General features: G+C 42.4%; 1 protein-coding gene across 1 annotated transcript; it reads left to right on the forward strand.

The window, feature by feature from the left end:
- Nucleotides 1–282: 282 nt before the first annotated feature.
- LOC128758930 (tumor necrosis factor receptor superfamily member 16-like) lies at nucleotides 283–34,306 on the forward strand. The gene is made up of 6 exons (XM_053865433.1): nucleotides 283–536; nucleotides 9,107–9,248; nucleotides 13,633–13,992; nucleotides 27,873–28,122; nucleotides 29,046–29,206; nucleotides 31,336–34,306. Exons 1-6 carry the CDS (start codon nucleotides 492–494, stop codon nucleotides 31,677–31,679), a joined length of 1,302 nt encoding a protein of 433 aa, XP_053721408.1. The 5' UTR covers nucleotides 283–491; the 3' UTR covers nucleotides 31,680–34,306.
- Nucleotides 34,307–54,412: the final 20,106 nt, after the last annotated feature.

Raw genomic sequence — 54,412 nt, forward strand, 5'->3', positions numbered from 1 at the left:
CCAATTGCTTTGAACTTTTCTCTCCCGCTTCATCTATCTGTGCCTCCACCCATGCACCCAGCCGACAGACTACAATGCCATCCTGAACAATAAACGATTTGCTTCAGCATTGTCTAATTCAACTCTTGTTAAAGGCTTTAAAGCCATTGTTGCTCGCATGCCAGCAAGTGCGTGACGCACCCGCGCCTGTTCCTTGCGACACTTGCGTATGTGTGTGTGTGTGTGAGCGTGCGTGTGGTGGGCGTGGACATGCAGCCGCTTCCTCCTGGCTTGGAGCGGCTCCGCTGTCATCATGAGTCCAGAATCAGAAGCTCGCGCAGCGTCCAGCACCTGATGGTCCAGCACGGTTGACCTCTGATGGATTTCTGTCAGCAGCCAGAGTGAAGCGGTCCAAGTGCAGCGATAGCTCGGAGCCCTGAACCCGAACGCAGCGATGACCGAGGAGTTGGTTTCAGCCCGACACATGTGAGATCGCTGACCCTGAGGTGAAGATGCAGAGGACGTACAGGATGATCTTACTCGCACTGCTCGGACTGGTAGGTCTCTCGAGATGTCCCTCTGACCACGTCAACTTTTCTGCCGTACGGCACTGTGCTGTGCAGTGTGAAGGTGTGAAACCAAGTGTTGGCAGCTTGTGTGTTTACAACCACCGTCTATAATTAGAGAAGCCACGCTCTTCAGGTGAGACGAAGGTGTGTTCGTTGCCTTTACCAGTGAATATACTGCAGGTCTGCGCCATGGTTACCCTGAAGTTTCTTTTTAAACAAGCGTAGCAGTCGTGCACAATGAAGGAAGTTGTTGTTGATGTTTATTTATTAACACGTGGTTGCACATTCGGCGTGGGTTTGACAACCTGAGGAACCCTGGAAGATGAAATATTGATTTGCTTTCCATTTTAATATATATTTTTGAATATTTGCGAATTGCGTGGATTATCTAGGATGAAGGAAAATAATGATTATTTGATCTGATCCTAAACAAAGCAAAATAAAAAACTCAATCAAGAAGAGTAAAATTAGTGAACAGATTAAGGGTGAAACATGAGCAGCCCAAAATATTGTAGTGGTTGCTGCCAATGTTATGTGTCTTTCTTGGCTGCAGAACAAGGGCAGACGTCACTGAACTTTGTGTCTTATAGCACAAGAGAGTTAGATCAGATTAAATGAGATCAGATGTGCTTTGTCTAAGAAAATCTCTCATAACCGACACTTTCTAGCATTAAAATGCATTTAAATGCAACACTATTTTGGTGAATATTTGACCACCTGAGAAATAACCTTGACTGCTCCTGCTTGCCACCAAATCCATGTCTTTGCACCTGCCATGTCTTGTGCTTGGCTTGGACAATGTAAATCAGGGTCAATGTGTGCCGCAGCTTGATACTCTATAGCTCCTGTGACTGCCTCTGTAGTTCCACCCTTCTCAGTTACATGTGGCCTTCCTGGACAATGTGCTGCAGTGGGCTGTGAAGGCGGGGGTCGGGCGGGGGGCAACAATTTACCATGTGATAACAGATGGAATCAGGGAATCCTCGGTTGGTGAAATGGGTTTACACAGTATTAGTTGGTCAGGAACAAGCTGTGGAAATGTTTGTTGTACATCCCTCAATGAGATCATATCAACTTGAATAGTCATTGAACACAAAACCTGAACTCAAATTTCCTGGTGGGTAAAAAGGCATTCAATACAAATAAACAAAAACCTCCACATTATTATGCCTTCTTGAAGTATACAGGATGATGCTGTGGGAGTAGAGCGTCTGCGTATAAACAAACCGACTGTATTGGCTTGGGCATCTTAAGATGTCATCTTGTTGTCCTCCCTTGGAATCTTTCCTACCAAATACAATGGCAATAACATCCGACTTACGACCTGCTCCACTTACGTCCACCCGTACTTACGACCATGGCCAGCAGATGCTTCATTTTTTTTTTTATTCAATGTCTGGCACTGCAGCATGCAGCAGCCCAGCAACGCGTACGGCAGTTACACCTGTAAACAGCTTGGTATATAATAGTATTCAATAGAAAAAGTTGCTTAAAAACACAACAGATTGACATTTTGTATCCTATACAGTAGTACCTATAACTCTCGCGTCGGGCATTTTGAATGGCATTCGACTTACGTCCAATCTGATTTCTGACCGGTTGGCCGGAACCGACCCTGGTCGTAAGTTGGATGTTACTTGTATAAGAAGTCATGAGAGCAAAGCTGCAGGACCAGGTGGAGAGAAGGAACATTTGGATGTCTCTGGGTCCCTCAGTCAGTGCATTAGAGGAGAGGGAACGTTTTAGATAATAAACACAAACTATGATTCATGATCTGTCATTTTACCAAGATAATAATTTTAATTAATCATTTTCACGGATTATCTGAGAAGCCACCAGCATTTCTCAACAGTGCGCTCTTTAGAAGGAAGGGTTGTTGCCTGGTAAACTGACTATACAGTCAGAGATGAGGAAACTCCGCTGATACACTGACGGCCGTGGATGTGCTTGGTGAGAACATGCAATATTGATGACCAGCGGAACGTCCCTCTTCGTGCTTTACTCTCCACTTGCTTCAGTTTGGATGAAACGCTGATTCAGCATTCTTTGGGAAGGCATTAGCTCTCATGTCATTGGCACCAATGTTTACAGTCCACGGTCCAGGACTGGATTGAAGCGGTGTCCAGCCCACAGGGCGGCTGCTGTGGAGGAACTCTAATGGCCTAATGAGCGCTGACAGCAGAGGTCCCGGGGTTAAGTGCCTCAAACTGCAAATTGACTGCGGCATTAGGAAGATTGGTGGTACCTCTGCTTGATGTCAGCTTCTGATGTAGCAGCAGCAGCTTCATGTCTGAAGCGAGCTGCCATGACAGTTCATTCTATGTGCCAGTGCAGTCAAGAGACAACTCGCATGATACGTCTCCTCATTGAGTTAATGGTGTCACATGATGAGGGTAACCAAATGGTAAAAATTTGGCTGCACAACTGGAGTCACCTGCGCCCGGCTCTTGCTCCACCGCTCAAGTGTGCGTGCAGTCAGGAGCGGGGCCAGAGTGAAAAACTGAAGAGTGAAGCCCTGGAACTGGTACTATTGTCAGAATTGTCAGCCAGACATTTTGGAACAGGTTTGGTCGCATGTGTGGTTGTTTGTGCGCTCATGTAAATGCATACGTGTCAGTGGGTGTGTGCATGGTGCGAGCGTGCAGTCCGGAGGAGGCCAAGGAGGGATGAGTTGACTGGTTCATTCATCTCTGAAGGCTGATTGCGTAACGTGTGTGTACCCGCTTGTCAATGCTAAACACATTAAGGTCGGCCAAATTTGGAAGCCAGATGGAAGCTCGTGTTTGTATTCCACGACTGGACTACCCAAATGAACGTTTTACTTAGATGAATGAAGTTTATATTTTTAATTCCATTTATTTACATAGAAGTTAATGTTGCATGAAGAGAGCGATACTATAGAAGCCTCCACTTTTTGTCGTGCTGTGGTTAAAGTTACGGCAGCAAGGCTTGGGTTTAGTGAAAGACTGCACCATGCTTCATTCTCTCTGGCGCAGTGCATTTATTCACTTTCTCCCATTTGTCCTAGCAAGCCAGGGCAGCAGGTTGCTGAAGTCTTTCCTAGATAAACTGGGACAGGAAGTCTGTCAAGTCTGACAAGTCTGAAAAAGCTGATTTGAAGAGTTTCATTTGAAATATCCACACACTGCAACAATAGTGATAGTATTTTTTTCCATATTATGAAATTCAGATTCTAACTGATGCTCTATAAATGATGTATCGTGCTCCAAGTCCAACACAACATTAATATTTAAGGACATCCAGATTCTGTCTGTCTCTATGTTTGCTGCAATAGGAAGGGCTCTAAAAAATCTTCAATTTGGGTTAATCATAGTTGGTGTGTGATTGACGGCGGTTGCCTGAGCTCTAAGCGTTTGAAGTTGAATGTCACTTTCAAAACCTTCCCAAATCCAGATGAGACTTCAGAATACCACCTCATGTAACCATGTCTCGTAACCGCCTTCTCCTCAAAATGTCATTGAAATGTATTCCGAACTCTTTGGTTTAGTCATGGTACAAATCAAAAGGCATGTCAAGCTGGAATTCCATTAAAAGACTGAGGCGTGAATGTGCACTCCGAGTTCACTCAACCAACCAGCTGACTCACTGGTGCCTGGGGGGACACTTGATGTTTTCAGAGTCTTTTTTGCGATAGGCATTCCACAAACCACTGACACACACACACTCTCACCTGCACATCTGTGACCGATGATGGGACTGACATTGGTGTCCATTTGTCACTTTCACAGTGCAGTCAAGTGGTGTGCAGAGAAACGCAGCGTAGTTGCCCTACATAATATGCATATTAGCATCATGACGAAATGACATGGAAGAAATAAAATGCAAATTCCTATATGATAGGTATTAGATCACTTTACCAGAACACTATGACCAGAACTTCTGGATAAACAATTCAACATATCCAAGACCTAAGCTTGGGTTTGCCCCATCACCTCCTCCCAGTTACACATACCTTGGATTACTCAGGAAGGAGCCTCCATGGTAGCAGTTTTGGCCTTTAAATTCTTTGACACATTCTTTCAACTGAGCAGTTTTTTTTTCAAGACAGCTGCTTTAAGGACCTGTTTTCCGAAATCAACCTGGAAATTAGTTCAGTGAAAGGGATGTTGACAACCAGCAGTCCTCATGGCCTCATGTACAGACTTGAGTAGATTTCATCCAGAATAGGTTTGTGGTCCAGGAAATGGGGCTCACACAATACAACCCGGATGCACCAACCTGTACGAGATGTTGGACACCCTCCTGTCCACGCCCTCATTGCACTGACATCCCTGACTCTGTCACCATCTTTTTTGACACTGTGCTTGAGTTTAGTAGCAAACCGTGACTGAAACACATGACCATTAGAAGCTCTATACTATATACATGCAGTACCACCCTGTGGTCTGAGGTCATCATAAGATAGTTGGTGATGTCGATGATGTGTCGTGACTTATATGATGCTCTGGAATACAAACGTATGGCCCCTTCCTCTGTGTTCGTTGTTCATGCGTCTCTGGTGTGCGCATCCTGGGATCTCCACTGAGTGCCGCCAGTGGACCAACACCTGTAGAAAACCAGACACCTGTAGAAGCACCGCACATTTCCAAGTGCACTTGGTATGTACAGAGTTTGCCGTAGATAAGTGCGTATGTGCGTACCCACCCTTTGCACGGGTAGCCAGGTTTGAATCTGTACAGTGAGCAAGACAGCAACTTTCAGTTTGTGTGCTTAAAATTGAACCATAAACTATGGTGTTATAGCTAAAGCACCCTTTAACAAAATTGAACGAGTATTCTGCTTCTACCTGCTGCTATAAAATAAATACATAAATTACATTTTTTTTTATAGTAAACGAAAAAGCAACATTAAGTATGATACTCTGAAATCACCATTAAATAAAATATAAGTAATTATAAATAAATTGATAATACATATATAACAAAAATGTATGAATAAAAAATAGTATAAATAGATAATAAACAAATGATCGACAAAAAAAGTGAATTCTTTGTAAAGAGGAGAGTTTTGGTTTATCTGATAGTATACATCAGATTGACCAGAAAAAAAAACTTCTATAAGAACAGCTCCTCTTCTGTTTTCAACCACTGTTTGGTGTTGCATTGCACACTCCTGTGGCCAGTTTCTGGAAGGTTGACATGTAAAAGTACAACAGAGGCTCCTGTCCTCTTCTGTTTCCAGTTCTACCTGACTATTAAATGAGGTAGTCACCAAAACAACAGTTGCTGGAGAGACACTAATCTGACACCCCAGTGTTGCCTTCCTGATACAGAACAAATCATGTGCCACATCCGTTCAATGTGGGGCGCCTCTTTTACCCCTCAAATCCAAAACTGATCCATGTTTCAAGGGATGGGTGCTGTCATTAAGTAACAAGACGACTGAACGTCAGCTTCTTGAAGCCCTGTACAACACATTTCAGCTGACTGTGAGCTGTATGAGCAGCTTTTTTTTTAACAAAAAAAACAACAAACAATAAAAAAGTGTATAATATAAAATAAATATGTTTTATTTCCTTTTCAATGAACATTCAACAGATTAAAGCCACAATGTAAGCTTCACTTATCACTTGTTAAATATGGGAATAAAAACAAATGAATAAAAATGACAATATTCACAGATTATTATTTATTTTCAGATGACAGGGTTTTTAATCATGATTCAATTTATTGCTCATAAGGCAGTGGGTTGCATGCAAACCTGAATCATCTGAATGATGAAGGGACCAAGCTGGGCACATCCACCCCCCTTACCCTGCCTCTCCTTTTGGAATGCCGCACGAGAGGGGAAACACTCTATTGAGACGCCTATGCGTCAGCATATCATACGGATGGCTGACTTCAGAGTCAACGTAGGACGCCAAAGTCCTCTTGAAAGTCGTCGCTATTTGATGTCTTAGGGGTGAAAATGTGTTGTGAATGCTCCAAGCCTCCAAATGACTAAATGTGCTCCTGCTTGCTGGAGTCATCTTTTCACAGTTGTTCCTGGATCAGGAGGCTCACTGTCAAAAGGTCAACCTCCTTTGAGGCAAAGTTATCTTTAGAGACCCAGGTTTAGACGTTTTACGAGCTGCTGCGAATGGGGATGAGCGATTTATTGTGCATCGCTGTGTAAAATATGAACGGTTCCGCATAAAGAGTCAGATGCTTCGCTGTTTGAAGAAGGTGCCAACTTGCAGATCGAGATCACTGTTTTCAAGCAGCTCAATGTCGCTGCAGACACTGAACATCTGTGGAGGAATTACAACCTTGCTCCGCTTGAATTTTGTAGGCTCCCGTTGTCATGTGTTTCTTAAGATGTGGTTTATGAGAGGCTGGTCTATAATTAACCTTACAAAACATGAAATTGTTAGTTGCTTCGGTGCTGGTGCGGAACGAATGAGGATCCAATTGCTGATAAGTAGTTACTGACAGTGGGGACTAATTGCTGAGTGGAGGCTCATCGTGATGTCAGCAATGTTCTCCAGTAACTCATGATACAGTCGGTGACTCAGGTGGTTCCTGAATCCATCTGCACAGAGTGATCCATGCTGTGCTCCATCGCACGGTACTTGGAATGACTTCTTAATTACCAGTAGGGCGTCGCAATATTTACAGGCCGATAAGGAAACGCACGAGAAGTTTCCAGTGAAAAGTTCAAATGTTTTCCACGATAATGGTTTCCACTTATAAAACAGACTAAGCTCACAAAGAGCTTCACACCAAGTTGCCTATTCTTATTCACACCAATGGAGATGAGCAGAAGAGTGTTTAAAACACTCTCTTCTCCTGTCTTTTTGGTCATTTGTGTTGCCAGTACAAATTATTTTTTGGACTCAGTCTGCCAATGCGGTGCCCATACCTCTGTGTATTTCTAATCAAAGGTCATGAAGGGTAGGACGTTTTTACGACTTCCAGCACTGGGAATTTCTTCTGTCACACTTAATTCGAGGCATACGCTAATTTGTAGATGTATTTTAGAAGGTTGAATGTTGTCCTCTCTTAAAAAAATCCACAATTTCATGATGCAGTTTACAGATTTAAGATTTCCTTCACATTACATTTGGGTTGTCACAATAGTAAATGGCAAACTCAACACCATTTTTGGTGCCAAAAAAATGTCAAATATTTAAAAATGCCTAAAAGCGAGAATAAATGTCAAACTCAACACCATTTTTGGTGCCAAAAAAATGACAAATATTTAAAAATGCCTAAAAGCGAGAATAAAACTAACTGCAAATAACTAATCGGTACAGTAAAAGCCGATTCAGTAGTATTAGCAGTGTTTATGGTCCATCTGGTGTGGACCAGTGTGACATGCACTGTCTCATATTCTGTCTGTAGCTGCTGCAGCTGAGTCCTCTGTTCGTGTGCTCCTTATTGAAACACATGACAGACATGATGTAATAAAGCTACACAGGACAAAAGCTGCATCTTTGTCTTACAGCGCTGTAAAAGATGGTGGCACACCATCGCAGCTTGGTTGACAGCTGCCAGGCCAACAGAAAAGTGACCTCTTTTTGGAAATGTACGCTCACGTGATCAAACATTTAAACGATGTTGAAACATCGAAGCCAACGCGTAGCACATAACACATCATGGAGGTGTAGACAAATATTTTTCAGCATGTTTTTCACGGAAAAATTGCGTATCACAATGCCACAATGCTCGCATAAGACATACCGGACATGTGAAGGAGACAGACCCATGATCACGGCTGCATCTTGTAGACAGATTTATTTCTCATCACTAAAAGTGTATCCAGATATATTAGTACTATATCTGGATGCAGCATTTAAGTATTGATATTTTTGACAACCTTTCTCTACATTGCATGTGAGTCTCCCTATCTTTTATGTATGTAACCACCAAAAAGTGTGAATGAATCTGGTGGAAATGACATTATTTAAAACATATTTAATGCCTTTATGTTGTGCTTTTCTCTGTTTCTGATTTTCCCTGCACACCACATTACAACTGTTTGAGAGAAACAGCTGTTTTTTTCATCTAAAACAGCCTCTCATAGCTGCTTGCTCATCTCATCGGTCACCAGTCACATCACTTTGAGAGGTGTTGATAACTTAATGACCACCAGGACGAAAGAAGAGCGGGGACATTACACACATATTTGTTTCTGTTTTTTAAGAACATCTTGGAATGATTCAGTTGGAACTTGTAGAAGTGGCGTAGAGAAGGGAAACGTGGAGCACCTGAAGTGATCCTTGAAAACATCATCATTTTTAACCTCTTAGATGTTGAGTGGTTGCGGTGGGTAAGTCACTTATTACTCCTTCCCTGTCTCACCTTAAACGTCTGCAAGTGTGGGAATCCATGCTAGCCTCAAGTCACAGTGTTGGTTGCTCAACAAGGACATTTTTGCTGTTGAATATTTTTCAGTAAAAGAAGAATCCTCTGCAGAGGCAGACTCAGATTCCTCTCTTGAAGCTGGATGAAAAGGCTGGGAAATCTGAGCTGCGATGTGAAATCCTCACCATGTCGCTGGATGTTCCACAATACTGTATATGTCCCCTTTTTGAAACTTTGATTTTCGATTGACAGGTTGGAGCTTTAGCCAATAAGGAGGAGTGTCAGTCCGGCCAGTACACCGCCACCGGGGAATGTTGCAAGCAGTGTCCACCAGGAGAGGGTGTCGTCACCCCTTGTGGGTCCAAGCAGACTGTGTGCGCCCCCTGCCTTGACAGTGAGTGTAACATTTCTATCACCAATGTCAATATGAAACCTCACAATGTCTCACTTCTGCCGTCTTTGTTGTGAGGCAATTGATAAGCGTGCCAGGCATGACCTTTAACCTCGGCCCTCTGTGGAGCTACGGAACAAGCTGGTCTTAATTAAAAATATGGCATGAAACATGAAGAATTAATGTGAACAAAGAGCTGTGTTGACGCACGGGAGCAAAGATCATGACACAGGGGCAATCATGCATCAAGTAATGCATTTTAATGTGACAACCAGTGACATTTCAAGATTCATTTGACAGAAAAATTGCACCAGTGAGATATGTTCTGTTAATAGATGACTGCGTGTCGTGGCAGAAATTCCCTGCTAACATGTTTGTAGAATGCAGGCCTGAGGAATTTTGACCTGAAATCGAACTAAGAAATCCCTCAGGGTGTGACGCTCCGCGACTGACCGACGGTTGACGCAAGCCATGTACAAACCAGATTTAGTAGAAGTAGAAATGAATTGGCTGATTTTTATAACTGAGTAATTTTTAAATGATGGCTTCAGAATTATTTTTTGAAAATCTGTTTTTTTGGGAGCCTCAGCATCACATGCTCAACAGCTTTGGCTAATTTTAATATTATTATTTTTTGAAAAAGCGTAATGACTCTCCATACAGACATGAGTGGTTGAGGTGTTGGACTTGTACTGGAGTTTAATTTAAATACATACATGCTGTTGTCCACACCTCGAATTCATCTCATGAGAATAGATAGCTATATGCAGGTCTATGCATGTGTCCGCCGCACCTGCAAGAATGAACATTTCTTACAACTTTTGTCTTTATTTGATCATGAAGGTGGTGTTATGAGTAAGCTGATGTTGAGAGGATACGCAAGGAGGACTGATCGTACTTTCAGTTCATCAACATTTAGGGACTTCACACTATTCCCCTATGTCCCCTTCATTTCTCGAACCCCTGGTGTCACAGTATTAGTATTTATCACTCGTGTAGTTTCTGTCAGTCTTGGATTTTGCTTCCTCAGATTTGTCATGTTAAAGCGACTGCAGGAAAGTTATTTATAAACCAAGATACGTCTGCCTGCTAAAAAGCCTTGCCATCGCTTTTCCCAGTGTTCTGATCGACTGTCCAGAGAAAGGAAGAGTTGAGTGGGTCACTGGGGTTGTCCAACATGCCAGTGAGTGATTCACATCACAGGTCATGAGAGAAGTCACTGAGAAAATAAGTTATGCTTCCTCACAGCATGCGAGTTGCAGGAATGATGACGGGGATCTTGAGGTCACATTGGAGCCTTCTGAAGACCTATAATCACCCTCTGCCTGACAAAACTTTGTTTACTTGCTAGGTGTTTTAGTGTCAAAACAGCCAGGCCAAAGCTGTTAGCTGTTGTGCAACACTGACTTTAGTACAGGCTGATAATTTCTGCTCAGTCCCACCGTTCAGACATGAACAAACACAGACTGTACAAGGAGCTTTCAACAGAGGAGAAGCCAGACCAGTTCTGCTCTGACTTGCTCTTCGGGGACATTGCAAAACAGATTACACTGAAGTTCTCGAGAAACTCATGACTATCTTGGAAATTGACTGCAGTGAGGTTATCGTGAGATCGTGAGTTTTTTTGTTATTTATTGCAGGTCTATAAATAAGTTTTGCAGTGAAAGAGAACGTTTGAAGTCTTAGGCAAGTCATTATAAAGGGGTGCCATAAACAACCCAAAAACAGAAAACTGTCAAAAATTGTGTTCTGTTTTGATGGTATTTTTCTGATGATAGTTTTATTGATGTTCAGATTTATTGGATATAATTGTGATGTAAGTCCTTGCTCTGATCAAGAACATTGGAATTTAGTTTTGGAATTTAATCTGTCTTTCATGATAAATTTAGGATATAATCAGGTTGTTGCAGTTCTAGTTGCACCTAGAAAGAAGAAGGAGATGACTATGCAGATTAACCAATGTCCTTTACTGGCTCTATGGAGATGTAGCAGCTGCACTCTCAGTTTCACTTTCTCACTTTCATCTCTGCTCCTTATCTCTAAGAAAGACAGCAGCGACTGATAAATAGTGTGTTGCTAAGAGAGAGGTTGAGGGCTAAAATTTATCAGAACTCAGCAGGATGTATTCCTTCTACTCATGGACAAACTCTACAACTCATGCCTTCAATTTTTTTTAAATGCAAATTCATACGTTTTGCTTCACAAAAGGAACCAATCGGTACTTTTTTCCAATTCATTCTTTTGGTTTTGTTTTCAACGGTGGTTCAACATTGGTTCGTCTGCTTCTCTGTCTGTGTTCAAAATAACTTGAAAACCTGGATGGATTTGGATGAAATTTTCATGAAACATATAAAGTGGGACAAGAATCATATCCTAAAATGATAAAAGATTTTTTTGCCATCAATTCAGAGCACAGTATTTATAAACTCTCATGGTCTTCAAACGTAGGATTCAGCACTATCATCACCATGGCCTGGGTTTGTTACGTTTTTGTTCTTAAAAGGAATCTTTATTGGCAGAAAGTTTCTAATTTAAAGTTGGCTGTAATTTCTTAAGTTCAGTGGCAGGTTGATTTCTCTCTGCTTCAGTCTTTGGCTTTTTGAGAAGAAGCCACATTCAACATGAGGGCGCTAATGGCCACTAGCTGTGGATGACGGCGAATCACAAAATAACCGACATTCATGAAGCAGCAAGCTGAACGCAGCAAGCATTGAAAGAAAAGAGCCAACAGTGATGCGGGCCACTGGCCAGACTTACATGAGGGAAATGATGACTGGCTTTACTAGCCTGTTGGGACTCAAGTCCAAGGAGCCGCACACTACTATCGAGTTCATGACATGACATTTGAAGTACAGTACTGTATCGGAATACGACATTTGAGTGTTGATAGTTTTTGGATTATCAATATTTTTGTATGAGAGGCATGGGGTATGTCATTTTTATTTCTCCAGGTGTGCAAAAATATTTTTCATTTGTTATCATTAAGCATGGTGCTAAAATCTCACCAGTGGCAGTACATGGTTTCACAATATGTTTATTTGGTCTGTCGCTGGTTAGTGCTCCTTTTTTTGTATTGACCAAAAACCCATGAGGAGTTATTGTTATTATTTATTTAATTATTTATTTATTTATTCACTGCAATCCTAGTGTTGTTATTTCAACTTTACTACCCTTCAGTCTTTGTCTAAACACTCCCCTGCTCACGCAGTGTGTTTTTCTAAGCATTTAAGATGAAAATATTAGGAATTACAGTGAAATCATTTGTAATTATCATTTGATATAAAATAAAATATTTTTGTCAGAACATCGTCCCTGCTTATAGCTTGCCTTGATTTCCTCCCACCGCCTGAAGCAACAAAGCTTCATTGATGACTAGGTGAGATTGTTGTCGTGCGTGAGAAAATGAAATGAAATATTGCATCTGTAGAAAAGTAATCATCATCTCAAGTGTTATGGGGGTTGTAGTGGAGGAACAACCCATTGCTTGTACTGTATTCTTCATGCTGCTTTACTGATAAGCTTAAAAGGTCAAGCAGTCGAAACGCAGGGAGGAGTTGAGCTGAATGAACAGATAAATGGAGATGAAACTGAGTTAGTGCAGCTGGAAGGAAGACAGAAGTTATTACTTCTTGCTCTCTCTCTCTCACACACACACACACGATGAGTTGGACTCCTTTTATGGTTGGCAAACTCAAAGTTATGGGTAGAATGTTGAAGACCAAAAGTACTGTGGATATAGGGAGCAGGCAAGGCCTGCCCCCATCTGCTCTTTCCCCCATATCCCACCCCCTCCGGGCTGCTGCCCAGCGTTATTAATGTATTGACTTGCATTATTGATGAATGACATTATGATAATGGCTCTGAGAGCTCTGGATGGGAGGCAGGCGCAGGGGCGGTCTGAGTGTTGTCTGTTAAAGGAGGGGAGGGATCACATGGGACGACGAGGGAGGAGGGTAACCGGTCCTCGAGGTCCACATGAGGGGTGGAGACTGCGGTCTGGTCACTTCTTTGGTGGTAACTGGATCAAAATGTGAGGAAGCTGCAACTGACACCAGCAATTTGGGTCTCAGGTTCATGACAAGTGACCGCTCGCCCATCTGTCACAGGGTCTATCTCTCCTCATCTCTCCTTTAATCTTTGCATCATCAGAGCACAGTTGGTGGGCCAGATGAAGAGTCGACATATGAGATGGGTGGAAACACAAGAGCACTGCATGCCTTACCGGCATCATTGGTTTAGTAAAATATGCTGTGGTCAAGCCTGAGTGTGGACCGGCCTCTTTTATAACGGTTTCATACAATCGGTGCAGTGCTCATGTTTCTCTTAAAAAAAAAAAAAAACACTCATGAGCATATGTGACTTTGATATCTTCTGTCTCATCTTTCAGGTGAGTCCTTCTCTGAAAACTTCAGCCACAAAGAGAAATGTCAGCCCTGCACGCAGTGCGTGGGGCTCATGCGAATGGATACACCATGCACAGACTCCAACGACGCCACCTGTGTGTGCAACTACGGCCACTATTTCAACAGCCTCTCGCAGAGTTGCACACCCTGCACCAAATGTCCAGAGGGCCAGGGCATGAAGTTCAGCTGCGAGCCCTACCACGATACAGTGTGCGAGGAGTGTGGCGGAGAAACGTACTCGGATCAGGAGAGCTCCTGGGAGCCATGCATCCCCTGCACCACCTGTGACGAAGAAGGAGAGGAAATTCAACCCTGCACCACCGTCACTGATACCATCTGTCGAGGTGAGAAATCGTGTGGGTTTCAGATCAGGTGTGTCTCAAACAAGTCATGCATTTTTTTTTTAGATGGAAATTGTTTTCATTCTTAAAGATGGAGCTAAAGTCTTTGATGAACAACAAACTTAAATAGATAACAATAAACTTGAATGATGTGAAAATGTAAGCTAGTTTTGAACCATAGATGCATGATTACAGCACAGACCTCTAAATCCACTTAAAATGAAAATGAAGACAAAATAAAATGATTGATGAGGTTGAAACCCCTACTTTAATAATCTTACAATTTACTTTACTGGCTTCTGGTCTTGGTGTGAAACCGGCACATTGCTTTAAAACAAAAAAAGACAAAACATTAGCCATTAGAAAAAAAGAAAGAAAGAAAAAAAAAGCAACTCATCCTCACAACAGCAGTGGTGATCATTAACTGCACATTTGCATCCAATGTTGAAGTTCCTTCCAAATCACATGGTGTATAACCATTTCAACTGGTTTGCGTTTCTTCAACCCCATGGCATTTCGGGACGTTACAAAAGAAAGCTTGGGGTTAGGATGAGGACACGCCCTGTCGATCATGATCACCAGGTGCTATATGTACCAAGTGACATGGAGATGTCAGCAGAGCGCAAAGCCATGAGGTTGCCTTGTGGTTTAACCCTTACCTCAACCATTCCGTTGAAACGCCTCCCATGGCGTCAGGAAATGCCGTGGGAGGAACACGTGATTGTCATGTTTTAAGTGTTATCTACGCCCGTGGACAGGGGTTTAAAGTGATCCACAAAGAGGCAGCAGCGAGTGCAGGTTTTTGTGACAACCAAACAAACACACACAGTTTAACCAATCAGGTGTCACCTGAAACAAGCAACACCAGATTGACAATCTACTGGTGACAGCCTTCATACTTGAGACCCCTGCTCTTGAACGACGATATAGTGCCGTGTAAGTGTCTGCAAGTCAGGTCTGCCGAAGAACAGAAGCAAGGGAAATTACATGTTGACTTTTTTTAATTGTCTTGTTGAGAAGAACAAGCCAAAGAGCTTTTCTATAGCAAAGGTAGCTTTCAACCATGCATGTTGGAATATTTAATTTGAGGACTGATTTCCTTTATTTCCCAAATTACAGTTGAAAAATAAATCTTCTTACAGTTCTCCTTGTCACTGTGTGTTATGGAGTGGTGAGATTAAGCTTAGCCAAACCTGTCTGACAAGTTTTAAATCATATCAAATGGCACTGGGACTCAGTAGACCTTGGCTCCTGCAAGGTTTCAAGGCATGTCATCTGCTGTTTGTGATGTCACTTAAAGAAACGGTGTCTTTGCAATATCCAGAACATGTCAATGTTATAGGGCAGTTTGTAAATCAGGAGAGTTGATAGGAAATTATACTTGTATTGCTTTAAAACAGTGTTGTGCCTTTAGGGCATCATACATGAATGAAAACTTGCCAGCAGCAAATTCTTTTCTACCCAAAAATGGGAAATAGAGAGCCAAAGTTTCCACCCCACCAGACGTTAGGTTGGGAAAAATTGAACGGAAGTATATCAGGAGATAAAAGTTATTTTCGCTTCATTGACTCCCATTCATATTTTTTCGTTAACTTACCCTAAGTCTTATGTGGCGGAAGTAGATAGGTGTGACTTAGACTTCCCATGTCCATGTCTTGACTGAAAACTAGGATTTATAAAAACACTTGCTCACATTTATGAAAGCTCAAGTATACAGAAGTCACTGTCGGTGGACTGATGATTTTATGCTGAACTTAAGACGCAGTATTTTCAGCATGTCGACCGGCTTGTCATGAACATTCCAACCTGAGTGCAACAGCCTCTTATCCTCCAAGTGACGGTGGATGATTGAGATCTGACATCTTTCGTACCTGAGGACTGTTTCAACTTATTGGTGACATATGAGGTGAACAATGCTAAAAATCCACCAAGCATGAAATGGTACATGGCATAGTCAAGTTGACAAAGTCCTGCAGTTCATTTCATGGCTGTAAAGTGAGTGTAAAGTTAACATAAGCAAACGTCAAGATTGCCAAGCTTACAGTTCCACGTCTGGAGCATTAAGTTTCCTGCTCACAATGTTCTTTGAGTATTGATGCGAAGGTTCAACTCTGGAATTCATCGTGACAGGGCTATTATTTGTAAGATGGCCAAGTATTTATTACAGCTATTTGCAACGGAGCACACCACAAGGAAACAGTCTATCTTAACAATGCGTAAAAGTTTTATGGATGTGGAGTTGAGCGATGGAGTATGCAGTCAAAGGTCGATGTGGATTGAAATCAAACAATGAGGCAGAATATTTGTGGTTCATAGCTGTATGAAACGCCGGAAATCCACACTATCATCAGCCACTCAGCATGACACTGTAGACATTGTTGACCGGTTGACTCAAATGCCAGCTGAAGCTTGTCTCATTGTCTCTATGGACTCATCCCGTCCACAGATACAAAGAACAGACTTTCTGCTCCATCCTGGGGGTTTGGAGGAAGGTCACACCACTGAATTTCAAATGTACCATGGCACCCTGTGGGTATCACTCACCAAATCACAAATTCCTCGTGTTGGCAGTCACTTGCCATTCCAATGACCTGATGCCTCGCAGATTAAATCAACGCTTTTGTGAAGTAACAATAAAAAGAGTCTGTTGAACAGCTAAGTCGTCTGAGGGGCAGCGGTTGGAGGGATGCTGTTATCACAGTGAAGTGGCCAGAGGCACTCTCGGGGTAGAGAGGGCCTTTTGTATTTGTCTCTCAGCCCTTTCGACCAAGAAGACTTTCTGTATTTTTCTCAGTGTGAAAGCGGCAGATACTCAAACTAGATTTGTGTTTGTTTGACTAAAATTTGGGTAATATTTGAATCACAGATTGCACGGGACGTATGACAATATGAGGGTGTTGGGACTGTCGTTCACCTGATAGAAAGCGCCACGGTGGTGAATGTTAGCACTGCAGCCTCACAGAAATATTAGGGGTTTGAACGCTGCTCCTTTCTCTGGTGAGTCATTCATACTTATCTGAGTGTCCTCAAAAAATTTCAACCAAAGACTCAAAAGAGTGTGAGGGACTGTCTTTCTAAAAGTGCCTCTCGCTGAGGGAACTGGCGGGAAGTGATGTTTGGAAACTGAGCCTTGATCTCAGAGCATTTTAGTATTATGCCATCCTAAAAACAGTTTTAGGATAATTGTCTTGTAGTTTGAGGTGTTCCATAAATTGGTGCCATTCATGTTCGACAAGACAAGCTATGTGAAACATCATTTACATGGTGCATGGCTGATGTAGCCTGTCATCTAATCATCAGCCAGTCATCGAACCACTACACCGACCAAACAAAATGTATTTATAAAGACTCTTCTTGTTTTGTTTTAATATAATGCTTTGGCTTGCTTGTCGTGTGGTGATAGTTTCACATGTAGCTGGATCCTGAGCATTGTTGCTGATGGGTGATGCCAAGCTACTGTTACATGCTGCATTGGTTGCGTAATGTTTTTTTTATTATTATGACAGATCAAAACAGACGTCTTGACTCATCCTTAATTAAACAAACCTCTGTCTCTGTCACTCTGAATAGACGGCAGTTCCATCATGTTGTTGTCAGTTATCCATGCGGTGTAAAGTTGGCAAAGATGGTCGAATAACATGGTATTTACTAACTGAAGAGAAGTGCTGCCTCTCGTCCCAGAGCCGTTCAGAATCGGGCTCACAGACAGTTATTGAATAACCATGACAGATGTGTCATTCGTAGCGCTTGACTGCAGCAAAAACAAAAACATATTCCATTGACGAACGAAGAACGCTAATGCAGCTGAATTGGACTCGTGGCCTGGGGGAAGTGTGGCCGCCGTGTGATTCATCTGACATCAAGATTTTAGGAGCCCAAACTACAGGACATCCGTTGGATAACTAACGTGAATTTTGATCTTCCGGGCTTAATCACCCGAGGCCCATGGCGGATGGTCTTCAATATGGTGTTCAGTCCTCCTAACTTGATCATGCCTTCCTTATGCCCATCATTATCTCCTTCACCAGAGCTCAAGTGTTATCAGAGCCTTAAAATCAGTAGTGTGCCAGACGTACAAATGCATTAAAGTCAGGCGACACAGGCCTGAAGGAGAAGCACTCAGCAGAGCCGGAGAGAGCGGGGAGCGCGCAGACTGCCGCTGCCGATGAAAGGGCAAGTTGCAACTTGAGACACTGAGGCCTCACTTGGTTTAGGGTGGGAGGATCAGAACATCACCTTGACTGAACTGTGTGTTATCTTCAGAGTCAAAACTGGATTAGCTCCTGTCACTTCTTGGCTTAGACCTGTGATTTTTTTCCCATTGTGATGATTTAGCTCCCTGAATCTGAGCTCAGCTGATGTCTTGGGGAAAATCAAATTTCCTCCCACACTTCCAAAATGAATAACGGTTCTAGTCATGGCTGGATGGGAAAAAAAATACTCTTTCCCTTCTCTTGCTCATGTGAAAACTTGTTAAGACCCATGAGACTGTATCATGTCGGACAAACAAACAAGGACGTTCTAAAAGCAAGATGCTTATCTGAACAAGTGTTACAGAGCTCCTCTCTGTTGCAAACTTGAAGAGGGGTCAGGGGTTGAAGGTCACGGGAGGTGTTTATTCTAAGGGGGTTTTGGGGTCCGGCAGTATAGGTTTCCATTGGGGATATCCCAGCAATAACATTGAGTTATTCCCAGATCTCCTGCAGAGTTCACAAGTACACCAGCTCAGGAGAAGTTTACTCAAGCTTTTAAGATGATAGAGACATGTTTGCTTGGATACACTGTGGGGTTATAAAAGATAAATACTGGCTTGCTTTCATGGATAACACCGAGGTATCCGTGTATCTGTCATATAGGGCTGTTACAAGTTATGAAGCCTCAAATTTGGACATCTGACTATGCAACCAAAGTTGCTTGTTACCATTATGAAACCATGCAGGTTGTTATGTTCTGGACACATCCGGCCCTTGATATAATGACATATCATTCGATAATGTCTATCATTTTTGAAAGGAAAAAAAAAAGGCTGCTCATTCTGTGACGCACCACAACAGCTGCCAGAGACAAATGTTAAATCTGATTTCTGTTCCGGATTGAACACAGTCATTTTTGGGGAAATGTTACTCATGTTACACCATCCGACAGCTACCAAAGAAAATAATAATTCATCTACTGTGAAGGTTGTAATCTGAAGCGTTTATCCAAGCCCATCATCTTGTAAAGTAGCTGTTCGATAATTTTACAAGCTCAGTCACAAATGACGCAACCGTGTGTAAATTCGAGAAGTTTAAGACGTACCGACAGTACATTATGTCTTGTGAGTCATGAACAGTCAGTTCCTTTAGGCATGATGCTGCCTTTTTTCATGTCCCAAACCAGTCTGTACAGCTTAGTGTAGGATTAGCAAGGAAAGAGTCATCTTAGTTTTCTATAAACAGTCATAGTAAAGTTGATGTGTCCTCAGAAGAAGGATGTTTATTTCTGGATTAATGATGACCCAGTGTTGTTGACACAAAGAGGCTGTGTGGTTGAGTGTTTGATTTATGTAACCAAGGATGGGACAGCCATATTGTAAAGCTAATAATACGTCCAGCCCAAACAAAGTATTTTATTAACAGATGTGTTGAACCAACACATGCTCCTCTGTGGTCGAAGGTCACCTGGCACCACTTGCTTCTTGCTGACAATTCCTTATCTGTTATTCAATCGGATTTTTTTTCTCCGGCAACCTCACGAGAGAAAGCTGGAAACGGAGAAACAGATGTATCCTCAAGCTTTCTTTCATTCTGCTGTTTTTTTCCTCCATGTGATCGCACCCAGGACTCAGTGCACATATGTGGGCTGACCTATCACCCATCGCCTCTGTCTTCAAGTCTTCAGCAGCAGTCCTGCATGCGATTCCGGATTCCTGCCTCTGTGAAAGTTCACTGGATTGAGTCATAAAACCCACACAGAGTCCTGTGTAATGTCACTGAATTGACCGAGCCCTGCTGAAATCAATAAGCCGATTTATTGATCAAGATGTGAGAGAGCAAGGCGGTGGGTGAAGGTCAGGTGGGTGGGGCAGAGCGGAAGAACGGGTGATTGGCCTGAGTGCATTTGGGTATTGACCTGTTCTGGTTAATAGGAGAAGGGAGCCATTTCCTTCCTGAGGTTGGGTGACCCCAACCATCGACAGGTCAGCGCCGAGAAATCAAAATGCTTAATCTGCTAACAAGCTCCATGCGCAGCACTCAGGGTTGAACCAGTCCAACTGGAGCTGAAGCCACGTAAGGCCAAACCTCAGTTCTTGCTTCTTAAATCTTAACACATTATTCCTCTTAAGAGCCAAGAGGAAGGAGGTGATGTTGAAACGTCAGAAACATTTCTGATCTCCTGCATACGCATGATGACCACATCAATAAATGGGAGGAATCTGTCACTTCGCTACAAAGAAACAACCAGCGATCTTTGTGCAGCACAGATGTTCATTGTGTGGCTATAGCTCGCTCTCCTCACCATCCTCAGTCATATATCTCTGATGCCGATTCTTCGGTCACCAGTGACCTTGCTTTTAACCCTTGGGTTCTCGCCTCCACACAGTACTCACTATTGTGATGGTGGCGTAGCTTCATTCGCTATGTCTTTCTCTGCCTCTGCTGCCAAACAAGAACAGCTTCTTTTGTCCGACAAAGTTGAAGACTGGTTCGCTACACATTCCAGAGGGCAAATATTTGGAGGTGATGTTGCATGAGTGCCACACTTTGGTCCAAGGGTGACCGTAACACACTCCAGCTCGTGCCATTCATTCAATGGTCTTGTCCATCCGTCACATTGAGAATCTATGCGCCAAGTTTGTACCAAGACTCGTCCATGGTTTCGCTCATGTTTTGGCCTTAGGCTGCGAGTCATCAGGCATCAAGCAGGAACGTTTTTCAGTTGCTTGTTTTAGAGTGTGCACGCAACATTATGCATTTCCATTTATATTCAATGTTAGAAAAGCTAAATAAAGAACCTGCATTGAAATAGGTAGGTTGGCTCAATAGCATGACGAGGTCCATTTAAATATATATCTGCAGTGATGCAAATGGACCTTATACTTTTAGTAATCTAATTCTACCTCACCCTTTTCACTCATTACATTTATTTTGTAAGTATATTTAGTATATTTTGGGAAGTGACGCTGTTAAGCAGAAGAACATGAACAAATGAATTTCAGATCCTGCAGTTGTGATGCATGGAACAAAATGTTATTACATGAAAAATCCATGAAAAATAAGCTAGTAAGCATATACACATGCAAGAATCGGTACAAATCTTCCATTACTTCCATTACCATCAGCATTTATTATTTTTCTGGCATCGTAACAATGTCTCATTTTACTTCTGGAGCGATGACAGTTACAGATACACCTCCCACACAGAGAATTGCAAGGTTCTCGGCCTGTACGAACGTTACCCAACCCTTTAAATCCTGATCAGAATTCTCCCAGCCTTCAAATGGCATTCCTCTTCATTTTCTCAGCCTGATCTCCAAAAACAACACTCACATTTTCGTTGCAGTCTTGACATATAACACCCACTTTAAAAGATGTCTTACCATGTAAAAACATCCACAAAAATCAATCCGAAGCTCCCCAAGCCATCTGTATTCTTTCTATTTCAGTATTGATATATTTTACAGCCCCTGATATGAGCAGCTCACAGCCTTACTCGTCCACCCAGCTGGAATCAAAAAAAGGATTAAGACTTTTAAGACTCTGTTGTCAGTGAACAACACTTTTTTTTTGTTTGATAATTTGCACAATTGTTTTTAATGTAAACAAAGATTTATTTTTTTTTGTTACGTGTGCTCTTTCTTGCACTGTGTTTCATGGGCTGGGAGACATGATTCATTACTGGCAGCGTATAAAAGGTGATACAAAAGAATTACATTACATGCAATAATGTTTTTTTGTTTGACTGTAGCAAATGTATTAGCTTCCCTAAGTTGGCTTTTCTTGTCTCGCACTATAAGAAACATGTTTGCTTTGTTATTCAGGTTTTCCTCGAGGTTCTCCCTTCCTCACCCTCAAAACTCAGACGTTTTTCATGACATTTTTTTGACTTGTGACAAACAACATAAAACAATCTCAAGCTGCCCAGTGACTTTTTGTTTTGCCTATTCTCCTCTATCCATGCGTGACACTATTGTTGTTCAATCCACGCTGCACATTACAATCAATGGAAGTTGATCAGTCATTTTCCGCTAAGCTCATGTCTCGCCGCGCTTCCTCCGCTCGACCTCAATTGCGCAGCTGCTCTGTCACGCTCACCATGCTTCATGTTGGAATAGAGAGGATTGTTCAGACCGGAAATCTTATACACCATGTGTGGACTTGAAACAACAACAGAAACAATACGTCATGAACCCCCATCTGGTACGTGTGAAAACGTGATACCAAAGTTTGGTACCTGCTTGTTCAGGATTTTAAACAAACATTTAAACTTATTTATATTACAACAGACTCTCAATACAGACTTCAGTAGTTATTGAGAGCCTGAGTCTGAGTCGGCTTTATTAGATCAAGTGTTCTCAGGTCCTGCCATCTGTTTTGCATTATGATGCTCATTGCTGAACTCGTGTATTTTACCATATATTCGCTAGTTTTCAGTTGAAGTCATTGTGATTCAGTACTGCTCAGTAAGGGTCTAACAAAACATTGAAGTACTCTCATATTGCGATACTTGATTCCATGGTACAGTAGTGATATTTTTGCTGAAATATTGCAATACATGACTTGATTGTGTGATATTGTCTTGACATTTAAATTTGTACATATCAATATCGTGTTTTGATTTCTTCTTCCACACTATTTATTTTGTTGATGGCGGGAGCGATTCATTCCTCTGTTAGTTACTGAATTTAATTTAACTAAAACTAGAGTGAAGTCACGACAAAAACTCATATTCATGCGCATATTATTATATTGGACTCTGTTTTTCCCCTCTTGAAATGATGATTCTTATGCTGATGATGCTGAACTTAGACTATGACAAGATATTGCAGTGTTTCGTACCACCACTCCTGTATCGGGATACGTATCGTATCGTGAGATGTCTGCGAATACACAGCTCCAATGCCGAGAAAACTAAATTTTCACGTGACCAAGTCAATGGGGAAACAAGTGCTTCTGGTACGATAGGGTCCTTGGCAATTTAGTGAGAGGCTGGAGATCTGACTCGCCCTGAAGTCAGAAATCCTATACTTCAAGTTCAAACAATGTAATTTACATTTGTAGCTGCCTCAGTTCATGGCAGATTTTATTTCGGCATGATGGCGTTTACATGCAGCAGGAACCCTTATATTGTATCATGCACAACCTATTGTCACTGAGGTATTTAGATTTACAGCTGTAAAATCCTCTTCTATGAAAGTTTGCAGACGACCTGTGGCCAGCTAACATTTAATTTGAGTTGGTTGAGCACTCAGAGAAACTGGACACAACAATCCGCTAGCAATGAATCACTACTTCAATATTAAGTTTTTTTCATCGCATAGATCCCATTTTGCATACCAGTTACAGTAAGTGGTCCTGGCAAAAGAGCATTGTTGTAGGACAGACATGTGCAGTGAAGCTGCAGAGATGAAGAAGGATTGTTGAGCAGATGCTCAGCGTCTGGGTCGATAAATGCGATGGAGTTTCTCCTGTGCACTCTCATGTTTCTCCAGTTGACCTCTGCAAGTGCTGATCACATTTTGTCGCAGAGCACTCACACACATGGGTAAACACACGCACACTCTCCTTCGAATGAGCAAACATGCAGTGGCTTCAAGGGGTGTGTTCTGTCAGGGGCACGTGGGCAGCAAAACGAGACGGGTCATGCAAGGAAGGAGCCCGAGGCCTCAGAGAGGAAAGTGATGGGGCACGTATTGCTAAACAAATCTACTGATCAAAAGTAGCGCAACAGGATTCCCCTGTGATCTGCTTTTTGCTTTCACTTGTCTTCACAGGCAACACCAACGCAAGCCGTTTCTGGCAGCTGGCGGCTGAGATGCAATTGTCGGAAACCACTCCTTTTCTTTTTGTTCAAATGAGAGGCGAAGGATAAGGTGTTGAACCAGCAGCCGAACAGCTGTTAGCGCATTTGAATGGAATAACTAAGTCAGGTGTGGCTGCTGCTGACTTGCACACAAACAAAGAACACACACGTCCATACCTTCGAAGTAAGCAGCAGTCACGAGCAGCAGATGCCTGTCTCCATTAGTCAGCCCTGTATTTCAACGTGCACTTGGCCTCCTGATATCAGATCAATCATTTTTTGTGGGTCAGTGGCTTTTTTTGGACATTATATTGAAAAAATAAAATAAAATAAGGGGTGTGCCCACTGGAAGGCTACTTATACATGACCAAAATCACAAAAAGAGGTAGAGACACAAAGATGCAAAGCATCATCGAAGTTAGAAATACAGAAAATATCGTATTTATCACAAATAAAATGTAATAAAACGAAGCTATTTTTGTCTCATAATAAAAGAAGAGGGGGATATGACATTACATTTATTCACATAACTCTTTCAAACCAGGCGGTTGCATGGTTGCATTTGCATGACTATATGGATCCATGTAACACAATCTTTTTTTTTTCACTGGTCTGTACGCCAATTCTGACGAGTTTTGAAAATGTGCTCCAACATTAAGACTGGTGATGAAAACAACCTCAGAATGTGCATCATACTACCAATATAATTAGACCAGTCCCATAAGACTGATGAAGTCACAGGCCTTTTGTTGACATTAAAGCGCTCAAATGTGCTGTAGTCTCCACTTCCCCTGCAGTCTGTGGAGATGGAGCTGAGGCGGTGCTGGAGAGTTGGTCGGTGTTGCATTCACCGTCGTAACACTGTAGTCAACAGAAACAAATTTTGTTCATTTAGTTCATTAGTTTTATTGGCACCAATCCCATTAAATTTCTTGAAAATTCAATTTGATATGAACATTTTGAGTTACATCTGACAGACTGTTCTTCATTCATGCTGCTTGGATCAACAGTCAGGTCACAACAGTTGTGGAGAACAGTACCTCTCCGTTTGCTCCTGACTACAGAGATCAGCTCCTCTGATGCCACGCCACCGAAAATGTTGAAACACACCTGATTTAAACGCACCTTTTCATGAGAAAACGTTCAGTTTACCACCTTTCTGCAGGCCACTCAGCTGTAGTTCATTTTATAGCGTCCATTGTTGAAATGTGAGTGCAAAATAAATATTTTCATTTTTGTTACTGGTGTACTACTTGGGCTTGCAGCACCTTGATTTTCAAAACTGGTGCAATAGTTCTTTCTGTGTTTTTGGTTTTCTGTCTTGCTCATCTCATTTTCGAGGTTTGAAGAGTTGCTCGTAGGTGCAGGACTGTCACGCTTCTCCCACAATTCGTCACGTTTTATCTATTATGCCTATTACTACTCTGTCAAGTCCCATGTTTACTGCCAGCCAATGAGACTTGATGGGCTTCTTCCAGAATAAAAATGCCCATTTCAAAGATGAAATCTCACGTGGTCAAACATTTTAAAATGAAGTGGACACATCGAGACTAGCGGAAAACACGTAGCGCATCATGGACATGGTTATGGTGGTTTTTGGATTCCCATAATTCTCTCCTTCATCCAGTGACATTTCCCATCAGGGGTTGCCATTGCAAGTCAGCCTCCTCACCTGAGATCAGATCTAAATGCTTCTACCCTCGAGTGTATAAGATGGAATCAAAGTGGACGGGCTCATTTTTATGGCTTGGGAAAAACAAGCTGCCCTTGTGGTCAGACCATCTAATGGTTGAACAAGAGTTCAGTCAAGGCACTTAGGGTCCTCTTTTAACTGATAATCAGTTAAAGAGAGTGCACTGTGGAGTAATGGAGCGCAGACGTGGAACACTGAGGTGGATGTGATCAATGAGGAATCAGACCGAATCAGGCAGGTGGAAGACGGTGGAGATGGAAGCAGGCAGAGGATTTGAGTTCAAAAGAGCCTCCCAGAGATGGTCATGACTGACAGAAAAGGAAACATCTGTAAATTGGAGAAAGAGAGCGTTGAAGTAATTTAGAACGACCAACTGCTGGGCCCAGGAAGCCGAGCTCCCAGATGGTGAGGGTCAAAATGCATTTTGTTTCTAGTTTGATGGGTGGGACGCTCCGAACTAAAGTATAAACTATACTACTACTACTTATATTTATCCTCAGCCAACTCAACTCAAGTCCGTGAGAAAACCTGCCGCTCTTGTGGACCTCAGAAGGACTGTCATTTTGTTAGTCATTTTATCCTCTTTGAGCAAGTTGTGAACCAAAGTTAGAAACCACTACAAGATAACAAAACACCATAGTGACATTCAATGTCTTCTGACAAACAAACACAAATCAGTCCATTCCATTTATATAAAAAAGAACTACAAAATATAAACACTTAAAAGCTCAAGAAAATGTCTGTATGTGAATTTTAAAATAATGAAGTTCAGGGGGAAAAAAGCTGGAAATTGAAAAACATGCAGTTTTTTTTTATATAAAACAGAAAATTATGAAAGATAATGTAAAAAGGATTAATGTTATGAAATGAAAAAAATGAGGAAATTCTACTTTAACACACCATAATGACAATCTGTTCCATCAGAGAAGATGAAACAGCATTGTGAAATGCAACATTACATTGTATCGGTATAAAATTATTTTAAAAAACTACAGCTGCTGAAGTGTATGGATGTTTATATTGCAGCTGGAAGGTGGCCTTGTGCCTCACCATGCCTAGGCCTCAGCAATAAATATCCTCAATATATACATATTTTCAAATTCCCTCAATTCAACACTATGTCCAAGCTGAGTGACCTTTTTCTCTGGTGCCCTGGTCCATGTATGTAGCCTTCCCAGTCCCATCATCTAAAAGCTTTGGCTCAATAGAACCACTTCTGGAATCCTTCATGGACATTGATTTCAATTCATGAGGCAAAAAGCCTTGTTTTCACTCAGCGGCTCACAGCAGAAGGACTTCCTGTTGATGGTGTGAGTAACAGTAAGTAGGTGACGGGACAGATTGACATGATGTCTGACAACATGAGTGGCTGGAGGAATGTGGTCAGGACTGGATGGGCCAATTTGCTCTGGTGCTCTCATTAGAGCCTCAGCTGGGACCAGGATCAGCAACTGTTGTTGTGTGCTCCAAAGACATTAGCAGTGAATGGTGCTAACCTAGTCAGAAAGCTTCTCAACATCTTGCATGGATCGGATACAATTGGATACAATTTCTTTTCAGGGCCCATCATCAAACAATGATGTGTTTTCTACATCTTGATTCTGTTCTGCTGAAAATGCTTTCAGGCCAAACTGAGACTTCAATGTTAGGCATGTATGAACCTGCATTGTTGTACTTAAAAGAATATTTTTGTCGTTGTGCCAGTAGCTTGGAAAGTCATCATTTATTTGCGGAAAGATTGTAATTCTTCTAATAAAGCGCTGTTTTAATGTGATAACGTTGCTTTCCTAATGCGACTATTTTTAAAATGCAATGTTTAATAATGATCCCCAAGGCCTTCCTCAAAAACCAAGATGTTTTCTAAACAAAATTCATTTGTGAAAGTTTTTTGGTGAGTTTTTCATCATGTATGTGTAGTCATGTATCATGACCCACTAGGGACTGTTTGGTAAAGTCCTCTCGAAAGGAAGCTGTACAATTCACAAATGAAATGACGCAAATAATGTCTCCTTTAAAATGAACATGGCGGTCAGTCAATCCACACTCATGATTTACTGGAACTGAATGATGTGTTCGCGTCATCATTATTGAGCTTCTCTGTTGGTTACCGTTGTTATTAATTGTGAGCGGCTGCAGTTCCCCTCTGTAAATGAGTTTGCTAATGGTGGTGATCATTTGTCCTTCGCAGCGTTGTATCCCTCGATTCCTCCCACATTCTTCATCGATTACCCTACTTTCACCAAGGAACAACCGATACGTACGTCGTACGCCCCTCCGCCAGATGGACCCGGAGACGACACCACCACCCCCACCACCACCACCACAGACGGAGACTTGCGCAAGCCCATCTCCGGGAGTCTCCACGACAAGCTCATCCCCATTTACTGCTCCATCCCAGTGTTCGTGGTTGGCCTGGTGGCCTTCATCATCTTCAAAAAGTAACTAGCTCAGTCTGCACAAGCTTTGCTTGACCTGCTTCACAATCCCCCGACAATACAACAGTATGACAACAGTATAGTTATTTGCTGTGATTTCACTTGGTTTGGAGCTTTCTTTTCTCACAATGGTGGGTATTGTGAGACTCATATATTAAAATAATAATGACTGTCATAACAATACTCTACTAAACTAGATGTGACTAGAAAGGGAAGTGGAGGGAAGCCTGTTTTGTTTTGAATATCATTTAGACGTATATCACGCATTGTTGAGGTGTTATTGCTACATAAATATTGACATAATTGTGTCAATGATTTATAATTTGAAGCTTGATTGCCACTCCATGTGACTACTAACCATTGATGTTTGTGAGTTAAGCACAAAGTAACAGCCATATATACACTAGTAATAATACCCAATAGTTTAATAGGTGTTTTCCCCAAAGAGAGTTCAGAAATATCATGGTTACAGCAGCAAAGTAGAGAAGCAAGACACATACTGAGAGGAACTAAGGAAACGTCCTTCTGTCTCAGAAAACATTTCATTCTTCAGACTTTTATTCAACGCACAATATATTTAATTTATTTGATGTTTTTAATGAAAAAAAATCATCTTACTGTATCTCGAGATGACCAAAAACGATATTGGCATTTTAATCAAATCAAACTTTAATTTCAACCACCTTCATAGTTAATGAAGCCATCTGTTGTTCTGCAGGTCGCCATATGGCCAGTTGTCTCTTTTCGTAAACAAGACGCCATGTCGCCCTGTTTCATTTTAATGAACCATGTGTCAGACAAATTCCATTTTCCACACTTACTGATAAGTCACGCGAACTTTTTGCAAAGCTGATAGAACAGTCCACTTTTATCATTCTAAACATGTACTGTATATCTCATATTTCTTTCCGTCCCTATTGACACAGGTGGAATAGCTGCAAGCAGAACAAACAAGGGGCCAACAACTGCACAGTCAACCAGAACCAGACGCCGTCCCCTGAGGGCGAGAAGCTGCACAGCGACAGCGGCATCTCTGTGGACAGTCAGAGTCTGCAGGAGCAGCAGGGACAGTCCCAGGCACAGACTGGTAATGCTTCTGCACACGCACATAAGTACACACTATAACTTTACAAGTCTGCGAAATTGCTCGAAGCTTTTGTCCTGAAAGTGACACACATTCCTGCTGGTACGTCAGTCTTTACCGTAAAGTGAATTCCCCAGGCACTGCTATGTAAAGGAGACTTTTGGGGTCTCCTAACGTCAGTACAGATACAATTCTTTCCTTATTCAGCAACTCTACACAGAACCACTCCTTTTCACTCCTTTTCAGCAGAGCTATGTTTTACAACTGTTTTACTATGGGAGTCCCGATCCAATATTGATTTCAGTCTGATATCAGCTAGAAAACAAGAATGGGATTTTAACAGACGGCATCTCAATTCTTCAGTACAAGTGCTCTGATAAGCAGTGTATTTTCCGCTCCAGCCCTTACATTATAGACATCAACCCAAAATGATCAGTGGCAATATCGACAAGCTGTAAAAGCTCACAGTGCTGCTGGTGTGCAGCCGTGGCCGAGGAGTAGCCTACAGAACAGGGCCAGCAGACAGGGCCTGTGACGTGGCTCAGAGAGATGGGCTAGTTTTCCACTACCACCCTCATCGCGGATTTGAACACCAGCGCGAGGCGTTTCACTTCACCACAGAGGCCACGAAACAACAAACCTCTGAGATGGTGCGTGACTGGACCACCGCAAGAAGGTCCATGTCATTCTAAGAGACAATGTTTTGGTTGGATTTATTTCGGAGTCTTCTAATTTAATTTTCATTCATATTAACCAGTTTAAGAATACTGCGTACATTGTGTTGAAGGGTAAAATGTATGTAACCGGCTTTTCTCATCCCTACTGTTGTTGACCATTGTTCTCAGTTTGAGTCACGTCACCTGATCAAGCCTTTTCTGGCATTCCATACCTCAAAATAAGTAATCAAAGTATGTGTGATTGGTGCGCGTATTGGATCGATATCAGCCAATAGTGCAATAATAAGTGAAAAACTTGTATAGATACATCCCTAGCTTTTATGTTGCAGCACACTTAGCTTGTTGAAAAGATCCCGATGCTCAACCCCGATGAAAGTTCGACCAAATCTCAGTTGCGGACTGGGTTATACTGGTATACGATTTGCAGAAACATGTATATATATATATGTGTATATATAGTGGGTAGCACTCTTGTCTTGCGGCAAGAAGGTTGCGGTATTTTTTTAACAACTGTTTCAATTTCGTCATAATCTGACATGTATTTCTTAGATGAATTCGTATTGTTCACGTTTGAATCTCTTCATATTACGCACATCCAACGGCGGATAGGTGAAATTGGATCATTTCACATGGCACACCAGCTGGCGTCTCACGGCACCCCAGTGTGCTATGAGACACTTTGGTTGAATAACACTGGACTAGAAGAACCAGTTTGTGCAATGATACTGTTTCAAATAGTGTTATAAATGAATAAAATCTCAATCTAGGTTGATGAGAAAGGTTCATGTTCAATCCCATAATAAAGTGAGGGATAACAAAAGGATCTGAACCAGACACTTATTCCATTATACCAGGATTTAATTTGATAATCTTCTGATCTTTCTCATTCCTTTCCACTTAAATCAGGTTGACATTGGGGCCCAAATTCTGTCCTTTGCACTCGGATGTCACTGTTCAATAATCAATTTAAAGCGAGTGGCGCGACCCCCTTGAGAGCCACCAGGGGGCTTCAAGAGGTCCTCAGAAAACAAGGAAAATGTTTTTTAAAAGACCAAACCTTGCAGGTTTGTCCCAATAAAAGCATTTCAACTCTTCATTTGTTTAGAATTGAGAATAAATAAACATAGATATATGTATGCGTTAGGCATATGCTTCTGCTTTCCTTGGTCAGTTTGTTCTCAAGTTGGAGAAGTTGTCCTCAAGAGCTGAAACTAGTTAGTTTAGAAATATGCTGAAATGATGCTATATTTACTTGTGAATAAGTCCAAGATTGTTTAGATATAATTGTAGCACGGTGCCTGGGCAGAAGCTAATGTATGGATTTTTTGGTGTGGATCCCCCTACTCTATATTCTCTCAAGTCAGACCTTTATGTACCCATCGTCTTGTTTTTTTGACTTAGGTGATATAAACTTGTGCGTGTCAGGGATGATGGTTCGATCTGCTCCCTCTGCAGTCATCACCATGGACGAGGAGCCGTGTTTGCTTCTTCCACTCCACACCAGAGAGAAAGTGGAGCGACTCCTGTTCAGAAGCAGCGGAGGGGACGACGGCAACCACGAGGACGACAGCGACTGGTGTAATCTTGCCGGGCTCCTCGGGTACGAGGAAGAGCGCATCGCCACCTTCAGGCAGGAAGAGCATCCCGTCTGCGCGCTGCTGTCCGACTGGTCTGGCAAGGACTGCGCCAGCCTTGACAGCTTGTGCACAGCCCTACGCAAGATCAACCGAAATGACATCGCCCAGAGCCTGACTCTCAGCCCTGGTGGAACCAAGCCCACCGCCACCTCTGTGGTGTGATTTCAAACTCACAGTGTCAGATCAGAACCCCAGCTCCCCTAACACCCCCGATTAAAGACATAAGAGTGAACATGTATTTGGTGTGTGAACTGTTAAGCGTCTCCACCCGGATGGACTGCTAAATCTCAGATAGTTAACTGGACACATGGGAATTAGCTCTAAAAACAGGCGGATGGAAGGAAACCATTCATTCTTTTTTTAATGGATTGCTGTCTTTTGACCTCCTGAATCTGCTGAATTTGGAGCGACAGTGGAGGACACTTGATTCTTGCTTGATGCTTGATTCTTTTCTCCGCAACCTGAAGACTAATTTGAGGCCTGTGATACCAAAGAGATGCAAGAGTGAACTGCCAGGCAACATTACTTTCATGCTGTTGAAGGCTCTAGCATTTCATTTGACAAATGGCTTGTGTCTGTTGCTGCTGCCGGATGACAGCCACATACCACAGAGTTTCTGGATCCCTGCAAGCATGACAACCTGTGGAAGGATGCTTCTGTGTTGTCTCACCAGAACCTGTTCTCCTCCAGCAAAAACAAGAGTCATTCATCGTCCTTGTGAATCTTGCAAGATTTTACGCGGTAACACTTAACGTTGCCACTTTGCGCCTATCTCAAGTGACTTCTGCGGTATTTCCCTTTTTCCAGCAAGTGCTATAGGAACGTCCGGACAAACTAAAAGCTAACATGACTCCACACTGAGGCCTTCAAGCATTACAAACGCCACCACTCTGGCCTATTAACTGCATCCACTGATGTGTCAAAGGGACTCGTGACCTGAGATTTGTGTTTATAGAGACATGATCTAACACCATATATATGTGTACACGTACATAAGTAACCATGCATGTATGACGCAAACAGATGCTCACTCTCTGCCATGTATTGTACAGGACACCCTTGTGTTGGGACCATATACTGTCACTGTTAAGCCATATAAACATCATATGAACCATTTGAGGAACATACTTAGTAGTTGATGCAGTCCATTTTTCACTGTCATGCATTTGACCTGTTTGATTTTATTATGTCTTCAGTAGGATTCATACGTTTACAGGTGAATATACAAAGTCATCTACAGGCTGCACAGTAAATAATTTAAAATATGCCGTTTACTAGTGACTTTAGTGACTTCTTGTGATGGAATGTAAACTTTGAATCATGACTCCGCATTCTCAGCTAACTCTAGAGCAGTTGTGTTCAGGTTGTGATCGGATGCCAATGATGACCAAACAAAGCACCGAGATAAACTTTTTATCCACAGAGTTTGTTCACTAAATGAGTTCATCTGACCAAGTGGCTAATAATAATAATAAAATATGCATTAAACAAGAAGTCTAAAAAAGGTTGCAAGCCCACTGCGTCCCCTTTGTCAGTTTGAGACCCCTGCCTCTTTGTTTTGGGGCAGGTTTTAAGACTCTGGTTTGCTTTCCACCATTTATAATACAAGATGAATTTGTTTGCATTCTGCTCTCTCAAAATGACTTCAAAGCCAGATTTAAAAAGGGACATACACAATGATGCTTCTGGCAAGACACGCAAATTCATTTTAAAAAAGGTACCTTCTGTGGGAAGTATCATTTTCCTTTTTGTCAGAGTGGTAACACTACAGATGCCCAACTGAAATATCACAGTTTTTCGAAGGGTGAATTTGCCCGAATTTGCCTTTCCAATCGTTCCCAACCAAATACACATGAGAGTGCAAAGTTAAATCCAAGGTTTCTCTCAACTGTATGATTTGTTTCTCAGGGTGTTCGGACAGACGAGTGACCACGCTGTAAGTAGCACAACAAGCTGGCGTTTTTACCAAAGGGGTAATTTTGCGGCATTTTGCGACAGACAGTTCATCAACCATACAGCAAAAAAGGAGAAAGAGGCCTGTATTTGGGAGGAAGAGCGTCTAGTTTCTGCATTGTTTGCAACAATGACCTGTGGATGAGTCAGTAGAGACAAGTCAAAGGATCAATGTTGAATGAAGACATGGCAAAGAGAATTTGAAGAAAACGTTTTGGATCACCGGGATAAAAAAAAAAAAGGGCATCAATGGGTTTTTGTAAATTATTCATTTTAACGAAATAAATCTTTTTGCCTGCCTGCTTTTTAAAATATATGAAGGATCTTGTTTTTATTTTCATTGTTATCTCTGCACATTGCCACCATAAACTACAACTGAAGGCGTTCCCTCTATTTCTTAATATTATGTGAATTTTATGAATTGATTTGGATATATTCTTTCTTTTTATCCCTTTTTCTTTTTTTTTCAAACAGATTGTAGCACTTAAAAGTGTTTTGTTTCTGAATCACATGTGCCTGGAGGATTGTTCCGGTTTTTGGTGGTGTTTTACATGTCTTCATAAGTGTTTGTTTTGTAAATACATTGTTTGTTATTGAAACTGTACAATATATACAGAAGTCAGTTCAACTTCAAGACAGTCTGTTTCATTTGAACAATGAACAGGATGGGAAGTGAGTTTGCCAGTGGGTTAACTCCAGATTGAAAACTTACAGAATGTACATCAATAAAATAGAAAAATAAGAGCATTCTGAATATAAAATGTATTAACTGTGATGACAAAGGACAAGATTTTGGTGTGATCATGTCGATGTTAGAGGCTGTAATAAAGTAGTTGGAAAACATATGTGACCTGATTTGACCTCTTCCTTCTTTAAGATACAAACCTCAGGGGTCGAGCAGGACTGATGTCAGTTTCCCTGAATTCATTCCGAGTTTACCATTAATTTGGTTGCTATTAACAGTACGAGAGTTGATCACTATATTAGGGATTCCTACAGGAAAAAAAGCTTCATGCAGCTAAGATCGGACATCAGACCAACTAAATTACCGATGTGTTATTGAAGCAAAACGGAAATTAAAGTGTTTCTTCCCACTTCTGTTGAGCTGCATAGCTGACCCACGTAAGTACACGACCGGCTCAGTGCAAACACATGATGATGACATTGAGCTATGGTGTGTTGTGCTATGTTTGAATTAAAACAGACAGAATTTCACATCTTAAATGAAACATCAGTGTCCGCACGACCCGCACACACTTAAACAAAGAGGAAAATACACATCAAACCTTGAGAAGTTTGCGCTTGGGCTTTTCAAATTCAAATTGTGCACCATAAGCCTGTGATGGCAGCAAAATAAAAGCATTAACAAGTACAAACTGTACGTGAAATTGTAATTAACAAAAGTGAATTACCATCAAATGTTGTATGTCTCAGGGTGTACATGAACATGTTTGATCGTGAAAAGAAATGGGTACAAAATAAAACATCAAATATGATCAACCACTGTGACTGGTTGACTGGACTACAAAGCATGGTGGGAAGTGTTAGATTCAAGTCTATTCTTGAGAGTGGTGGCAAAAAAAAAATCATGGACTCCACATCACACATAACCATGAACCTTTGCTAGTTCTGGTTCTTTTAAACAACTTTTGAACATACATTGCCTAGGAAAACTGTCCATGTCTATAAGAAACTGTGTAAACTGCACACAAAGGAGGAAATCGCTCACAGAAACACCTGGGAACAATTGAGACTCACTAATAAACCTGAGTATGTTTTTAGTGAGTGGGAGGAAACCAGAGTGCCTGGAGGAAACCCATCCACGCATGCGTTGAACACACAAACACTACACAGAAGATCCCGCAGCAAACCCAGACCAGTCTTGCTGAATTCGAACACACAAAGTTGTATGGTAGTGATGCAGTGTGACAATACCATCCATCCATCCTCAGTGGGTGCTGTGATGGCTTTGAGCCTCTCTTTACAATTATATACATGAGCTGCACATGGAGACCCAAGTCTGTTTTCAACACTTCCTGGTCTTGGACATCTTTGTGTGCTTCTCAATTTTGGGGGGCTTTTCCCATCAGCGATTGGCCACCGGGGGCGGAAAATAAATAAATAAATGAAAGCACTTTATAAAACTGGACACACATTGGACACACAAGTTTTACTTGTCACACACACAGTGTTTCCTGCAGGCTGCATATATGTGTGTACCGTGCTCAGTTGGTAATGTATTTATATGTATTTATATTTATTAAAAAAAAGCTGATTTGAATTGATTTAGCACAGTGACGCCAACAGGTAGAACAGTATGCCTCACACGTGTGCAATGTTTGGACAACTGCTGTGGGACTCAAACATTGATCCATCTTCTTCAGTCTGACCGAGGAGCGAATTAATAAATAGGCCTGCACCAGCTCAAATTGTGTACGCCAGATTACCACTCCCGCCCTGCTTGCTACAGTAAGACTGCATTCTTCTTATGCGCACCTACCCTGCTAGTGTCTTCCTCAGTGCTTCTCATCTTTTGTCCCACACTTCTATTTTGAACATTCTTCCTCCAACATGTCCCCTGTCCTCCTGTCCAAACCATCTCTAAACCTTTATATATTAGCTGCTCCGTTCACATCGTACCTACTTATCTCAGGTCAAGTTGAAACCTATTCAGTCAGTGTGTAAAATATCAGAGGCATGACTGATGGATGTGAACTCTCAGGAGTAGCTGCTTCCAGCACAGCGGCTCTACCTCCCGTAAAAGACTTCCTCGCGTGTGGTCAGCAGCTCAGTTCTGTGTTAAGAACAACAAACAGTGAGGAGCGACACTGAGCCCGGCGAGTGATGTGCACGGCTAATGAGGCATGAAACGACACTTGCTCGTACATTGGTTCCCACTGGTTTCGTGTTTTTATGTCACTTTGAGTTTGAGTGGGACCTCGTCCCAGGAGCGGAGATCAGTTTCTCTGTGAGCCGTGCTCCAAATGGGAAACACATTATCCTCGGAGATGCTAACCTCCAGTGGGTCGTTAGCCTGGAATGTTCGGTGTGAGAAGGGAAGCATGTGTGGCAGAGGGACGTGGTGGTGGAGAGGCCCTGTTCAGCCCGGGTGACCCGTTCTGCTTTCCACAGTTGGACTGGTGGACTGCAGTCACACGATGAATGTGGTTAAAAAAAGAGAAAGATTTTGGTCGACCAGCTCTGAATAATCTTGTAGTTGTTTTAACAAATGAGGAAAATCTTCCTGTAAAAAGAAGTTCATTCTCATTCAGTTCATCTACATCCATTTAATGCTTCACCGAAACTTGACCCTATTCCCAACAGAACGAAGTTGAACCAAAAATGGTTGAAAAACTTGAGCTTGTTCTCCAGAGGTGCATCAGAGATCAGGTCAAATTCCTGTCCTATTTTTACCGAACTAATGATTTTAGGGATGCACCAGCTGTCACAGCAGATTAGACATTCATGGACTCTCCCTTCCAGCTAGAAGTGAGTGAGGTGCAGGTTCACACACATCAGTGTCTGCAGGCTACAGAGGACTCACACCTGTGGACTGTTTGTGACTGCCAAGTAAACACAGAGTGTTTCTGGCACGAGAGGAAACTGCTGGAGAGATATGAGGACAAGCATCATTCCCATAGTGTTGAAGGAAAGTCATTAAACTCATGCCAGCCTTCAACCCCAACCTACATTATGGTCTACTGTAGGTTCTCCTGAAGTAAATTTTGTAATAAACATCAGACATTTTAAAAACAAAGGCAGAAGTGACTTTTAAGACCTCAATTAGGCAGATGGAGATAGGTCAACATCCCAGCCAGTGTCTGACCTGCTGACATGCGCATGACATGACCTGTAGCTGGCTGTTCAGATTGTTTGGATTGTGCTTCAGACTTCATAAACATCTGCGTGAGGATGACCAGTGAGGTGCTGATGTAGGTCTGTTTCATCAAGGCAGACATGAATAATCTTTTAATTGTCATATTCCGCCTTTTATTTCAGTCTTGTTTTGTGTGTCAACTTCCTGTGTTCTCCCAAGCCCTTGACTTCTCGTAACCCTGAGGTGTGTGCCCGTCGCTGGTCACTGCTCCCAGGCAGGTTGCTTGGCTTCCCATGATGATCCTGTTTGCTTCCTGATACTTGAGTTTTCCATAGTAATATCATCCGTGAGTCGGTTCTGTTCTGCCACATGCTTCTGATTTCTCAGCCATGTGTGTGTGTTCCACCATGAGCACATTTGGCTTTGTTCTTGTTTCCCCTGTTCTTACCAGTGTGTGAATGTTTGACCATCACTTTATTTTCTCTTGAATTTTACTGCCATTTGTATTTTTGCCATGAGAAAGTTTTGACTGTACATTGTGTTTTGGGACTTGTTTATTACTCCACAATGTCCATTGTCTAAACTGTATTTCTGTTGCTCCTGGTTTGGTGATGCTTCAGGTGGTCTTCCAGTGTTTATTTGTACTTTGATAAATCATTCAGTCACTTAGCACTTGCACTTGGGTCCTGTCACACATGGTCCTTGACATGAATCTCAAAGCTCAAATGAACAACTGCATGTCTGAACAAAGCTACAGTGGTATAATTCTGCCAAGAAAACGATGAAGCTTCCCTGGCTTGGTGGCCAATGTACTCATTCATTCATTATTTGTTCTCGGTTTTAGGATAGTGGACCAAATCAGACCCATGAAAAAAATTACATATGGCCCATAGACATAGTTTCATGTCTAATCCCACCAATGAAAATGCTCACACCACTCAAAAAGCATTGCAACAGTCTAAGCCCTTATAAATTCAGTTTTCTTGACTAAACTTGGTTTCAGAAATTCGTGTTGTGACACTGAAGACACAGCTTTACTATCATGTCACTGACCAAATATATTGTTTCGACGCACACAAAAACGATGACATGGCATTAAACCTCATACCAGTCGTCTAAGGCGAAGCAATCCATCTTCATCTGCATGTTTTTCCTCACCACCAAAACCAGGGCAGTTTCCATGTTTCATGCCGTGCAAGTCAGTACAGATCTCTGGAAAGAGCCATGTCAGACAAAAGGTCAAAGGCCTAGAACTTCTTCAACTCTACAACAGAAAAAAACGTCTGGCCAGACGTCTCTGATGATGTACGAGCGTCTGCAGAAGTCTTCAATTCCTGCAGATGTGGGTCCACATGTTGTGGTCTGTAGTGCCAGACTGTAACAGGAGATCAAACAGTCGGCTTGGGCTTTGAAAGTAGCAATCTAGAGTTTAAGGGTCATTCTGAAAGGAAGGTGTGATGGACATCCACCATGGCTTAAGGTCAACGCAAAGTATAGTGCCCGAAACATCATCGGTTGTTTGGAAACTGCAAGGATGATAAGCAGAACAGCGGATAAGTCGGTTTTCAGCTGGATTCGGTGGGTGCCAGAGTTGTCTCTCTGTGGCTGGGACCAGTTTAGTTGCAAAAAGAACACACAAAATCAGCTGTCATTAACTGAAGAGCAGGAGGATCCCGCGGAGAGTCCTGTGGTGTTTACACTTTGCTGCTCAGATGGGACCACCAAACCTACCCCTTTTACAAGTCGTCCATCTATAAAAATGAAGTGATGTGGTTTCCCACACGCTGCCATTCTCCTCCTCCTCCTCGGCCACCTGCCTCTATTCACTGGTGCACAGGCCGAGACCCTGCTGGCACCGCTCAGAATTAAGTGAAGGGTGATGAAATTATCTCTCTGGCCAGGGGAAATTGGACGGAGAGAGGACGGAGAGGCAAAGTGGGAAGAAGCCCCAGTCCATTTTGGTTCCCCGTGGGCCCAGGGGAAATTCTATTAGGCCAGTAATAGAGTCATTTTTCACCTCAGTCCACGTCAGTCTATTAAACAATCCCTCTTTCTTCTCTTTTATCTAATCCCTGTTGCTCCTCTCTCCGTTTCTCCGAGAGCTATTCTTATTGCCATTTACTTTCATTAACCTCATTCAGGCGGGAAGCTCACATTGACAGATAAGAAAGATGATTGGGTGTTATGTTTCTGCAACAGTCAATCACCATGGCTTTTAAAAATGTTGCGGAACAAATAAACATCTTAGTAGTTTCAGTAATATGCACCTCTGTCATTGCAGGGCTTCAGCACTGTGTGTCTGTTTGGTCACAGGTCAGTAAAGCGCGACAGTGGTCCTAGAGAGGCTAAGGTCTGTCACACCCTCAGCCTCTTGGGCTGGGTGGAGGAATTAGATCATGACTCAGACATAAGGTCACGTTTGGTAAGTGACATACAGAACTTATGCTGTGATTCCACAATGTGCTCTGGGTCTGCCATCAAGGATATAGCAGATGTTCGCTGCTTATCCAGGGCACAAAGGATCATCACGGACTCTACTCATCCAAACTATGCACTGTTCTCCCTCCTGCCATCTGGCAGACGGTTCCACAGCATCCGATGCAGAACCACCAGATTCAGGAACAGTTTTGTTCCTCGTGCTGTCAGGTTGCTGAACATTGGACAATAGCTGCAATACTGTTTATTTGTTCAATTGTACATCCTCTGGACTGGCACTTATCTGTTATTATTTTATTATTATTTATCTATCTATTTATTTTTGGACATTTCGTTTTGTTTTTGGAAACTGGAGGCCTCGGACCGAAATTTCGTTGCCATCATATAGTAATATGTTTTGTGCAATGACAATAAAGAAAGTCTAAGTCTAAGTCTAAGTCGGTACGGGCCAGCTTTGCGTCCCTATCAAGGCCAGCACTCTTTTTTTGGTGGGCAGGGATGGAGGCGACAATGTCAAGACATTTCTCTGTTTCATTCATTGTTTCAACAGAGGAGTTGGGGGTAACATTTAGAACCAAGTTCTGCATGATGGACCCTGATGACAACTGATCAAAACAGACTCAGAAATCTGTGTTCTGATGAAGTGAATGTGTGCAAAATGAGTCTTTAATGACAGTGAACCATCACAAGATCCTGGAACCTTCAACGCAGCTCTTTGATGTGAACATGAATGCCATTGCCATCTGTTGTGGAAGGAAGAACAATTACATTGAAGGATCATCTGTGGGTTGGTTGCTGCATAAGCTGAATTCAAGTGACCATAAATATGGAAAGAAGAATTACAGTGAAGATACTGAGCAGTGAACAGAATAGACAGAAGAATAAGAGAAGATGTACATCAAAGATCCTTAGGTGCTCTCCGCCCACTTGGGCAAGAGTTCGTCTTAACTTAGGCAGAGGCCTTCTCTCCATTGCCTAGAGGGAAACCCATGCCACTTGGCGTCACGCTGCTATTGTGCATTACCAGTGACTTTATCCAAAACCAGATGGCAGTTATGTCTCCTAAGTAAAACTGCGCAAATGTGTCCTGGTCGTCCACAGCCTGACAGAGGCCTTGTGGCGTCACTCCATGGTGAAAGATGCTATGCCTCTGGTCGACTGTGCCCTCGACCCCTCAGTGGGAGGTGGACCCACCGTCTCATGCGATTGCTAATGCCACTGCAAACCCTGCACTGAACCAGCAGTCTTACACACAGGAGGCACCAATTACTTCTCGCAGAGAAACGACCAAAACCCACATGACCAACTGTCATCGTGGATGCAAAACCCGCCCAGGTGGACGGCGCATGACCCTTCTCCAAAAGTACCAGCAGAAAAAGGAAGAAAATAAACGTACTACTGGGTTTTTGATGACACGCCCAAGTTGATCTATATGACTGGTGACTACTAACTTGCATTAAAGGGTCAGTGGAGAATACCATCTAATCCGTAATAGATAAGAAGCTAAACAAAGTCAACCTGTTAATGACAGGATGGAGCATCCATCGTGGCCTCCAACAGATTTCCCTATGAAGTTAACACATTTCCTGAAAATGTTGAATGTTTTACCCTCTCAAAAAAACCCCAAACAATGTTGACAGAAAAAGTGTGTTCAGTTGAAGTGAGCGATTAGAGGTTACCCTCAGGCCTTTGATTTGCAGCCGCGGTGAAGCTCAATGGCTTCAGCTAGAAGTGACAAAATGAGGCCAATATTTTGAGGCCAGAGCTCCGTGGTTTATGCGTGGAGCAGGAATGTATTTTTGTTTTTCGCTCAAGTCATTTCAGGAGGAAATGGCATCAAGACAAGCAGCTTAATTGTATTTCATGTAAAGCCACATATGCTCTGCTTGGTGTTGTTATTGACGGTCTGTTTGCCAGATGTGTCACCGTTTCAAGGAACAACTTACAAAATAAGTTATGCCACCTTGATGTGTTTGTTACTTTAAATACGGAGAGACACCTTTAGTGAGTTAAACTGTGGGAGAACCATTTGCAGTCTTTAAATCAAAAACCTGTTTGAGAGAGAATGTAGAATTCAGCTTCTATATCAAAGCGTTTCGTAATTGGAGTCAAAACAACATGGTGCTGTTTGAAATTTTGACTAGCAATTTAGAGCAGTAATACTAAAATCCTAATGAGGGCAACAATAATGCTTGTGGTTGGATGAGACGTTTGTGGTAGCTCTGCCTGCTGCTCCTTTGAGGGGTCGCTGCATCAAAAGTAGAAGAAATAGCTGTTGAGAAATGTGTTAAAACAGCGCAATGATATCTTGTTGACTTTCTACATATCTGGCAACCAAACTGATGTTTTCGCTGCTCAGATATTTTCCTCATGAAAACGGATTAGCTTTCAGAATGCACAAGGACAAGGGCCAAATGTTCCACGTCTCGTATCATACGCAAGCTAGAGTTTCAGACGCAGCCATCATCCGTGCGGTGAATGCAGCCAGGGAGCGATCATCATGATGCCACATTGATATGGTCTGAAAATAAAGGAGTGATGTAATGCTGCACCATAAGCCGGCACAAAAGATAGTGCAGCTCTCCAATATAACAAGGTCCTTTCCCACATCTATCCAGACATCACGGAAGAGAAAGAGCCTGTGGGTTGTGGCGCTCTCTCCCGCGGTGTTGTTTACCTGACAGCGACATTGATATCATGGTAAGGGAAGACTTTTTCCAATAGTGGCCTGAAAATACAGACACCGATGTCGATGTACAAATATTTGCTGGTCGTTGACATGCCTTGGCTGTGGAAACATTTTGTTGTATCGTATCTATCGTAGGAGTATCGAAGATATTCCTCCAAGGGAGTTGCTGCTTGTACGCATAGGGTTGTAACTGTTGAGTCGTTTGTCTTGCACTGTGGAGGTATTTCCCCTTGATGGCTGTTGACAGACAGGGGCTGATCGGTCACCATCAGTTTCAGCTCCGACCTCAGGCAGGATGTGCTGCAGCTTGCCCTGGTGGTACGTTCAACCCCAACCTTGGAAGACACTGGAGTTTTTTCTCAGAAAGCATAAGCTTGGTTAGTCACTCAACTCGGAGGAAGACAGATGGTTGCTTGTACATTTGCTGAATGTCTTTTAATGCCCCTTAAGTGCCTCCTGAGAATTAAGCAGCGCCAACATTTGAAAGGTTTCACCTCTTTTTGTTCTGCTGGAAAGCTCAGATTACTATTTGCTATTCTTTTCTCTGCTGTGAAAGGCCTGAAAAGAGGTCTTCCATTTTAACATTGGCCCGCAGCAAAGTATGTTGAAGAAAGATACTGATATTTCATTCAAGCACATTACAGCATCAACGCTTAAACACAGATGACCACTTGCACACTCTCACCAACAGACAATTTGGACTCATCAATTCACATCGAATGGGAGGAAATTGGGCTGCCATGAGGAGGACCATAAAACAGACGAGATGATGTGTGGCCAGACTCCTGAAAGTGGCTCCTGGATTTGCCGTAGAACAATCTTTGGAATTTCTATTGAGAGATTGATCTGTAAATGATATGTATAATATATATAGTATTAACAACAGACAGTGGGTAAGGATTTTTTTCTCCCCCACTGCTCACATGACCTTTCATCTTCTACTAAGGACCAGGGATCGGGGGGTGATTTTGGGGCCACATGAAAACATGGCAATCTTGATGAGAGCAGTGCTCACCATAAATGAATATTAAACTCTCAGTCCAAATAAAAGGAGATACAATAGTCCTTTGATCATTACAGGTTCCATACGCCACTGCGACCGGTGAAACTCAAAGAGATCGAGAATATGTTCCATTTGAAGCAATTAACATTCCATAATAACTAGTTATTAATAACCGTTTTGTACAAGTACATAGAAATAACCAACACTGATAACTATTTTTGATAAAATAATTTGGCCAACGATATTTCAAAACATACACTCACTTATTAGTTACACATTGACTCCCTTGTTCTATAAATATATCCCACATTAAACAAACAAATAAACAAGAAACGTGATATGGCAAGGGATTGTAGTATTTAGAAAAAAACAACACTTTGACAGATGATGTAGAAGTTAATGCTGGATAAAGTCATATGATTTTGAAAAAAACATGAATTCAATGATATTAAATGAAAACAAATAATGCATAAATAATAAAACCATAATTTGACTTGAGAATATTGAGATAAAACCTTACTTTAAATTACTCTAAAAATAAAAAATAAAAATAAAATATATCCATTTATACACATTTTCCTTTTTGAAATTTGGACTTGATAAGTCCATCTCCCTGAAACTCTGGCTGTTTCACTCTCATTAGTAACATTGTTTTCCATGTGATCTGATTACAATGATAAAAACATTCACTTGTTTAAGCCCTGAAGACATTCTTTGAGGGTCATGACCTTTTGGACCGAGTTAAACATGAAAGGTCACGATGTCTGTCCTGAACAAAATCTAACACTCTGACACTCAGTCCGTCTGCCACTCCATCCTATTCTCCATCTACCACTCTGGATTTTGGATGGCATTGGTGCCGAGTGTCAGGTTCAGCTACAGTATCATCTGTCAGGGATTGGAGTCAGATCAAAGAGAGACAGTGAAAAGAGCAAGATCCACACCCTGACTCTAAACCGTACAAAGACGCTTTAGGAGCAGGCCCCCTCCCGCGGGAGTTGTAATGGGATCGGTCGAACGAGTACCTTTGAGTACCGCAAGACCATTCGGAAGCAGCCCACAGGAGCCGTAAAGGAAAGCGCACTGCTACGGCAGACACTTGCATTTCCTGCTTTGTAAAAACCGTCCAGCTGATGCCACGACCATCACATTTATTTCGAGGAGTTTCACGTTACATTCGCTCACACTTCAGTTTGATATAAACCATACCGACGACCAAAAGTTAAATCAATTTAACAACAATCTCTTAACCTACAAAACCAAAATCAAATGAAGACAAAGCAAGGAATAAGCTAAATATCAGAGTTCCTTTTGGCAGTGAGTCTTTAAAAGCTTACTGTGCACAAAGCTTAACACCTCATCTGCTCCACTACCACCCGGGTGATGGACTACTGGGCTATGACAAGTTCTCCTCCTTGCTTAAAGAAAGCAAATTGAGTTAGGACCGATCTGCTGCCCAATCTATCTCAAATCCTCGCCGATGCAGATCTAATTTCAGCCTCTTAGTACCGCAAACAGGAAGAAGGAGCTAGTCGATAAAGAGCCTGCAGAGCCTGTGGAGGGGGGGACGGGTGGAGGGAAGATTATAGTGACACAGTGGAAAAACAAAGTAGAAGCATTGTCATTATCCTCCGTTCAGTCCATCACTCACTCGATCAACTTCAGGCCCTCAGATGACTTAATTCGATTCTGTAGGCAAATTAGCTAAAAGCATCGAGAGTAAATTGAAAATACTGGGAACCAGATGAGGAGGTTAGTGTGGGGAAAACGTCAGTCAACGGATTAAGATCTGTGACTTGTTAGCGCTGAGGTTGTGGACAGATGTGACTCTTAAATCTGGATCCAGATGCCTGCAACTAACATGCTCACTATACCTATCACCTGAGAAGATGAAATGAAAGAGACGAGTCCCTATTAAACAGGTGACACGGTTTTGTTGGATTACCCATGAATTGTAGACACACGCCGTGTCTTCTATTGACATGAGCCGTCTATGAGAAATAGCAGTGGCTTTAAAAGCGAGTCCTGGAGGAGGGTCACTATTTCCATCAGCCTGACTGACTTTATATTGAGGTTGACTGTCTCAGTTGACAGCAGCAAACACATGCACTGGAATTAACATGAGATCCTGGTCAGATTGAAAATGTGATGACATGGATGAATTAGTACAAATACGGTGATGTCATTTGAAAATCCTGCACCTGGGAACTCCTCAGTCGAACCGTGAGGCAGAAACAGAAGCGCTGCAAGCGTGGGACGATAAAAATTTCATCGTTAAATTTTTCCACTTCAGATACATGTAGCACAGGAGGACGGCATAAATCTTTGATGGACACAAAAATGTAGAGCAGGTCTGGATGTTCAGCAGGATGGAGCTGTTGACCACGTGTCCCGTCAGATCGGCGTCAGCTAACTCGCCGCACATTTTTAACAGGCGTTTGCTGACCAAGTCAAGAAATGTTTCACTGTAAAACAGCAAATTTGAGCATGTGAGATCCAACTTCCTTGTACAGTAAAGCTGTCATCATAAATCGGACAGAAGAACAGCAGGAAGGAAGGTCATGGTTCATATTTTAGAAATGACCCACTCTTCCTCACAAGCTTTGCTGATTACCTTTACTACTTCTAGGACTGCGAGTACACTGACGAGTGGCTCCTCCACACTTCTCAGGAGTATTGGATTCACTATAGGAAAAAGTAATGGAGCAGGTGACTTAGCTTGACAAGGCCGAGGTTAAGACTCTTCGCTCTAAAAACACAGCAGCAGAAAGCAAAACAAAACAGGCAACTCTTGCTGATGGTGTGACATATACAGTTGTTCAAGAACTGACGTTGAAAGATACTGACTCTCACTCTTTTCACATCAAGCTGAGTGAGTCTGTCTTTCTTCCCCAGAAGTTAACTTGGATATGTTTTGAGGCTTGATTCTGATGCTGTTTTTGATGCTCTGCTGCCCATAATCTCAACATGAAAGGGGAGGCTACGCAATATAGCAATAACAAGTATTCATGTCATGTCATTGGATAGGACAGAGACTTTCAGGGAGAATCACTGTCCTCGATGTTGTCCTTCATTCTCAAGTGCACGTGGCTTGTCTAGTTCATTGTTACGCTGATTCACTTAATAGATCACTGCATTGTGTGCTTAAACAATGATCTTAACATGGCAGAACCAAGGCAGACGGCGAGGAAAACTCGTCCCATTTCTTCAGTCTTGACAACAGAACTTGTCGTGAATCACCAGAGTGATGCATAAATGCAAGACAATGTACTGCTTCGATCCTCTCTGGAGACATCCAGGGGCTTGACGTTGCAACGTCATGGATGAATAGACATATCTGCTCTGTTGCACTTTCCTTTTAGACTCTAAGTCAAGGACTGGTAAGTTTAAAACAAGGGAGGCGAAATTCAGATATTTCGATTAACATTATACAGGAATCTAAGCGCTCATTTTAAAATTGTGAAAAGTAAAAATTAACAAGGTTTTCATATAATGGCAACATGGAAATACAGTGGTGCATCGGTTTTTGAACGTCTCGGAATTCGATTTTTTTGCTTTGGATTTCGAACCAAAATCCAGGACTCGAACGCACGCGGACCGATCAGCTGACCCACGACGCGCTTTGTTATTGTGTATAACGCAGCCTCTGTATGCAGACGTGTCCTGTTAGCTACATTTACTGGCTGTTTTTTCTTCATATTGAGGTGTAAAACCTTTCCAGTCTCCGCACTGGACCGTGGTAGAGTGTCACAGGGGAGGTGCTCGCTCTCCACACCTCCGAGGCTGGAGGGCTCACTCCAGGGTTTGATGTCCTGTTGTGGGCTGGAGCTGGGACAGGGATGAGGCGAGTCTGGGACAGAGCGTTACTTGGTTTATGACTTTGTCACAGCCAAACTGCACAGAAGCGCACATTCAGAGCTGGACACACACCGGGCACCTCTTCACTTCTGGAGAGACCTCACTCACTCGGCAATCCCTGAATTGATTCAGATTTCGAACAATTTGCTTCTCAAATGGCCGTCTGGAACGGATTGTGGTCGAGAACAGAGGTACCACTGTACTAACGCTGACAACAGTTCTTCTTCTTCTGTCTGTTTTTACAGGATGAGTCGGATACACCACGAAGGAAAAAGAGAGATGCCAGAGCCTAAGTTACATGGAGAAAGGAAAGATGGTGGTGTATGTGACTTGCAGGGACTAGATACAGGATGGACACTCGCTGGACGTGGAGATTCTGTGGTAACAGATCAGAGTTTGGTTTCCTCAAAGTCAGCTGGAACACTGAGACTTTTTTTAAACAAGTGAGGTGGTAAAGGACACATTGTCAGATGAAAATAAGATGCTGGCACACTGGATGAGCTAAATAAATGTTGCACTTATTCCTTTACCTACCGATTTGTGAATGGTAGAAGTATTTTTAATAACTCTCCTTCTTCTTATACTATTTTGAAGGAGTTTCTAGTTCTAGAACATGAATAACACAATAAGGCAACCGACAAACATGACTTCTCAGGGGAAGTCATAGAGGCGTCACTGATGGCAGCTGTGCACCAAATTCTGTTCCTGTCGTGATAAGTGGTGGTCAGTGGCGCTGACACGATTGGAGGGGTCACAAATTCAGTCGACCGGCCTCTACAACGAAATACTTGAGGGAATTTGAGGATAATTTTATATGTCTCCCCAACCCCTATGCATCCTGTAAGTCAACAAGCATGACAAGAAGGTTTCCTACCGTCCGTATCCACCTCACGCTCCTGACCCCACGCTGACCATGACCCTTTATACCGTGCTTGACTCCATCACGTGTTTCCGTTTGGACGTCTGAAGGACTTAGGTCACAAATACAAACTGATGGCTCCGAATGACTTATCTGGTGCTGATGTTAAACAGATTCAGTCTGAGAGAGAACGGCGGACATATTACGTCATTGAAACAAGACACAGATATGAGCTATTCCATGTGACATAAAACCATCAATGAATATGTTGTTTAATGTGCATTAGCTGATTAGTTGCCTGGCAGCTGTATGTGTCGATTGAAAGTGGAAGCTTTTAAAATGTTATTTGTCCTGTGACGTTTATGATGTAGCCAGGCCGATGTTTAATGGGGGAACCTCACTCGCTGCGACACTTGTAGTAAAGCAGCACTCAGGGCAGGACTGGTTGAGTTGACCGTAGTAGAATACAGCTCCTCCCCGCCCCCCGCACTCTTTACTACTTTAGAAGAAGAATGAATAATTCAGTGGTTCTTCTTGCTCTTCAGATGCAGCATAGTAGGCTTTCAGTCAAGAGCAGACCTACTACATCACCGGGAATATTTGGCGTGTAACGTCAAAACCTCACGTTCCATCTGGAACAAAGTTGTTCACGTTTTGATGAGAAAAAGACGGTATTGAGAAACGTGACTTCACCAGCTGAATCACGGCGGTGTCCATCAGGGTTGAATAGGGTTTCCTGATTCTTGTTTTTGATTCACTGATTCAATTTAATCTCTTCTGCTCAAGCTCACTTCCTGGCAGCAAGCTTGTGTTTGCACTGCAGCCTGTCTAGCAAACAGTCATTATGGCGTGGGCCAAGCAGAAGTATATTAATAGTATACAAATAAGTGTGGCAGAGCTTTGAGGTAAGAGACTGTCAAAAGGATCCTGGTTTTGTGTCTCCCAGATATTTGGATTGATCCGATTGAAACACTGTGCTGGTGATTTTCAGCGTTGGGCAAAGATCATTTTGCAAGTTCTTGAGGGATGATTTTCATATTGTCAGGGCAAAATCTTCAGATCCAGGCACAAACCTCCTACTAGTTAACAATGTACTCTAGTTCATGGTTGCCTGTAGTTTGCTGCAAAGACTTGAAACTCAAACTTGAAACTGAAAATTGGCCATATATTTGTTTTTCTTCTGAGCCCAAAATCCAGCTAAGAAGCCCGATCTGCCAAGCTCTAGAGTGACCTTCACTTTTGTCCAATGACAGTCGAGTCCACCCGCACTGGCTGGCCTCATGTCAGAACCTGAAGGATCACCGACATACCTCAGGTACACTGCAGAAATACGCAGCATGAAATAATATATGTCATATGTCGTAAACAAGTTTGGTTCTGTTGAATTACGACACTAAATAAGTGTAAAACAAGATACAAATGAATCAAAATCAGAGCTATTTTGCACAGAATGAGAAACGGAAGCGAGCATTTGTGACTTCAGCTTCAGTTTCAGCAGGGAAAAGGCGTACAGTTGCGAGACACTTCCATGATATATACTGTGAAAAGAGAAACCTTAACACAAGCATTTTCGATTGCTGCAAATGAGGAGTATGAATTACTGATATGGCATAGACAATGCATGTTATGTTTAATTCCAATATGTCAAGAAACAGTTTTTTTTTTCCAGGAGAAAAAAAAAAGGTCAAACAGTGATTCTTTTGTTTGAGCCAATGCTGCACCCTAGCGCAACAGTTAAGTGCTGCGACTAGATGTGACATCTCGTCGATATTATAAATACAATTATTATTATAAACAACAACAATAATAATAATAACAATAATGTATTTTTTCCACCATTAATAAAATTTGTGTCATCCCAAAACAGCTCGTGATTAATTTCTTTTGACATCTCACAGATATCATTAATATAGTAGTAGGAATAATTTGGGTGCCACAACAAATCCCTGAGGCTGTCCACATTCTGTCTATCTCCATGTCATGTTGCCTTCTGCTCAAGTGGTGCTTTATGTAGCCTTCTCATCCTGTATCCTTCCAATTTTGAGACCAACATTTCATGGTCAAAAAAATGTCAATAGCATGCATCAATATTAAACTTCATTTTGATGGAAAATTTCATAATATTCATACTATCGCTATTGGTTAAACCAGGCCAAGGCAATCTTGAGAAGATGGCGACCAAGATGTCCTCTGGTCGTCTGTCTGAGCACTTCCGCCTTTCTCAGCGTGCTCCTGCTCCCTCCTCATCCTGGTCCAGCGAGCGGTTCGGGTGCAGAGAAGTCCAGGTAGACACGCCAAGGTTCAGCCCTCCACCTCTTCTGCCAACCTCCCTCCTGCACAGAGAGACTTCGGCTTCCAAGAGGCATCGCCCCCACCGTCAGTCTTCTAATACATCTTTTAAAAGATATGTACTGTCTCCAACTACTCCTTCGTGAAAACTACAGAATAATAAACAGAAGTGTACATGCACATTACACAACGCATTCATCCAATGTAAAATACTATATGCACGTGCGTTCAAACAATCGTACCTCATTTTGCCTTCCAAGCATGAAGCTCATTGCACAGATAAACCATGACAAAACAAAGTTGCAGCAGCAAACTGATTTTTTTTTTTGGCAGAGAGCGAATCATAATACTATAAAGCGAATCATGACAAATATCCTGAAAACAAAGGATTCAATGGAAAAAAGAGAGAGATTCAACTGGCCATAGAAATTATAAAATAAATATGCAGAAATAAAACACATCTGCCAGTCTACTAAGGAGTCAGTGATAAAGAAAAATATCCCTAACTATGGCATTCGAAGATTCCCATCAAAATAAACAACTGTGTCTCCATGCTCTGGCTCTAGTTAGGCAGAGCAGCATCCATGAACCATTACAAAAAAAAAAAAAATCCTGGTGCAATTTCTTTTTTTAATAGAAAATAAACATTCAACTGAAAATTCAATCAGACTCTAAAATTGTAACATAAATCAGCATTATCAAAATATGAATCTGCCAACCTACTGAGTGACAAAGAAGAAGATTTGTCCATTACAAAAGTGTAAATTATAAGATATTTTCTTTCGGACATAAATGACCCTATATGTGACCTTGTGTATGGCACCTAAAGATTCCTGGCCAGAAACACAAGTCTGCCAAAATGATGTGGCTTCAATGATGCACGATGACATGTCACAATGTTGCCTCCTGAACAGCCGCTCAGACGGTGAGCTGGTCGCTGGAATAAATAGGTTTTTCTTCAAGGGCTCTTCTTCTAAGGGGCCATCTTCACTGTCAGTGTCAGTAGATACGCATCCAGCCCTGTGGGCACTGCATGCTGTAAAGAAGAGGACACGTCAATATCATTATTGCCTTGTATTAATTTGAGGATGCTTCCTAGGGTCTTTCTGCCTTTCTTCATGGGGGGTACTGGACAGGCAAATGGCTGGGGATATTGCCTTAGTATAGTTGACGCCAGTCATCTCTGATCACTGCACTTCTCTTGCAGATATGTTAGGATATTATACATGACTAATTTTGTGAAGTCTTCTTTCGCAGCCAAAAAAGAAGTTTTGAAAAGGTGGAGAACTGACTTCACAGATGATATGCTGACATATACAAGTAACAGCCGACTTACGACCAGGATCGGTTCCGACCAACCGGTCGTAAGTCAGATTGGACGTAAGTGGAATGTCATTCAAAACAGCCGACGCGAGGGTTATAGCTACTACTGTAGTGGTAGATGGCTGCGTGAGAGTGAGATGCTGGGATACTGTGCTGCCGTAACTGTTGTACGTGATGCTGGGCTGCTACGTGTTGCGGTGCCAGACACTGAATAAAAAAATAAGCATCTGAGGAAAATAAGTGTTTGAACACCATGCGATTTTGCAAGTTCTCCCACTCAGAAATGATGGAGGGGTCTGAAATTTTCATCGTAGGTACATGTTCTCTCTGAGAGACATAATCTAAAAAAAAAAAAATCCAACAATTTAATTGTATGATACTGCGGCAAATAAGTATTTGAACACCTGAGAAAATCAATGGTACAGTGGCCTTTGTTTGCAACTAAGCAGGTCAAACGATTCCTGTAATTTTTCACCAGGTTTGCACACACTGCAGCAGGGATTTTGGCCCACTCCTCCACACAGGTCTTTTCTAGATCAGTCAGCTTTCTGGGCTGTCACTGAGAAACACGGAGTCTGACCTCCCCCCAAAGATTTTCTATTGGGTTTAGGTCTGGGGATGTCGGTACACTACACAAATAGTGCAGTATCATAGATAGGTGTATGTATGCATGCATGTATGAATAAGGGCTTTCTATTGTAATTTGGACTCACACTGAATGAAAAGCAAGATGTGCACAGTGGAATGAACAATGAAATTCCAACACGAAAAGCAGTGCAAACTGCCTGCCATGACACTCTCACCAAATCATGTGTCAGTTAGTAAACATGTAGAAAGGACAGGATTCCTGCCTCTAACAAACACGTTGTAATATCACTATTATTATTATCAAGCTTGAACATTAAGTGTTTGGCTTTGCCAGTTTAACTCCTTCAATCTTCAAGAAGAAGCACAAATGTCTGAACTGGTGTCTCAATAACTGAATGTTTGGGGGATCCTTGTTTTCTTTGGTTGTTTACAAAGCCTCCTTCACAAACACTCCAGGAGGGGGCGCAACCTTGGATTTCATCATGATGAGATGATTCTGTCATCTCATCAGATGAAGCCATTCAAAAGTTCCCTGCTTTCCACGGTGGCTCAGTGACTGGTCTGTGCCTGCAGGTTCTCAGTAGTAATTTAATCCTCCACTGTAGCGTAGTCAGCGGGGAACGCTCTTAAACAGCCTGAGCGGCAATGCCTCCTTAAAACACTGGATTTTGGAAGCACAGTATAGTTTTAAAGCACCTTAAGCACATGGGATAAGGTTTGTTGCTGAACGATATTCAACACTGCTTCAGTAGCCTTTTCATACTCGTCGACTGTCACTTTTGGCTTAACCTTTTTGATCTCGTCCAGTTCAGCTTTTGACATGACGCTGAACTTTGTAGACCGTTCATCCACCCACCATAGCCTTAAGTCTTCTGTAAGTAGATCATCCCAACCAATGTTTCTCTGGCACAGTTCTTGAAGAATGAGGTTTTCACTCAGGCAGAATGGAGCAATGAACCCAATTGGGTCGTAAAGAGAGGAAGTAACAAACAAGCAATTGTGACGGGTTGGTTGTTGTGTTTTCACACTGACATAAAAACTGAAAGTCCATCCATCCATCCATCGTCATTCGCTTTTCCGTTGCCGGGTTGCAGGGGCAGCAGCATGCCAAATGCCCTTCTCCCGGGCAACGTCCACCAGCTCCACCCGAGACCACCAGGATCCCGAGACGCTCCCAGGCCAGTGTAAAGATATAACCCTCCACCTGGCCCTGGGTTGACCCCTCCTCCCAGCTGGCCGTCCCTGAAATACCTCCAAAGGAAGGCATCCTCATGAGATGCCCGAACCACCTCGACTGAGCAGCAGCTCTACTCTGGGTTTCTCCTGAGTGACAGAACTTCTCACCCTAACTCTAAGGGAGACGCCCACCACCCGTCAGAGAAAACTAATTTCATCCGCTTGTATCCAGGATCTCATTCTTTCGGTCATGACCCACGGCTCGTGACGATAGGTGAGGGTCGGGAGGAAGGCTGATTGGTAAATAGAGAGCTTTGCCTTTTGGCTCAGCTCTCTCTTACACACAACTGTGCTGTATAGCGACTGCAATACCGCTGATTCGCCAGGCAATCTCAAACACCCTTACCCCCCCACTTAAGAACAAGAGCCACGATACTTAAATTCCTCCACTTCATGCAGCAATCTACCCTTTTCCGGTAGTGAACCATGGACTCTGACTTAGAGGTGCTGGTCCGCATCCCTGAAGCTTCACACTCAGATGCAAGCCAATCCAGAGAGAGTTGAAGTTCGCACTATGATGAAGCCATGAGAACCAAATCATCTGCAAATAGCAGTGACAGGATCCTCAGGCCACCAAATCGCAAACCCTCCGCCACAAAGCTGTGCCTCGAAATCCTGTCCATGTAAACCAAAAACAGGATTGGAGACAACATCACACAACAAGCACACCAGACTCAAGAGATGTTTCCCACATGTGCAGTTTAAGTATAGCACTTAGTTACTACTATCTACAGAATTGTGAAGTCATGGCTCAGTATTGCAGGAGATGGCCCATCACCTGCTTTGCTCAAACAGTGGCGCTGTCAGTTTATCTGCACTGGTGAAGTGAATTATAGTTCACTGT

Source organism: Synchiropus splendidus, chromosome 5 (genome assembly GCF_027744825.2).
Source record: "Synchiropus splendidus isolate RoL2022-P1 chromosome 5, RoL_Sspl_1.0, whole genome shotgun sequence".
Lineage (NCBI taxonomy): Eukaryota > Metazoa > Chordata > Actinopteri > Syngnathiformes > Callionymidae > Synchiropus > Synchiropus splendidus.

Bases quoted from the DNA above. Each gene is read 5' to 3' on its own strand.
- LOC128758930 (XM_053865433.1), top strand. From the start codon at position 492: ATGCAGAGGACGTACAGGATGATCTTACTCGCACTGCTCGGACTG. The intron at 13,993-27,872 runs GTGAGAAATCGT...TGTCCTTCGCAG, and splicing joins CACTGATACCATCTGTCGAG to CGTTGTATCCCTCGATTCCT. The intron at 28,123-29,045 runs GTAACTAGCTCA...CTATTGACACAG, and splicing joins GCCTTCATCATCTTCAAAAA to GTGGAATAGCTGCAAGCAGA.